The sequence below is a fragment of the Tachypleus tridentatus genome, unplaced genomic scaffold (assembly GCF_004210375.1).
Source record: "Tachypleus tridentatus isolate NWPU-2018 unplaced genomic scaffold, ASM421037v1 Hic_cluster_2, whole genome shotgun sequence".
NCBI classification, from domain to species: Eukaryota; Metazoa; Arthropoda; class Merostomata; order Xiphosura; family Limulidae; genus Tachypleus; species Tachypleus tridentatus.
In genome coordinates this window covers 63,126,435-63,198,523 of record NW_027467782.1, presented here as the reverse complement: position 1 = coordinate 63,198,523, position 72,089 = coordinate 63,126,435, and the positions used below count along the sequence as shown (strand labels likewise).

Here is a 72,089-nt window from a genome sequence, read left to right as displayed (position 1 = left end):
TTCCTCTTTGGTTACTGTGTTTCAAAACTGGAAAGTCTCACCTAAATACTAAAATTCATTAAGTTCATACTTATTGTAACTAGTGACACACACAACATGACTAGATAGTGGTGAGGTCCACGATAAACTAATGAAAAATAAATAAGAGGTAGAGAAAAGTTCAGTTGAGGAAATTAGTATAGAAGTAAATATAAGGGTAGACTTATTTCTTACTATCATAATAACAGAAGTAAAAGATATAAAATAGATAACTTCAGAGCATTAGTAGGAATGAAAGATTTTGATATAATGGGAATAACTGAAATACGGTTAAACAAAGATGATGTGTGACAAACATTTCCTTCAAATATAGTGTTTATGTCTTTTAATAATTAGAGTACAAAAGGGAGAAGTGGATTTACATGTACAATGTAAGTTACATCCTGTTTTAGTTAAAGATATCAAAGATAACAACAATGAGATTATATCCAGTGAAGTTTCTATTAGTGTATATGAAGGAAATGACATTTAATGGGAATTTGTTACAAACAACCAAAGAATATTCACATAACTCAAACAGTCACAATGAGATTAAGTTTTCAGCTGTTTGTGAAGCCACAATTATGAGTGATTTTAATTTCAAGCATACAAAACGGGAAATGCTACAGTCAACCTGTGAGAGAGAAAGGTTTTGTCAACTGTTCATAATGGCTTTTTTTACCAATTGGTCAAGGAATCTACTAGAAAATGCTCTGTCAGATTTGTTGTAACTTTGAAAATACAGGTAGAAAACTGGGGAACACATGGGTACAAGTGATCACTGCTGTATTAGGTTTGATGTTTTTTCCTGCATATTGAAATGACAAATAACAATATTTTGATTTCAAATTTTAAAGGGAAACAACAAGAATTATCTGTTAACTGGGCAGCTGTGTTATGCTGAGACACTGAGCAAATGTGGAAAATCTTCAAAGAAAAACTGTCAATGTTCAAGGTAAATATTTTCCTTATAGAAAGAATAGGAAAGCAGCAAGTAAAAGTAATGTTGGCTCACAAAGAGTTATAGAAATAAAATTAATGAGAAGCATAATAAATTGGAAATTAGGGGTGATGAAAATTGTCCCAATACTTAAAGACCTATTAGTCTTACATCAGTTGTGGAACACATTTTGGAGAATCTGATTAAAAAAAAAACTCCAAAAATTTATTTAACCAAGCTAAGAATTTTATTAGATAACTAACATGATTTCACTGATGGAAAACCTTGCCTCAGAAATCTGTTGACATTTTTCAAAAGGTTACTACTTGTGTAAATGAGAGTAAGAGAAGATCTGGAAGAAAGGATTGTCACAAATGCAGTTCAACCAAACCAGATTAATGTCACAAATGAGGTACCTCAGGGTTCAAGTCTTAGAACCTTTGCTCTTTTTGATTTGCATCCATGACACAGATGAAAGAATGGTCAATAAATTACTTAAATGTCCAGATTACATTAAGACATAGAGTGTTACTACCTGTGAATAGGATGCCACTGATTTACAGAAGGATTTATATCATTCAGTGAATTGGGCAAATAAATGGCAGATGGGATTTAATTATAATAAATGCAAAATAGTGCTGGTGAGTTATCATGATTTGAATAACAATTTGGATGGGAATAATATAAACAGTGTCATGAAAAATAAGAATCTTGATGTAATAGCTGATCAGTCTCATAAGCTATCCAAGCATTGTGTTATTGCTGGTGGTAGGACAAATAAATATTATGTTATATCTAAAGAGATTTTCAATACGAGTCTAAAGCAGTTATAATTTTATTGTATGGTTCATATGTTGTGTCATATTTGGAGTATTGTGTTCAGTCTTGGTATCCTTACCTTAGGAAGGGCTTTGAATTGTTTGAAGGGTTCAAAGTTGGGTTACTAGAATGATGCTTAGGATGGAGGAGTTGTCATATGAGGAGTGGCTGAAATCTCTTGTACTGCTTTCTCTTGGAAAAAAAAAGAATTAGAGGAGGGGTGTGATATGATTGAGGTGTTAAATATTGTAAAGGGAATTGATGATATTGATGCATCATAATTGTGCATAATTAACAGTGAGAATAGTAGGGCTAGAGGACTCTAGTATAAACACTGGCAGGTTGGTTGGTTGATTTAATGTTTTATGGCACAAAGCAGCTAGGTTATCTGTACCAAACATCCAGAAAAAAGGTAAAAGTAAATTTAGTAAAATTCATAAAAGGAAATCAAGGTAAAACAAAACAAAGTTTAAAAACAACAACATAAATAGCATAAGACCAATGTTTACATCTAGTCTACAACGTCAACAATACAGTAATTCAAAGTTGTAAAGGACTTTCTGTAGCATGACTGTAATAATCATAACTCACCAGAAAGACTAACAGGTAAGTTCAAAAAACACCATCAGTAAACTGAAGTTGGCCTTTCCAGTCCTGGTTTCAAGTTACTTAATGGACACTGGCAGAGTAGAAGTCACCTTCAGCTATGATAACTTTATTTTTCTTACAAGATAGTTAGCCTTTGAAATGAGTTTTCTTTGGATGTTATGGAGCAGAAAATTTAAACAAGTTTAACAGAAAGCTTGATAAGTATATGAATAAGTGTTGGCTTTAAGACTTCTAAAAATTAATTCATTAACATTTATAGTTTGAATTAGAGGATGTAAGAGCCAGGATGGACCAAGAGATCCCATACTGTTCCAAAACGTTATATATTATGTCCAGTGCTTCAGACTGCAGTCTAATTCCAGAAGATTTAATATGTTTCTAATGCAACAATAAAACTTTTGTCGATAATGTAGCTTCGAACTCAGCTTTGTTGTTAGTATTACATGGTTCACTATGGTACTGAAAGAGTAAGACCATACAACGTAGGAGAATATAGTATTGGGTAAACTGAATTCTGAAAAAAAGTTCTATTCTAACATCTAACTTCGTTTTTGTTTCGTTGGTCCCCTCATGATTCTATTTCGGATCAACTGTCCATTTGATTACAAACGTACCTTTATGCTAATATTTATGCTTTAATGGTTGAGGTTATGTTTATTTCTGCATGCATCATACTTGGGCCAACAAAGTATAGCAAAAATATAAATTCTCTTTCTGAGAGTATGAATAACCTGGTTCTGAATTACATTGTTGAGTTGGCTAGGTCACTCGGCATATTACATTTTGTCTTTTGCAAAAAAGAACATCCTAAACAACCAAGAATGTTTGGCAACCAGAAAATAAAACATTTAAACTCACCATTTACACTAAAGTTATCTAAACTGTGATAACCGAAAGCTGTAAATTTCCTATTGAAAATCCTTATTTTTCGGTATCAAACAATGAACTATGGTCTACAAAAGACCTCTGCGCTACATAGTGGTTAGATTTTGTATAACGTTATATTTACATATTTTTTCAATTATAAATAAGCATTAATTATAGATTATGAAAAATAAAATAACTCTTCTTTGTTTGGTTGGTTGGTTGGTAAGTACAAAACAACACAACAGGCTATCTGCGTTCTGCCTACCACAAGTATCAAAATCCGATTTTGAAAGTTATAAGCCCCCAGACTTTCCGCTTAGCCACTGGGAAAATAACATTTGAACATCGATTGTGTATTGATATCGAGCAATGTACAGTAAATACACTCTTTTGGTAAGAAATGAGTCTTAATGAAGGTTTCTGAAATAAATTAGAGCCATGTTTGTGATTTCAGAAAAATACTAACAAGCAAATAAATAAATTGAAATTTGATATCTTTTGACAAAAACTGTTTTAAATAACCACGAAACAGATTAAAAGGGAAGTTAGTTTTCAAAAGCTGTAATTTTATTTATGTACAGTTTCATAAATTATTATGGAAAAGTGAGCGAAACACTAATAATCAGAAACTTAGGGACTGGTAGCCCAACTACTTCCAGAACTCCTGTATTCTATACACACGACACACCCGTGCTTTACTTATGAAAACCACTTCACACGAAATTTAACAGTTGCAGCACAAATTACAAGGTTCAGCCACGCGAGTGGCCATGCCTAACCTTATTACGCTTACATCAAGCATTTTGAAGCTTAAATCTGTCATCCTTCTCATGAAAAAAAAAATTAATAAAATATCTAATAAAATTCTTTGTTTTTCACAAATATTTCAATTTGTATGACTGAAAATATACCAATCACAAGAAGTAAAACATTGAACTACACGTGTTTATATTTGCTATGATTTCATCTACATTGACAATTTTATCCACTCATTAATTTTCAATTGATTAAGATAAGATATTCTTGCATTATTCTTTTGAAAACATTAGGTACAAACTGGATTAGAAACACCATATGAAACAGCGCTCTTAAAGATGTAAAACTGTATTCTCACTCTCTTGCCAGTGGCGTGAGTCTCTTTGTTACTATGGTTTCTTCCATGAAAAAATTGCCACTTGTAATTCTCAACGCAAGGGTTTTGGATTCTCTTTTGTTCGTTATGTATTTTATTTTACCCTACTTCTTTAGACCTGTAGATGGATTGGTTAACTGATGAGTCCAAGCTTGTTGTGTCTGAAGCTAAAGTGTTGCTGAGTTAAACAATATGTAATGTTTGAAATTTTCAAATGTTGGTGGTTAAATTCTATAGTTTTTTCGATTAATCGGCATTAATCACAATTATAGTTTCCTAGGCCTGTAGCACATGGACTGTAGATGCCCAACAACAATATTAATCTTCTCTCTTGGTGCGCTGCTTTTATATAAAGCATGCGAAACTAGATTATACACCGAAGGTCGCTTGGCAAACGTATTGTCAATCAGTAGCATTACATACACACCTAGTACTTTGTTGATTCTTACGATCGAGAATCTTCTATTAATTTCGAGAACAGGCAGGACTTGTGAATTACACAGCCCACAGTAAACGTCATAAGAAAAAATAAAATTACACTGAAAGAAGCGAAGGTACTACACTAAATGTACAATAGTAAATCTGTTACAAAATAAAAACCGATAACTCAAGTGAGACTGAATTACCTTTTGACGAGGAACGCCCGGCATGACCAAGCGTGTTAAGGCGTGCGACTCGTAATCTGAGGGTCGCGGGTTCGCATCCCCGTCGCGCCAAACATGTTCACCGTTTCAGCCGTAGAGGCGTTATAATGTGACGGTCAATGTGATGGTAAAAGAGTAGTCCAAGAGTTGGTGGTAGGTGGTGATGACTAGCTGCCTTCCCTCTAGTCTTACACTGCTAAATTAGGGACGGCTAGCACAGATAGCCCTCGAATAGCTTTGTGCGAAATTCAAAACGAAAACAAAAATTGAGGAGGAACGGGTAAATAAAGAGAAACCTCAGAGTCAGAGCATGTTAGTGTTGTGTTAGTTGATGAAGTAATAATGATAAGGGACATCTCAGTTAAAAACACTAGAAGTGAAGATAAGGACCCCAGTAACAAATAATATGTCAAATACTTTCCCAATGATATATGAGTAGAACCTTATATCATGCAGATGCTCAAGTAGTTGCATACAAACCCAAGAATGATGTGAATGAAAGTAGGTAATATTGCCTCTAATAACATAACAAACACTGGATAATATGATACTCTATTTATGAAGTTGTAATTACGTTAAGTAGGTCTGTTTCTTTATTTTGAATATTGCACAAAGCCATACGAAAACGATCTACGCCAGCTGTCCCTGATTTAGCAGAGTAAGACAAGAGGAAAAGCAACTCCTGGGGTACTCTTTCAAACGAATAATGGGATTGACCATAATAACGCCCTAAGAATGAAAGGGCGAACATGTTTAGTTAAATTTGGATTCGCACCCGTGACTCTCAGATTACGAGTCGAGTGCCCTTACCACCTGGTAATGCCGGGGCACGTAACGTAGGATAAGTCATATATGTATATAATTACATAAGATTATATGTTTATCAAATAAATTGTACAATATATTTTAAGAATAAATACTTAATAATTGTTTAGCTTTATTTGTAACATGAGAGTCACAATCAATTAATTTAAAGTAAACATTATGACAAATTTAATTACGAAACTCGATAGGGGTCGTACGCATTGTTTGTAACTCATTGATGCAGAGATTATCGAGTGTCGCGTGTAGAGTACAGAAGACAGACGATTAGGTGTAATAAAGATAAATAGTTTGGTTTGATGTTTCATAGCACAAAGCAACTAGACTATCTGCGCTAAAGATAAATAAATAGTGTGATTGGAATAGTAGAAGTAGAAAAACAGACAAAAATTAGCAGACGAGATGTTACGAAACGGAAGTAGGCCAAAGAAAAGTAAAAAAGGGAAGTTAATCGTCGTGGAAGGCCTTACGATTAATATAGGCCTAATAATTGATATATTATTGTGAGTATTGTAAAAAATAACGAAAATAATTTATTTCGCCAAAGAGAGAACTGAGCATATATTTATATTAAATCTTTTAAAATCAAAATTACAGTTTAACTTCAGTTTGACGTATTTTAAAAAACAAAAGGCCAGCTAAGCCTAAAGTTACCACTAACCAACGTAAGCCTTATCGAAAGAATCTGTTTCTGTTATGGCGAAATAGAAAATAAGAAATGTATTTCATTACAAAAAAATATGATGAAATTCAAAAATACGAAGCGAAATTTAACGTTTACAAAACTTGCAGATTAAAATAATTGACACCAACCTTCCTAAAAATTAAAGTATACCTCCAGACCAAAAATCTCCCCAGTGGCTCAGCAGTATGTGTGCGGAATTGCAACACTAAAAACTGGGTGTCGATACCCGTGATGGGCAGAGCACAGATAGCCCATTGTGTAGCTTTGTGCTTAATACAAAACAACAACCAGACCAAAGAATCAAATATATCACAGAAGAACTTCAAATTAAAAGTTTAAAACAAAGTATAAAGGAAATTTTCTGCAAAAAATGAACTGAATCCCCGCAACAAACTTGCAAGTTTAACTTCCTCTGAATATTACTATTATCACCATTCATACGTAAAATCACATACTATAAAGGCTTAACAATCAACTAAAGCAGCCCTGGATTAACCATTAAGCAAAATACGCACGTGATTAGGGCACCAATGGAAGGGAGAACCACAGAGATTTCCCCTTAGTTATAATGCCCTTACCTCTTTCACTTCCACACTTAACTTTGGTTGATTTTTTTTTTTTTTTGTAATTGCTCTTACCTACCGTGCTTGACTTTACTCTGCATTGTTAAAAAAGTTTTCTTTGGCTCGGTTAGTGACTAAAGTTTCGAGAATCTACTAAACTATATATCTGAAGTAAGAAGTAATTGATTTGCGAAAGATTACTGTAAAGAGTGGTTCAAAATGTTGATACAACTTCAGGTAAAAGATGATCATATGTTATGATGTCTAACCTTGCAGATGAAATATTTTTCTCAATCATTCCTTCTGCTGTGGCTATATATAAGAAATTTTCGGCAGTGGAACTGTTTTGTTTTATCATTTACTGCTTTATTCAGTCACATCTACAGAAACAAAAGAGAATAATACCACAGAAATATAAGTCAAACGAAATGGTAACATGTGTACAGAGACGTGGCTAGTTTAATGTTTTTTTCGGCTTTGTTTTCGTGCCTTATATTTGGGTTATTGTCTTGTTTGTTTTAGTTTTATTTGCGTTAGTATTGGTTTATTTGTGTGTTTTGTAATATTTTTATAAGTGTGTTTTTCACTGAAGTTTTCTGAGCCGTTACGTTTTTTGGCTTCAAATAGCTTGCTGTTAAAAAACCTTTGTTTGTGAGTACATTGTTTGCAATTTATCATACCAAGAAAAATTTTAGAAAGGAATGCTACTGTAGCAATGCCACCGTTCATATATTACATGTAACCTATAAGAGCATTTGGGCATGTATGCATACCCTTCTAATTATGTAATAATATAAGCAGATCTGAAGCTGAGATTTACTAAGGAGATACGTACAAGGGTGCCTTCTGGTGATATTTTTTTATGAGACGAACGAACAATCCGAGACAGAAACACAAATACAACGAAGAGAAACTTTCAGGTGTAATTCAACTATTTTGTGACTATAAATTCAGTTCACTATGTGTTGTATTACATTTCTGAAAAGCTGGGAAAACAATTGAATGATCGGAGCAGTCTGAAGGCGATAATTCGACCTTTTAGGTCAAATTACGTAAGACTTCGACATGTTCGATAACAAGGTTCTTAACATTGCTATGTTTATACCATACGACTAGTAGTAGTACAGTACTGTGGCGCCGTGGTCATACGAAGATAATGTAAACTGAAAAATCAAGAAAATCAATTTAGGATTGAAAAAGTGCATAAACTAAATAACTTCATGTGAGCAAGGTTAGTACTAAGTACTAGGCTTAACGTTAGTGGCCTCAGTTGCAATGTACAGGGTGGCCCATAAGTCCCTACCCATCCATATATCTTATGTATCCAGTGTATCTCGCTGCATAATATGCGACGCCATGTTCTGTGAGATATTTTCAAGTATAAATGGGTTACATCGGCCATATTTCTGTGAAAAAAAGAAACGAATATATAATACATGCGTAACTGAATATAACATAATAACATATGGATGGGTAGGGACTTACGGGCCACCCTGTATTAGCATTAGGCCTGACGTTAATGTCATCTGAGAACTGAGTGACAATAACGTTAAGCCTAAATACTGTAACAAGTTTAGTGTAAGTACACTGGAAACGCTACTGTAGCCTGGAATAATGAAGTGGACTATTCCCAGTGTAAGGCTGTCGTTTTGAATTTGCCTTCGCATCCAGGCATGTAAGTAAAGTTTCAGACATATGCCTATTTCGTTGATGTATGGTTTGTTGGCTCATCTAAAGTCCCAGGTCAAATCTGAGGTCAAAAGAAAAGTTGAGGTTACAACTCATTCTTCAGATATTAGGATTAAGGTACTCTAGCCCAGGCCTAACCCAGTATTTAATAATTCAATGTGCAATACAGTTTACAACTGATTATATGTTATATATGTGTATTATTACAGAATGATTACTGTGTATATAGGCTACTACAGAATGTGTTGTGGATCACAAATTGTTTTGGAATACTTTTGGCTCACAATGGATTTACATATTACCATTGTCATTGCTTCTTGCAATCAGCTACCATAACAACAACCTTAATGAAACTTTTGCAATGACTGAAAATTAATTTTTCTAAAATGGATTGAGGCCAGTCATGAATGGTTTTCAATGGTTATCAGAATACAGTAAGTCAATAAAAGTATTTATGAATTCATGTTTATGTGCTGATGGATCTGGACCCGAGGATAACTTTCTGACAGTCTTTGTCTAAATGTAGACCTAGAGTTTAGTATGTTTGACTGTCTTACGAATGTTTTTTTTCATAAATGTCAGTGTTTTTCTTATCATTATAACTATATATGATCCGTATTATTTTGTGTTTTTTTCTCTGTATATTTCAGACTGCAAGATGAAACAAGTTCATTTAAGTGGTGCACAAAAGAAAAAACTGGCAGAAAAGAACCAACAAAAGGCTTTGGATTTAGTGGCCAAGTCTAGATAGCAGACTAATTTGTTCACTGAACTTACACAACAAGATCTTCCAAATCAAAACCCATCTCTGCCATGAGAAGTCACTTGTACTGTATCTGACTCTGACATGATTAAAGTTGAACCAAGCTCCACATCTACAAGTACCACTTTGTCCACTTGAAGGTCAGAACATTATGATGACGTTGAGGTGTCACAGGCTTGCTCAACTGCAACAACTTTCACAACTGATCTTACTTTGCTTGTAAATTCTCCAGATAAATCTAGTGTTAATGTTGATGCAAGTTTCTCCACAAGACAGTTTGAAGTTGAAATAATTTCTGAAAATGAAAATTGCTGAACTATGGTAAAATGCTTCAGTCTAAAAAAGATGAAGAAACTAAAGCAAAAGATCCAGGGTTGTGGCTCGATTTCTCTGCTGCTGATGTGGCTTATTCGATTGCTTGTGGACCCACTGACTGTTAACACCACAATGGGTCATTTGTTAAATCTTGCTGGACTTTCAATAGTAGCAAACTAATGAAATACTGTTTGCAAAAACTTTTCTTTGGGGTAAAAGCCAATGGTGAGTAATACAAGAGAGAATGGTTGTTGTATTCACTGTCGACTCTTTGTCCCTAAATTTGCCTCGTGTTTTGTTGAAAGAGAAGGGTTCAGTGACTGGCGAAATACTATTGTAATTGATCATCATTAAAGAAGCACTACTCACCGAAACTCTATGTTAACATACTTAACTTACAGACAAGGTTTAGGCTTGCAACAAGAGTTGGAAAAAGAAATTAAAAGAAGAGTGCGATTACTGGGAACATGTCTTGGAGCATGCAATAGTTGTTATTTGTACGTTAGCTGAACGTAGCCTGGCTTTTCACAGAACAGATGAAATTTGGTTCACTGCAGAATGGGAATTTTTTAGGGCTACATTAGCTCATAAGTCAGTTTGATCCAGTTTAGCAGGGCATATTTATAAATATGGAAATTTTGGAAAAGGAAATCCTTCATACTTGTCCAAAACCGCCAATGAAGAACTCATTGAACCAATGGTTCAGAAGGTCTACACATTTGTTGTTGATGAAGTAAATTCTTCTTGTTATTTTAGCTTGTCAGTTGACTCGACGCCAGATCTATCACATATAGATCAGATAAGAGTTGAACTCGATACTTAAAAAATGAGCAGCCTATTGAATGCTTTTTAACCTTTTTGGAACCAAAAAGTCAAATGACTGATGAAATGGCAAACCAGGTATTGCAGTACTTACGTGAACTTTGCAAACTTAATTTTACAAAATATAGGGGTCAGTCTTATCACAATGCTGCTAACATGTCTGGGCGTTGTAAGGATATGCAGCAAAAGATTTTAGAAGAAAATAAGTTTGCCATATATGTGCCTTGTGCAGCCCATTCATTAAATCTGGTAGACCGAAGTTCTTTCTACTGCTGTCAAGTGGCAATTAACTTTTCTCTACAATGTATTTGCTCTATACATATTTTTCAGCCTCAACCAGCCAGTGGAAAATTTTTAAAGCTTGTACAATCAGGCAGAACGTGCTTCCATATTGCTCTCATGTTACTCTCGCTTCGTTGATATTCTCGATAGCACTTCTGATGATGTAATTTTTCCAGAATTTAGTCGAAGATAGTGCAGCTTCTGTAATTGTAGTCTTTATTGCTTGAGAGAAAGTTCGCTTCAAATAATAAGCTTCAAACGTTACAATGACACCGTGATTCATTAATTGCAGTAGAGATGTTGTATTGGGTGGAAAAGATGAATTTTGACATTTCCATTAAAGTCACAAAGTCCTGTTGGATGACTTTAAAGTCCAAGTTGTTTTCTTTTGCAGTAATGTTCAACTGCAGGACAAAAATAGCTTTTTTAACCAGTCTTCAAACAAAGGTTTTGGGACCCATGCTTTTTTTATTTGATCGCCAAACAACTGGAAGAGTCTTCTTTGCACAACTGATAAGTGTTCGGGGTGTTTCCGCACGATACACAAGCACAGGTTTTAATTTAAAATCGCCAGATCCATTTCCGCAAAACAAGTGTCAAACGATCTTTTACCCCTTCTAACGTGGCCGAGTTTTTTTCATTTTCTGATAGAAAAGTTCTTGAAGGCACTTTTTTTCCCAAAATAAACCCCTTTTATCAACATTAATATTTGGTTATCTTCGTAACGAACTTTTTATTAATTTGAACTTTCGCCTGCAATACGAACATTATGAAAACCAGAGTGTTTTTTAAAACGAAAGAACCAATCACGGCTTGCCAAAAATATTTCTTTAGTTCCCCATTCACCAACGGTTTCTTTAAAGGCGGCCCGGCATGGCCAAGCGTGTTAAGGCGTGCGACTCGTAATCTGAGGGTCGCGGGTTCGCATCCCGGTCGCGCCAAACATGCTCGCCCTCCCAGCCGTGGGGTCGTTATAATGTGACGGCCAATCCCACTATTCGTTGGTAAAAGAGTAGCCCAAGAGTTGGCGGTGGGTGGTGATGACTAGTTGTTTTCCCTCTAGTCTTACACTGATAAATTAGGGACGGCTAGCACAGATAGCCCTCGAGTAGCTTTGTGCGAAATTCCAAAACAAACCAATCTTTAAAGGCGTTTAAAAAACTCGAAGCTTTCGTTTGAATTTCCATTTGACTTAAAGGAATTCGCTTCTGATTACAATCATCTATCCATATTGATAGCAGACATTCCATATTCACCATTAGAGAGCTCCTTTTCTTGACGATTGTTTTCGAGGCAAAACAGTTGGTAGCCATTCAATACTGTTTTTACTGGTTCTTTTATTTAACAGTCTTACAGATGATTCATTTATTCCTTCGTCTCGTGCGAGTTAGGTTTCTTTGGCTCAGTATCATCACACATTTTTTCTCACGCATAATAAAATGATCTCTGTAAAAGGTATACACCCGTCCTTAACATGAAAAAACTGAACTGCCGCTGACAGCAACTGATGCTCAGATTTATACTGTGCAGTATATAATGTGCATGCGCATTGTATAGGCTTGTAGAAAGATCTAGAATAAGCGAATGACACAAATTCGTAGACATCTTTTCAGAAATATATGTATTAAAATGTCAGCCATAATAAAAAAGGGCCCAAAGGCTTATTCGTATATAAATAAAGCCCCATTACAGTGAACCCCATACTGTTAAGCTTCACTGCGGACCTCCTTTAATATCCAAGAACACACTTCAAAGACGAAGAGAAATACGTAACAAGATATTTATGAAACTGAAGATTTATAAAACATAAATCTACGTTTCAAAACCGAAGTGTCACAGTAACAAAATTACATTTAACAAAGGATTTCATTCATGTACCATCGTGTGATTGATTTATACGTTAGTTTTGCATGCTATTCTTCTCAGTTTTCAGTTGTTTAACTGAGAAATGAACAACTTAAAATCTAGAAGCAAATGTATCTTAACGTCAAATTAATAGATAGGTTTGTTTTTTAATCTCGCGTAAAACAAGACGAGCCGTCCCTAATTTAGCAATGTAAAACTAAAGTGAAGGCAGCTATTCATCACCACCTATCGCCAACTCTTGGGTTACTCTTTCACCAACGAATAGTGGGATTGACCGTCACATTATAACGGGGATTTGAACTCGCGACTTTCGGATTATGAATCGAGTGCCTTAACCACCTGGCCATGCTGGGCCTGAGGGGAAAGTAGCATTTGCAATTTCTATAATATTTATTATAAATCTTGCCTCCCGCTAGTACAGCGGTATGGGGTTCGATTCCCCTCGGTGGGCTGAGCAGATAGCCCGATGTGGCTTTGCTATAAGAAAAACACACACATAATAAATCTTAGGCTTATTTGATTCAGGGAATTATCTTTATTGCAACAGCACAACAAAACTGTGACAGTATTTTACCTGGCAACCATGAACAGCGTAATGAACATATTACTGTTTTCAGGACGGAAGATCTATTGAAATCTTGGCCTGGTATGGCCAAGTGTGATAAGGTGTTCGACTCGTAATCCGAGGGTCGCGGGTTCGAATCCCGGTCGCAATAAACATACTCGCCTCCCAGCCGTGGGGGCGTTATAATGTGATGGTCAATCGCACTATTCGTTGGTAAAAGAGTAGCCCAAGAGTTGGCGGTGGGTGGTGATGACTAGCTGCCTTCCCTCTAGTCTTACACTGCTAAATTAGGGACGACTAGCACAAATAGAGGTTTTGCGTGAACCTATTAGTGTCACGTGACCACAACGAGGTTTGTAAACATATCGCCATATTGGGTGGCAAGTATCCCGCATGACTGAACGAGTTAACAACTGCTGTATTCAGTACTATTCACATGTAAATGGCTGCTGCTGGCTTTTCATCACTTGTAGCACACCTGACAGGTGCTGATAAGGCCAGGTATGAGGAAAACGTGAAGGAACTGGGTGTAGGAGACCCGTATATGCTCCCGCCACGTGTATTTACGCCAGTAATATCCAGCCAAGACAACGTTGTTCAGAGTCAGACTGTTTCCGGAGTAGATCTGCCATATATTACATATGGTGACATTTATATATATTTGATAAACAGGACTTCCACCTATACAAATGAAAGTCTAAAAGGTTACAAAAGCCTTGATGCGTACAAGTACTTTGTGGTAGGATTTGTACAGAATGTGCAGATAACCAGGGCAACGTCGGATAAAGTCATCATTACAGCAAAAGTTTGTACATCATGTTGTATTACATACATGTATCATGTACTCTGTATGATAGATTTAACTACATTTTAGACGAAGACTAGATACTTAAGTAAAGTAGAGCCCCCATTTTAATAAATGGTTCAATATTATTGTACTACATGTGTACTGACTGTTGTCAAAGCTCTAGCCTAGGAGCACTTCTATACATGTTTGTATAATGATATTAAGATACCTTATTGTCTAGGCTGTTTCAAAACTTAATTTTTGATTTATGATTAATTTTTGGTAAGGAATCAATATATAGATAATAAATAGTACAAGTAGACATAGACCGTTAAAGCTGGTCAATAGCCATGTTAGGTTTCTGTAAAAATAATTTAATATTTAGCTGTTCTGTTATTTTTTTATATTATTTTATTATTTGAGTGACACATGTATCCCAACCTGATACCCAGTTGTCTTTAAAAGCTTATATATACACAACTTAATATTTTCTTTGTTATTTTACAGGTGTGCCACTCTCAGCGGCTAAATGAACCACCACTAAAGCTATGGGTTGCTAGTTGCAGGAATGGAGAGATAATATCTTCCCACTGCACCTGCAAGGCTGGACTAGGTGAAGTCTGCTCCCACGTTGCCATTCAGATTCAAGTCTAACTAAGTCTATGAATGATATTTCCGTCTGCATACATGTCTCAGTTGTATATTGTGATGTACACAAGTCAAAATTATCACATGTAGCTTCAAGTTCATCAGCAGAATCAGTACAGCTGCTATCAGTGGCAGCAGTGCCAGCAGATTCTATGAAAGCAAGTTCAAGCAGCCCAGCAGTAGCTTCATGTCTCTTTTGTTGTTCTTTTCTCCTTTTGGTCACTTCTTTCCTGTTTTCATATTTACACAATTCAGCAGCTTTCCTTCTCTTCAGGGAGAACGTGTAAAATGAAATATGGAAGGTACATAGTCAGGTGATAGGGGATCATCACTCGTCGTCCCTGAAACAGAGTACAATAATTTTGTTAAGATATAGACCTACAAGCATGATCAGATAATATTTATATATATAACACATACACTGTACACTTTTAACTAATATATATATATATATATAACTGAATATGCTGAACATTGTTTAACAACTGAATGTACAGCGAACAAATTAATTATTTGCACACTATTTAATTTTGTGCCAGTTGTAGTTTTCTGATGAATCACTTAAATTGGTCCTTTAAGAGATATTAACATTTTGTCTTAATGTACAAATGGCTATATAACCTATTCATCATGAATAATATTGTTCCTTCAGTAAATTTACTATTCAGTAATTTAAAAGTAAAAGAAAAGTGTGCAAAAACATTTCTTTGACTGGTGCTGCAGTGTGCTCTGCTGTACATATATCATGCGTGTAAGTTTCAATTTATTCAGCCTGGCTATAGATGAATTATAGATACCTGACACAAAATGTTTACTACAAAGTCTGGTGTGCTCTGTGGGTGTCCAGTTTTTCCTATTGACAGCTGCAATCCATCGTCTTCTTCGGTCGGGATCTATAGGAAATCTGTAGAATGACACATTTTCCGCCTGTCCACGTCGATTTGAACAGTTAAATGCACAACACGAGTGTACCATCACACACTTTTGACAATGAATCACGCTTGTGTTGGAATATAAACACGGTCAGCAGTAACTAGGTCAAGAGTGACGTCACACGCAAACCTCGATAGCCTTCGAATAGCTTTGTGCGACATTCGAAAAACAAACTATTGAAATCATATTAGTTTTGAAGAACAAAATATTTGATACAGCTAATTGTAGTCATTAATCCCTATATAACACCGTGGAATGCAGTATTTGTCACACAAGTTATATATGTGAATATTCTTTAACTGATTTTTCAATTTAAATATTGTTACAGTGTTTATACATTTATAACTACTCAATTATAATTTACATGTATCATGAGACATCTGTTAGCAGTCTTATTATGGTTGATATCATAAATACCGACTAAGACTTGTATTGTCAGAAGAAATTGCAAAGCAAAACTTCGTATACATTTTATTTGCTTTTACCTAAATTTCAAGTTGAAATCTCAGGCAAGTGTTGTTATTGTTTATTAAATCTAAATTATGCAAAACATAAACATGATTATAATTTCTCAGTTTAAGGTCTTTCACACGACAGAAAGCAATAAACTTTGCAATCATTATTGTTAGTAAAACGTTTTTCCACCGAACAATGTTACTTCAGTTCATGACGTCATTCAAACAAGAATACTTTGTGCGCATAGTAACACTGATATTTCACTTAGAAACAATACAGAAAGTGATTTACAAAGCGTACAGTGCAGAGAGAATTCAATGGCTAATTACACTCAATTATTTTATATTTTCGCTAATTTCCTGCTTGTTTCAGGTTTTAGATTCGTCTACGAAACTGAACGTGGTTCTACTCTCACATTAATTTGTTCAAACCGAGCTTATAAAAGAGCGAGAGAAGAATCAGTAATTTGGTTCTCAAATCTCAATGAACAAGTTATTAATAGTGAGAAAACGCAAATAAAATACGGTGGCAAATTAGTGCTAACCGACATCCAATTTGAAGACGCGGGAATTTACACATGCAAAAATCGTGAAGGTGATTACAAACATGATGTTAGAGGTAAATTAAAGGTTTTTTTTAAAGACCGTATTTTCATTTATTAAACGACACTAATTTAACAGAAATAACACCTAAATCGAAATCGTCCATCTTGATTTTAAATTTATTTCAGCCATAACCTTTTCGTTTGATATTTCACTCACCATGTGTATTGATTAAAAATAATAATTGTCTGTATATACGTAAGATTACACTGTGTAAGAAAATTTTTACCTTTTCTTGTTTCTGGGCACAAAATGTTATTTTCTAATTGCTTATGCCAAAAGTAAATGGAAAAGGCCTATTCTCTTCAAACTTTACTTTTGTGACTTGGGAGCGTGTATAACGAAAACATGATGGGAGAATATATTTGAGGGCTGATACGTGAAAGGGATTTATATTTCAGTCGCAAATCTCGAAAAGTACTTACTTCTAAATATTTGTGTATAACTTTAGTATAAATACATGTAAATCTTGATTCATACGCTGTTAGGGCTCGGCATGGCCAAGTGTGTTAAGGCGTGCGACTCGTAATCTGAGGGTGGCGGGTTCGCATCCCTGTCGCGCCAAACATGCTCACACTTTCAGCCGTGGGGGCATTATAATGTGACGGCCAATCCCACTTTTCGTTGATAAAAGAATAGCCCAAGAGTTGGCGGTGGGTGGTGATGACCAGCTGCCTTCCCTCTAGTCTTACACTGCTAAATTAGGGACGGCTAGCACAAACAGCCCTTGAGTAGCTTTGTGCGAAATTCACAAACAATCATATATTGTTTTATTCAGACATTATGTAAATTTGCCCGTTTTACATGTGTATTGACTACAAAATTATTTATATTTCCCATGTATACGAAAGATTATGTTGACAATAGTATCACTTTTAACTTAATTATTTCACAATAAAAATTTCATGTTATGTTTTACGTTTTTGTAAACAACCAAGCCGGGTGCTCATACAAAGAAAAAAGAAAGTTAATTCTGTCATTAATTATCGTTTGCAAAGCATTTGTATTCATTGGTTAGAGCTATGGAATTCCTGATTTTTCTCTTACAGAGCTTGCTAGTTAACGAGGCTAAAAGTAAACAAGATACTCTCTGACAAATCAACCTTAGGTATTCAAAGATTTGGTTAAAAATTTGAAACTCTTACTGATACACAACACTTAAAATCAATTTAAAGTTTCTATACAGTAGTTTCAAACTGTTTATACCACTGCCGTTCGATTCTTTTTTTGCGAGCTTAGCTCTGCCCCTTACTAGTACAGAGGTAAGTCTACGGATTTACAACGCTACAATAAGAGGTTCGAATCCCATCGGTGAGCTCAGATAGATAGCCTGACGTGGCTTAGCTGAAAGAAAACACACAAACATAAACAACTCAGCTCTACATTTATTTTTATATATACAAATTACATATTTTCGTTCTCACCATAAATGGATGTTTCTTTAATAGTATAAGGTTTTGATGGGGAGTGCAGAGGTTAGTGAAGCCTAATAATTTTGTTTAACGTCACATTTGCTCGCAAATATTTCTGCCTCATTTTTATCAATTTGCTCATTACCGATTTTAAGTCTGTGGTGTGCGAAAATCTCGTTTTAGGAGATTTCTTTAATGCTAGAACCCGTTAGTAGGTCTCATTTATAGCGATCAAAAATATATTTTTTTTATTCGTTGTAAAATATGTACAGGATGGGTAGAAAATGTTTAAGTTGGCGAAGCAATGATATTACACTCCCGATGATTTAATGTTTAAACTGGAATAAATGCGACTGAATAATTTCTTTGGTTAAAAGGAATTTTGATTAAAACTTCATTTGTTAAAACTGGTGTTTTCTTTTAAATTGATCCTCTTATTCTTGTGATTCAGTATTTTCAAATGACTTGCAAATACGTTGTTTTTTCACATTCTTTATGAATAGATTTAAATCCAAGTCGTATAAGTATGTGTTTAGTTTAAGTGGAGTGCAAATTTACAGAGAAATATGGAAACAAAACTCGCAGATTAAAACGTGTAATATAATCTATTGTACCATTTAATCATTCATTAAAAACGTTACGATTATAGTCTTATAATCGAACTGATAAGCAACCAGTTTTGGACTGCAAACAGATAAAATTAGTTAACACTTAACTTTAAATAACTATGTTCGTGGAGTTATTGTTTTAATGAAATAGTCTTCCGATGGGACAGCGGTAAGTCAATGGATTTACAACGCTAAGATTAGGAGTTCGATTGCCCTCGGTGGACACAGTAAATAGCCCGATGTGGTTTGGCTATAAGAATAACTATGTGTGCTTGATCATTCGAAAAGCTTTTCATTCTCTACAGTTAATTAGAAAGTTAAGTTCTTGCTTTCTACTCCAAGTAAGCTATCAAATATATTGGACAAAAGCGAAAGATTACACCACACTTACAGTTGAAGGTCCCTACATATAGTTGTCAGATTTTCATGAATTACACGTGGACTGATATTAATACAGCTACAATATACAGCTGCATTTCTTTTCAATTTGTTTAAACATTTTCAAGGTACCTCTAATTGTAGCTGTAGTAATGTCAGTCCGCGTGTAATAAATGAAAATCTGATAACTGTGTAGGGACCACAAACTGTAAGTGTGAAGTAATCTTTTGCTTTTGTTTAATAGATTTGGTAGCTTACTCAGAGTAGAAAGCAAGAACTTAACTTTCTATTTGCGGTCACATACAGTGCTTGTATTAACTTAGCTAACTCCGATCTACTGTTTTCCACTGTAAAAGCCAACTACCGTTAATTATTCTGAATTTTGTCATTGAAAACTAACATCTCAGCTCTTGTTTTATATATTTTATTTTGTTTTTCTCTGATATGTATTGATATATTAGTGATACTTACCAATAATCTGGATACTTTTCTAATCATAGTTTTCAGTTGGTTGAGTCAAATAATTCATATTATTCGTTTGTTCACCTACAAAATAAATAATTTCTTTATGTAGTTGTCTCTGCTGATCAAACTGTTGTTACTGCACCAGATAGGAATTTTAAAATACTCAAATCTTCGTTAAGTAAACTGTGTTTTTATCAATTTCGTTCATAAACGACACGTTATCTTGTATATCATTTAATTGTAATGAAAATTGAACTGTCTTATCTTCCAATGATAGTTTTTAACAACCTTCGTGTAATTTCCCATTAATACTATCTGCATTACTCTTAGTATTTTCAGAATATTTTGTAAATTATAAAATATTGTAAATTAAAAGTATCATCTTCAAACTATAATACATCGAACAAGATTTATTAAGTTTTATTAATACAGATATCAAAGTGTGTTTTTATATTGGTTTAATGTGTGTTTGCTCTTGTATTACAAGGAATTATTTGGTTTATTGTCTGGTGAAGTTGGATTCTCTGTTTAGTATTTAAATGTTACCTGAAGAACATTTATTTGAGTTGCAGTGTTAAATTTAAAACGTGACATTCTATTTTTTTTGTGTTACATGAATGTTGTCTTGAGTTTCGGGCTTGTTTCTCTGACGTAAAATACGTGGAAGTTGCCATAAAGTATTTTATAAATGACATTAGTATTGTATTTGCTTTATTTTTCACAAGAATTTAAGTATTTTGTTTATTGCATTTGGGGTTATTGACTGGGTGAGTATCGTGCTGTTGACTGAGGTTTCTCTATATCACCGTATCTCAAATTTCCTTCCTGATCGCTTTATAACCTAAAACGTCGAATTATATATGAGTTCTGTGATAAAAGTTTTAAATTACCCATTGTAGAATGTCTGCAAAATTTATTAGCTTCAAGTGGGTTCCTCAGAAATATAAATGCATGAAATAGATTATGACAACAATGTTAAAACTACTCACAATGAATTATTACATTAGAGATAACATGAAATCAGTTTTTCTTACTTTTCATGAGAGGAAGTGTCGATGTTGAAGTGTGGTATAAATAAGTATTGGTAAACATATCGACATATAATTACTATAAATGTTATCATCAATACTACACATTCTAAAGATAAACCTCACGACCCTTTGTTCGTACATATACTGTTCCATCTAATCAGGACTCCAGTAATGGGTGACATTGCCCAACCCAAGGTGCAGATGTTGATATTGACAGCTATAATATACTCTTGGAAGATGCATCACATTCCATTAGTTGATGCTGAAGATGCCCTGAAATAACTTTTTCAGGGCAGTGATGAAGACGAACTCGTAATATTATCGGTACTCCTGTAATAAACATACAGTATTAGTCAGAGGCTGTCACTGATGTTCATAGCAATAATACTTTATAGGGATTAGTAAGCCATACCAAAACAGTTTAGAATATGCAACCTGGCATATAATGTGACTTAATCTGATATAAAGTTACGGCAGAACAGAATTTATCAGAACAACTTCATGACATAGCTTAACATTTCGTAAATGGTGTAATGTAACCGAAAATTGGTTGCTTTTGGGAAAGGTATGTAACAGACCTTTTCAATGTAAATTTTTATATGCCCAAATCATGAAAATATATTCAAATGAGAATTTAAAATATTGGAAACAAAGATATTTATTGTACTTAAGAGCATCGAAAAATAATTTTGGTTTGCCAGAACAATTCGGAAAAAGACCTGCAACAAGTCGTACGAACACAAATGTCAGAGATAAAAACCGCTGAAGTGTCCCAGGCGACGGTACGTAAAAAAATGTCCCAGTTTTCTAACCGCTGAGTAATTAGATAGATATGCACACACAGATGTACCAGTCACGTGACTGATGTAGTAATTATAGATTTCTATGTGATCAGAGACTAGATGGATTATGGAAAACCTGTAGAGAGAAGTAATGAGGCTCCAAAGTTATTTTGATATAATGAACTCAACTTATGAATGTTGAATCAAAATCTTATGAACTGTAAAGATACAAACCATATCTACGAAGTTTTTAAGAACGTATTTTGAATAAACAATACTTTAAATTTACAGTGAAAGGTGTTATATCGCAATATTATTTATCTTGATAAATCCACAAAATATTAAGTATTTGCTTTTATTTTAACTTCATATGAAAAATTTTCCCGGAATGCATATCACGCATTTTCTGCATTACACGGATATTATTTGATATTTTGTTGTTTGCAAGACACAATCATATACTGATACATTTTACCAACGTGATATTCCCAAAAGAACCTGTATTTTCATACCTGATATTAACATAAACAGTGACAACGGTTTCACGTTTAACTGTGACAAATAAGAATTTTGCAAGGGAAACACCAACGGAAATCTAATGTATCAATAAAAAAAAGATCGTGTGTAATTTCATAAATTTCCAAGTTTGTGTGATTGGTTTCATAAGTGAACTCCATCAGGAAGTACATAAAGAAACAAAAGTCTACTGTTAAGAAACTGTTTTGAAGCACGACACGTTTTATTTTTCTCACGAAAAGTAACATTTATGTTGTTATTTTACAGAGCGAGTTATAATTAATATTATAACTAGTGCGTCGTGCTCATTGTGAGAAACCTTAAAATTCCAACGGTGACACAAAAGGTGCTTACAAAAATATTAACTCTCTGTTGTTTTCCCCAGTGTATGTTCCAGCCGAGAATCTCAACTGTACTCGAGGATACCAAAGAGATGTTTACAGGTGTTGTAAGTATATATGATACTCAATTACTTTAACCTGTTCACATTAAACACAAATAGATGAAAGACTTTTAAAAATATGGAATTTTGGTTAAACAAATACGTTTTTTGATACTAAAGACGTTGTTAGAACGATAAAATTAACACTGGGTAAATAAATGTTTAACTATGTACTTTTAACGGTTTCAGATCCATGTCCTCCTGGTCACTATGACAATGGATTCCAAACTCACTGCCTGCCGTGTCCAGGAGGGACTTACATGACATCATTTGCTGCTGACGCCTGTATACCTTGCCCTGGAGATAAAATTACTGATGAAGAAGGAGCTGATAATAAAGATCTTTGTAGAAGTAATGAAACAAAAGGGTTTTAAAGTTTTCTTTTATTGTTTCCTTAACATTTTAAAGATGTTTATTTTTGTTCAGGCAGATTGTTATAATACGATACTTCTTCATAACTTTCATGGTTTTTAATGCATTAAAAAGATTTGGTTTTACTGAGAAATCATACTACTCTTTTTAAAGATGAGCTCAAACATTTACGACAAATAGTATTGAATAGCTGTCTTACCTCCAGTATATCATTTCAAAATTAGGAACGGCTAGCGCTGAAAGCCCTCGTTCAGCTATCCGCGAAATTGAAAAACAAACAAATATAACGGTGTCTCAATAGCACATCTGTGTGTGTCACATTATTACTAAAAGACGTAAAGATATTTAACTAAAACAGTGTATGTCCCAAAACATAATTTATATCTATGTTTAATATGTTTATTTTGTGTACATGATGTCGTTTTTGTGATAAAAGAAAGTAAGTTGTCCAAATACAAAACAAATGTCTTAATATAAGATTATAATAACATTGGATTATCAAAACGTTAGCACCGTCTCGTAAGTTCTGAACAAAACTATTAGAAAGAATTGTTACAAAGTAAGCGAAAAACTTCATGAGCATTGACGTACGACGTTCAGTGTTTGTGGTCAAAATGGTATCGTTCTTTATCTGGGAAATTTAGAGTAAAGAGAAATTTGTAAAATTACTGTTTTTAATAGTGTTATAAAAACGCAGAAACTACCATTCAGTAGATACGATTCGATAGCAAAATATAATTGTGTACCATAATAAGTGAAGAAGCTAATTATAAAACTTAATTCAGTAAATGAATAGCGATTAAACAAACTGGCTTTATTAACTAGTCAATGGAAAGACGGTTTGTTTAATTTGTGTTATATATTCTTACAAGTTAAGTAAATCGAAGTTGATTTTACTCACTGTGTTATACTGAGTTGAATAATATGTACATTATCGTAAAGAAAATGTCGAGATTTTTCTTATATCGTCTGATCACGTGTGTTTGGAATGGAAAGTCAGAAGGTTTCGTGATATATCGTCTCACAAAGTAAATATGTTGGAAAACCTGACTGATTTCCCGTTATATAACTATATAGTTGTTGTTATTACATAACTGTACTATTTGTCTACTAGTAAGGAGCTCAAATAATATAACAGGCGTCATTTTTCTTTGCTAATTATCGTTTAAAGTGTAAAGAAAAAATCTATTTTTACAGTTGTCAACTTGTAAAGGTTGTTATCAATGTTTAATATGAAAATATATAAGAAATATCATATTTATTTAATTGTAATTTTTAATATGTTAAATCAAGTTTATTTTAGTTTAAAGAATTATACACTTTGTTATTAAGTTACATTTGAAGTTTTCTTTCTGTTTTATGTAATCGATACAATGTGTAAAACAACTCTCTCTTAAGATCCAACTGAAGTGGTTCTCAAGCTTACTTTCCCCTGGGCCTCCAAACCAACAGTTGTAAGATATCCTTGGTGGATGGAAGAGCTGACACTAATTTCGATTTGTCTTATTGCTCTGTGGTAAGTTACAAGTTATCTTCCAGTTCTTGCTAATTAAAGTATGTGGAACAGGGGTGAGAGAGCATCTGACCTCAATACCCAATTATCTTTTAATTGAATAGTAGGGTTGGATATTTGAAAATGTCAAGTGTGTTCAGTGCCCCTTTGGTAGTTAATTTGTGAAAACACAAATGTGAACCTTGTAAAGCTGAATATGTTTAATTAACCTTACAAATGAGGTCAAAATAACTTTTCAATTGTAGTTAACATTTCTACATGGTGGTTTATCAAGTGTTTTTGTAGATCTGTTTGCTAACGATAAAACCAACAAAAAAGACAACTATTTAGAGTTAATCTTTAATAGTATTGTTTATATAGAAAACTGAAAGAAAAAAATCGCGTTTTTATTTCTCATTTATTTTTTATTTAGTGTTCTTTGTTGCTTCTGCAATGTGAATGAAAAAGCCCGGGGCAAATGGAAAGCTCTAAAAAACCGCATCCTCGGGTCTTGTGGTGTTTTTGCCTACACGAAGCTAGAAGACCAGGAGCTTGTAACTAAAAAGATCACCCCCAGTGAATTAGACATTTTGGAAGCTGTTTCAATGATCCCTGAGTGTGAGAAGGTCCCAACAAATAAGTTCAATAAAAGAGAAACTAATGTGGTATTAAAGGAAAATCAAACAGAACCAACCATATTGCAGACAATAAATGAAAATCACTCAGTAGAAAAGAAACCAGAAAGAGCAGAAAACGTGAGCAAGCCTGCTTCAAGTCCTGATAAAACTGAATTAAAGATACGCGTTGAGACAATCGTGAATGATGAGAAACCTGAAGGGACATTAAAATCTGATTCACTGACAACGGTTCGTATACGTTTAAAATTCTTTTACTTTATAGTACTCAGTATTATACAGCACAAGTATATAACCATTAATAAATAGGATGCGCTCTTAATATTAAACTTTCACTTCGTACAAGTTAATTTATACCTACACACATATATATATTGCAAGAAGCAACTGAAATATAATGGAATTAATAGCACATTATTAATGTTAATGCAAAATTACTGTTATAAAATAATTACAACCATTCTGATACTTAATTTATGTGAATATCTGTATCTGGTTCAAAATTGAATTAATTTCTCATTCATATTACGTTTATGATTTATATTTGGTAGAGTTAAAACATTTCACTTTAATGTAATGTATACTGTGTCAAACTGTGTGATCAATATGATATGCTTGCTTACAATGAGTGTTGTTAAGACATCCACAACTACAGAAAAACATGCGTTCAGAGTCATTTGAATACATGTAATTCTTCTTCCAAAAGAGACCTATACATGTTCGATACTATTGAGGTTTGATAAGTCTGTACCCTAGTTAAACTGGTCAATTACCTCTTCTTCAATATTATTACATGTGGCAAGACAATTATCATCCATTTAGCTAAAGCCAGAACCAAACATTACAATATATGATAATGTAAGAGGTACTTCCATTGCTATTATGACATCTGGAAAACATAAAGGTCTGATTGTCGGTTCATGATTTTTCATTACCACACATACTTCCACTACTGATATTAAAGTGAGTTATTTTGTGTCTTACTATAACTAAAATTTACCTTTCGTTGTTAATATTACCAAACTTTATGAGTTTTAACCGTACATACACAGAAATGACGTTCTGTTGAAGCTGCGAACATCTGATTCTGTTTTTAACAGTTATCACATAATTGCTGCGAATCGTTAGATCACGGTAACTTACTTAAAATGTGGATTTTATCATTCTTAGTTTAGTACCAGTGTATTTGTACCATTTTGTAACAAGTGATTCCACCATATCTTGTTAATAACACCTTGATACATTTTACAACAGTTTGTTTTTTATCGTCAGCCAAATTTCACTGGTCTGACAGACATTTAGTGAAATATCCAATTGTCTTCTTTTGGACTAAGATTATTGAATATTTTAAAGTACTATAAACTGCGTGATTTACTTCAGTGTTACAACTATGATAAGACAGTTTGAAAACTCTTTCTCTTAATAGTCATTAGTAGTTCAGATTACATAACTTTTCATGTTTAATTTATATAACAATGAAATGAGGAGAACAACAAACATTTATTTATAACAGTAGTTTTATCTTGTTTTAACAAGTTAGTATTTGTGAACTTACAAAACATAAATGTTAAACATTATTTAAAGCTCTTGTTTGCTCTATATTACCTTCCTCACTATTTGGGACAATGCTTGAGATATATTTCGAGTTTCGAGAAAACGTTTATCAGATATCTTGATCCAATTTCATAACATACAATTTTCATATAAACACTTATTTGGTTTTATTCATATTATAGTAAAATGATTGTTACATAAAGAATAAATTATATATTTTTAAAATGTTTATTACCTGATTATTGTTATTAAAACAGTTTTTTTTTTTCCGATTGATGAGTGTTCCCTCACTAATTATGATTTACATCTTCAGGCAGAAACACCAGCTTCAAAAGAAATAAGAGACGTTGATTGGATCCAGAGGGAGGTGTCAAGCAACATCAGGCCTCCCTCAACTAGACTTTTCCATAATGTTGATGAAATTATTACTGTAAGACTTGGCAGTAAGCCAGAACATCATCAGAGAAACGTTTTATTGTTATTGGAAATAGTGAAAACCGAAACAAATTTGTTATTGGTAGAACTCCAAAATCAACACCTACGTGTCAATTGAAACGTTGCAAAAGCGAACATAAACTTATTGTACAGAAACCTAAAAAGAATAATCAAATTAAACACGTTGACAGCCCTCACAAGATTGTTTTCACAAGAGATCCGAAACTGGAACCAAAATCCAAAAATTAAATAACCCATGAGTTGCATACAAGCATACCATATTAAAAAGAATTACTTTACCTTATCTCATAAGTTACTATTTTGTATATTTTACTCACTGATATAAATAATAAATAAAACACACTCATGAAAAACAAAGAATATGATATTCGCCTGGGTCTTCTCTTTTTTGCTGTCAACTGTCATGAAACTTAAGCTCACTTTTTAATGTACTAAAGGTATTGATACAATCAATAATGCTTTGATGTAATTAAATGATACATCTGGGAACGGAGAATAATAATACACAGAAAACACTGTCCTATAAATGTGATAATTTTCTGGCTTTTTAACTATGTGATAATTTCCTTAAAGAAATTAAGCTAAGCTTTCCAATGTAATTAGTAATTTCCATCAGAAAAAAATTTGAAACCAAATGATAAAATAGACAAAGCTGCATAAGGAAAACAACAAACCAGATCGCTTGATACTTTAGTTTTCTATTGGGTATAAATAATATAGTGTAAAACACTAAAGATAACTATTAGCATTTGTGAAAGATGGAATTGCAGGACGTTGGTCTGATTACCTAGTTAATGGTTTGCAGACGAATAACAAATAGAGCTATATCACAGTGTTAAATTTTGTGTTAATTGAACAAGAAACGTGGAGACGTATAAGAAACAGACACATTCAGACATTTATTTATATAGATTCAATGACGGTGAACATTTTAAAAATTCAACTAAAGCCCAGTAAAGTATGGCTGAAAACTCAATTGTCGAAAACAATAGGTCGTAATGAAACTCCTTTACAAATATTAGGTAAAATTCAAATTGTGCTTATAATTAAGAATGTCATCTTTATTAATTTCAATGAATATATTGGCAGTTTTGTTCACTTTTATTAATAGCGTTACTACGCAGTTCCTCTGCCTTTACTTTTAACGAGAGTTAAATGTTTATAAAATTGGACAGCTCACACATCTATCTTGTTTGATATATTAGAATAAATACTGTATTTCTTTTCATGTTAAAATGGCTGAATTTATAACGACTTATATCCGTACATTAATTTAACTTGAAAACTAAGTCGACCACAGATATAAAACAATAAATGTGCATTCGTAACATTTTTTTTTTTAAAGATTCAATGGTCTGAAAAGGACCTTTAATTGTAACTCAGTAACTAGGAAAAATCATTATCACCTTGTACAGATCCTCTTGGACCTGTAAAACAGAAAAAGAACATTTTATATTTGAACGATTTTAGGCCCTGTTTACACACCCCCTTTCAGCTTGTAAGTCCCATTTTACTTTTAAAAGATGCTGTCATGTAGTAATCGTAAGGTGGCGTGCTATACTTACCGTCAAAATCATGGACCGCTTAGTGATAAATTTCATAGCTTCCTTTATTAGTGTCAAAATCTAATGTTTGTAAAATATCTGTAACATCCCTAAACTGAAGAACATACAAATCATTTGGTTCTATGAACGTAAATTTTACAGCCGTCATTTTTCCACACCAATGATTCTCTGATAATCATTGTTTTATTGGTTTTCAAGATTTTGAAATAATATCTGTATTGATAAAACCCGAGATGGTATAGTTTGACTTTTATCTATAATTTATACCTCTTATATCAGCCCACCGATTTGAAAAATGCACAGGGTGACACGAAACAGTTTTTTCAGGAAGATGTAGATAACACACTATCTATCCTCTGGTGTCACTTCATAGAACTTACATTCACTATCAAATTCTTCTTCTTCATCTGAATTCGGTCCATGTTTTGGACCAGAGAGAGACAGATTTAGTAAAGACCTCTTCCTCCTTCTCTGGAACTGTTATTTTATCTGCACTGCTTCTAAATCTTGAGTAATTAATTAGCATTGTTACTTTTTTGTTGTATTACTTACAGTATATTAAATTTCGTCTATTATCTGCAGTTTTAATTAACATAATATTTTCATGGAGTAATATTAATTCATATGGTTTTATAGCTTCTCTTTTTTATGATCCAACTGGCAGTCATATACAAACAAACGCATAATACTATTTTTTCATACAACACTTTTAAAATAGAGCTACGTTTGTATCTATGACTCTCTTAGCCTAGCACTGTACTGAATTTTAAGTTTTGTATTTGTGACGTTCAGAGTGGAAAGGTACTTAGGGCTAAGTTCATCATGTATTATGTAACTCTTTAGTTTGCTTACCAGTTCATTTGTATTGATATGTTTTTATAATATTGAAGCAAGTTATCCAGGGGTCTGTTTAATAGAATTGGCATGTTTCAATAGTTGTGAAGAAATATTTAGTTTGTTGATCGTGGAACTGCAAATGCTTTTGTTAAAATACAATGCTGTAGTTTGTTGGTGAGTGTTTTTGGCATATTTATCCACGTTATACAAACATATTCTTCGGCTGGTTTTATGTATGTTCTATTAAGCTTTAATATGTTTCCTATTGAAACTTCTTGTTTGATCATTCAAATTCCTAATGTAACTCGCTATTTTCCAAATTCTGGTTTTTCTGCTATTAATGTGTGGTATCTAGTTTAATTTTGAGTCAAAGTAATCCCTAAGAATTTTGCTGATATTGTTACCTGTAAGAGTCATGTCTAGATGTAACTGTAATATTAATTTGGTTTCCTTTCTTACAATTTTGTAAATAATATGGCTTGTATTTTGTACGTATTTATTGTAATTCTCCAATTCTGCAGTGAAAATTCTAGATTGTTTAGTAATGGTGGTTTGTTGTTGTTATTGGTTTGTCGGCACTCTTCCAGCTTTCAAAATCACCTGTCAACTGTGAGAGAAAAGTGTAGTTTGGGTCTTTGAGAGGCTTTTTGCTGACACGCCCCCTATCAAAACGCTCCTAGTAATACAACTCCTACTAATATTATATCTTTGTTAACATGAAGATAACCAAAGAATGTCGAAATGTTGTTTTTTGCTTTATTAGTAAAGTGTTAATACCCACACCAGCTGTCCTGAAACACGTTTTACTTCAAGTAGGTTTCTCGTCATCACGAATTAAACCTTCTGATACTGCCTTCTGGTAACAGTTTATGAAACAATGACTCACATGACCTGCTAGACTCCCTGATGTATAAGTTTCGACAAGTTAATGACTTAAGTGGTTAGAGAAAAGTTTTTTTTACTTCATTACGTAATAAACAAGGATATGTTTGACTTGATATGAACGTCAGGCAGATTGGTATTAAGGATAAAAAGAAAAGATACTTTATAAGCGCAAAACCCTATTACACAGAATTTCATATCAATGTTTACAAATACATATATTTGAACATTTTCTGAAGTTTGACACAGGAAGTTTATATCTACTTTTCAACTTTCAAAATTATAGACAGTAAATGTAAAACTAAATTTCAAGATTAACAAATCTGTAGCAGACAAAGGCAGAAATAAATTGATTTTTAATACATAATTAAACCGAACGTGACATAATTTTAACAGGTAATGCAAAAAGCAACTAAAGATATAATATGTAAATGAAGTTCAGAACTGGGATTATTTTGATGAAATTAGAATATAATATTAATTAAACTTTAACCTTTGAGATGACCTCATGAGTGTTACTGGAGTTGTTTGTTGATTTGTAGTTAAACACAAAGCTACAAAGTGGGACATACACGCTGTGTCCATCAATTTTATATTAAGTGTCCGAAAACATGCTGCTGAGTTACTAGGTGGCAAATTGAAGAAACAGTGAAAGGAAATCAAGAAGAAATAAAATAAAAATAGTAGAACGAGGCAGAAAATTAAAATATTATAGAAAAAAGTAAAATAGAAATAGTAAATTATATTAATGAGCAAGAAAAGTCAAATATCGGGAAAAGTGTTTCAAAATTAACAGGTTTAATACTAATATTGTGTTACAAGTGTAATTGTAATCATTTTTTGACAGCTTTTGAAAGTCGAACACGACATAAAATATGTCGGTATGTATGGACATATTTTGGGGTTTGATTCAGCTAGAACAGTTATACTGAAACCATATCTTACAGTTACAAAGCCACAGTAGTGCTATAACAACAGAACTTTAAAACATTAATTCTAGCAATAAAAATCTGAGGAACGCATATATCTAGTTGTAAAATAAGATGAATACTTTAAAAGACGCGTTCAGAAATGGTTCCAGTATTTAATTCCATCTTGATATGTATTGATTTATTCATTCAACTTTCAGGCCCGGCATGGCCAAGTGTGTTAAGACGAATAGTGGTATTGACCATCATATTATAACACCCCCCACGGCTGAAAGAGCGAGTTGTTAGATGTGACTGAGATTCGAACCCGCGACCCTCAGCTGACGAGTCGAGTGCCTTAACTACCTGGCTGTCATTTGGAGGGAAGGAAAACAAAAAAATTCAGAGAAGTGTGTGGATGATAAAAAGGTTATCGTGATTCATTGACAACACAAATAGGGAGAAAAGAATCAGCTTATGCTACCCGAGAGAACAGATGAGGGACACAACTGGCAGAACAGGCGATATAAAGGGGTCAGCAGTTATAACGTTTTTGCCTTGCATATATACTAGGTGTAAAAATAGAGGCAGAGAAAAGCTTAGCATAGGAAATGAGTGTAGAAGCAGTTACAATGGTAGATGTATAACAAATAAAATTGATGACTTCAGGAAAGTGCATGGTTGGAATAGAGAAATTTGATACGAGACAACTGAAAAATGGTTTTCATGACACAAAATCTTTGAAATATAGGGTTACAGGCTATTTAATCGGAACAGAGTACAAAAGAGGGGGAGGGGTGGCATTATATGTAATATCTGATTTAGATCCTGTAGAGATTGAGGATATCAAAGACAATACCAAGGAGATTGAATAAATCAGGATTTTTATAAATCATTATAAAGCGAAAAAAAACTTAGCGAGAATCTGTTATAGACCATTAAATGATACTTGAGAAATTAGTGAGAAACTTTCATTGAAATTAAGATTTCAACTGCGAACTCTACAACATGGTTTTGTTAAAATATACATATTTATATATAAATATATTAAATATTCGGAAATTCTCTTGAAAATAAGTAGCTAATTAAATATTGATATGTATCAAATTTATGATATTTGCTAACAAGATTGATAAAAACATTTTTCTGTCCCAACACCAATATATTTTGTTTGTTTATTTGTTTTGAATTAAGCCCAAAGCTACACAATGAACTATCTGTGCTCTGCTAACTAGAGGTATCAAAACCCGGTTTTTTAGCGTTGTAATTCCGCAGACATACCGCTGAGCCACTGGAGAGCGTAATTATAAGAATTGTGATACTTTTATATAATTTGTTTCCTCACGTAAAGTATTAACCATCTTTGATCTGTAACTACAGGAAAGGCAGTTATTTAACAGTACTCATCGCCAACTCTTTAGCTACTCTAATCGAATAGAAATATTTGGTAACTTTTATAACGCATACAGGACACGTTTTTGTAATAAATGAGAGCTAACATAAAAAGAATGTGGTTTGTGTAATCAGTTCGATGTTTCACAAACATCAATGAAAGCAGGTCAGGTGGACCCGCAAGAACAAAGATTAGGAAATTATTACACGGATTTCGTCATATAAATTAATTAGAAGTGTGCAGTTTGTAGTAGTGATGTATATTAGATAATGTACATTTCCTATCCCTCCGGGACCTGGCATGGCCTAGCGCGTTAACACGTGCGATTCGTAATCTGAGGGTCGCGGGTTTGCGCCCGAGTCGCGCCAAAACACGCTCGCCCTCCCAGCCGTGGGGGCGTTATAATGTGACGGTCAATCCCACTATTCGTTGGTAAAAGAGTAGCCCAAGAGTTGGCGGTGGGTGGTGATGACTAGCTGCCTTCCCTCTAGTCTTACACTGCTAAATTAGGGACGGCTAGCACAGATAGTCCTCGTACAGTTTATCTCGAAATTCAAGACAAACCAAACCAATAGTTCTAAATTGGGGATGATGGCAGAAAGCATTTGTACCTTTGTTAAAAATATATACCCTAATGCATTGTTACGCGAAAATTCTGAAATGGGTGAACAATGTTAATGAAAGTAAGTAAATAAAAAATAGTAAATTATGTATTCTATCTTATTAATGTTAAGAATAAATAACAAATCTCTTCAGCTGTATAAGAATCTATATAAATTCGCTGGATCTAAAATTAACTTTCCCTCTTAAACCTCTTTCTTACTGTATCTTGCAGTTGTTAGCTCCACTGAAAAGTATTGCTATTTTACAAACACTTATTCACTTGATGTGAGTTCTCCTTTAGGGCTCTACGGCTAGTGAGTACATAATATAAATATAGAAATTCTAATTTATAATTTTCGTCTAATTGAAGTGGATTTTATGGAATTATACGATTAATCGCTGTAAAGTGGGCTGTAGTTATCTTTCGGGATGGGAGAGAGCGTCGTTGGTCGTTTCGTCACATATAAAATTGTAGACTGACAATTTATGATCCGAATAGGTGGATTAAGGCGTGCGATTCGTAATCTGAGGGACGCGGGCTGGTATCCCCGTCGCGCCAAACATGCTCGCCCCTTTTAGCCGTGGGGCGTTATAATGTGACGGTCAATCCCACTATTCATTGATAAAAGAGTAGCCCAAGAGTTGGCGATGAGTGATGCTAACTAGCTGTCTTCCCTCTGGTCTTACACTGCTAAATTAGGGACGGCTAGCGCAGATATCCCTCGAAAAGCTTTACGCGAAATTCAAAACAAACATCCAAATATTATTGTTTCAGTCTGTTGGTAATACATAATTACATTAATTTGAAAGGTTAATTGCTAAACAGAAATGGTCTGGGGGCGAATTTTCTAATTTGAAATTTAGAAAAAAAAATCACTGGTTATTTCCTAATGTTGAAACATGGCGATTGTTGGAGCATTAATATTAGCTCTTCTTTTCTTGAATGACGAAATAATATATTTCTGAGACGTTTTTAGGTTTTATTGTGTAACTTCTAGTTCACGATTTAGTTTTCACATATTTTATTCTTCGCACGCAGTTTTCTGTAATTTAATGTATTCACAGTTGCTACGGAATTTTTGCTCAATTTCAGAATGTGCAAGTTTTTTTCATGATTAACTGGAGTGTCACTACATTAGTTAACTGGACTACTTTCTATCTATGGCATTTTGGTAAGGTAACTGTTATTTGTTTTAATAAACAAAAAAATAACAAAGCTGCTGACAATTTGACAACTGGGAGGTTAGACATCATCACAGTATAGCAGAATCATCAAAAATTGTTTGTTCTCAAAGATGGTAAAAGAAATCTCACTCATGAAAGGGAATATTGAACTAACGGTAATGAACTCTCTTGGATACCGATTTTGCAATGTAAAACGGTGTTCTGTACATCGCTGGAGGCGGTTCGACGAGAAGAAATAAAACACTTCTTTTAAATGCGCCTCCGGTGGGTCAGCGGCATGACTGCAGACTTACAACGCTAAAACACGAGTTTCGATACCCGTGGTGGGCAGAGCACAGATTTCCTATTGTGTAGCTTTGTGCTTATTACAAAACAAAATCTTTTAAATGCGACTGATATTGAGGAAAGTGGTAGATGCTCTTCGAGCGATAGAAAACCTTGAGTGTTCTAGAATATTGTCAAATTCAAGATGTACCAAACTGTCTGTTCAAAATAACTAAAAGACACCTAATGTCCAGTATATGACAATAGAATCTAAAGAAAATATACTATGCTGAAGCTTGGTGCTGATTTTGTGACACAAAGCGCGATATGATGACGTTCAAAGGGTATCAAGGAGAAGAGCAACTCCTGGTGAACGGTGGGGCAGGTGAAAGCTGTCTCTCAAGTGGTTTGATGACTTTTTTTGTCACTGTTTTACACGTACTGGACGTGGTAAACATGAATCCAGAACAAGTTGAATTTTTCTACGTGGTATTCTTGAAATTATTACACTTCTTTCACGGACGTGATCCTCTCAATGTATGAAGAACTCTGGGTTTCAGGATATTTTTCAACATTCGTCAGCGATTAAAAAAATGTGTAGCGGTTTCCTCAGTGTTCTTCACTCGTGTGAATAAATCGAAATTATTTACTAAAATTATTTGAAATAAGAGTCGGATTTAAAAGTAATACAAAATCTTAACACTCCGTTATACAAAACATCAAACTGACATAATATCTCGCGCCCGAGTCGCGCCAAACATGCTCGCTCTCCCAGCCGTGGGGGCGTTATAATGTTATGGTCAATCCCACTTTTCGTTGTGTGAAAAAGTAGCCCAAGAGTTGGCGGTGGGTGGTGATGACAAGCTGCCTTCCCTCTAGTCTTACACTGCTAAATTAGAGACGGCTAGCACAGATAGCCCTCGAGTAGCTTTGTGCGAAATTCCAAAAACAAACAAACAAACAGACATAATATCACGTTACGTTTCACCAAGTTAACTTATAAAGATGTTGTGACAATTTTACTCAGCATATCCGATAATAAGGAATTCTTTTAAAAAAACAACCCTTATGTTGCACAAATTATTTGTAATTATGCCAAACAAAATCAAATTATATAAAGATTAATAATATTTCATAAATAGTGAGAAATAAGAAACAAGATATTTATTAATAACAAAATATTTAATTTCTCGCAGAACTTACTCGCTTCGCTTCTTCTTTGTGGGTATTTGGATATGTTTAATTTTTAAATACCCAGGACGGTCAGGTGCACAGGACCTCTTCCTCCATTCCTAGTTTTCATGTCGGCTACTTGTAGGAATTTGTTGTTGTTGTAGATTTTGGGCCAGAGTATTTCACAATACTCCAACCTTTTTCAGGGCAATGTCCATGTCTTGTGTTGCCCTTTTTTTCATCCTTTATCCACTTTTTTTACTTCTATTCCATTTTATTTATATTTCTACTCGTTTTTTCACACATATATATATATATATTTCCCTTTTTCATATATATTTAAAGGAAAAATTAAAATAATAAAAGAAAAGAAGAAAGGAAAGAAGAAAAAAAATAATAAATAAAAGCATAAAAAATAAAACTAGTTTTAAGCGTCTAGTGTATGGAAGCCAGCTTGATTTATATTTCTTAAATATATATTTATAGGAGAGAGGTAGGGTGTGGATGTGGTTCTATGTTCATCTGATGTACTGATGAAAATTTATACCATATTAGACTCGCGGTCATCTATATCTGAAAAATCGATTGAAACCTTATCCATCACTCCTATTCTCACTTAACTAGTTATTTTGCCATGTGTGTGAAGAGAAACAGCAGTTTCTGACCGCCCTGGTTATTTTCGTTCATAATTTTATTAAAATAGTACTTAGGACTATGTTCATCATGTACGTAGTATCTGTTGAGATCACACATTAAAACATTTTATGCCAATTTTATTAAAATAGCTTAGTGCATGATGCAAGAGTCTTTCACATATTGGCTCAACGTTTGCATACTTGTGCATGGTACTTTATAGGCTGAACTTGAGATTGAATTTTGTATTTTTTGTACTTTCTGTAATTGTTTTTGTTATGATTATCCAGGCAGGAGATGTGTATTCTATTATAGGTCTAATGTATGTTTTGTAAATGTTTATTATATTATCAGGTAATGTACCTTGATTTTTACCTGAAATACTTTCATAATTTGCTCTTTTCCAGATTCTGATCAGGATATTGTTTGTGTGCTGTATCCACGTTAATTTGGTATCATAAGTTAATCCTAAAAATTTAGCAGAAGTAGCAGTCTAAGTGATCCATTCATGTATAACTTTGGTGGATCTTTTAATTCTTTTTTCAGTTTATTTAATCTACTGAATAATATTACTTGGGTTGTTGGAATATTTATTTTTATTCCATATGTGTGGCAGAATTATTCAAAATTATTCAGGACTGGTTGGAGGTTTGTTGCTGCTATTGAAGAAGTGGGGGCACTTTTCCATACCGCTACACATCGTCAGCAAATTGTGATGCAAAACATAAATTTAGGTCCGATAGAGGCATATTATTCACATACATGATAAATAATATAGGGCTAACTACCTTTCCCTGTGGGACTTCTGCCTCAAATGAAAACGGCCGTGAATGGGGCCCACCCGCTAATTTTACACAAACTTCCATGTAAAGTAGATAGCCAGCGAATAATTAATTCCCTAGGGTAAATCCATTTTTGTTAGCTGCTGGCGTAATCCGTTATGCCAGACCGTGTCAAATGCTTTCTCAATGTCAAGAAAGCAAGCTACAGTACATTCGTTTTTTGTTAAAACTGTCTGTAATTGGTTCTGTTAATCTGATCAGGTGGTCTGTAGTTTGTCTTATTTTCTAAATCCGTTTTGAATTTCGGGTAATTTTGAACTTACTTCTAAGTAGATAGATAGTCAGTTACTAATTATTCTTTCTAAAATTTTGCCGATGCAACTGGTTAGGATAATTGGGCGGTAATTATTTGGTTTCTTTGCTTCTTTCTGGAACATTAATATTACTGCTTCCTTCCAAGAAAGAGAGATATATCCGGCTAATAATGATAAATTGAATAAGGCTGTTAGGTGTTCATATAATTTCTGAGTACCATGTTTTAGAACAGCTTGTATACCATCTTCTCCAGGAGATTTGTTTTTTGTGTCTTTGATAGCTGTTAGTATTTCCGTTACTGTTATATCTTTTATTAAACTAGCTCGATAAACCAGAAGGTTTGCTTTTGAATTTCGCACAAAGCTACACGAGGACTATCTGCACTAGCCATCCCTATTTCAGCAGTGTAAGACAAGAGAGAAGAAAGCTAGTCATCACCATCCATCATAAAATGTTGGGCTACTCTTTGACCAACGAATAATGGGTTTGATTGTAACTTTATAACGTCCCTACGGCTGAAAGGGCGAGCATGTTTGGTGTGATAGGGATTCGAACCGGCGACCTTCAGATTGCAAGTCGATCACCTGAACCTCCTGGCCATACCAGAGGGAGGGTGACTTAACAACGTCACTCACCCTCAACTCTGGAAATATTCTTTTATCAACATTGACCGAATATAAACTAAGAGTTAACATGAGTCTATGATGACAATCCAATAAGTAAGGTTTATATATATGTGTGATGTCGGTGTGCAATAGTTTTCGAGATGTGTTATTTGTGCCAGTGTACATGAAGTTGAGCCTGAAATTAAATGTAGCCTGTAACGACAGTTTTCATTTGATAAAGAAATGAATTAATTTGATATCGTTCCATTGCTGGGACATAGTTTGGACATTTAAAGAAACATAACAGATGAAATACAGTTTTCATTTGATAAAGAAATGAATTAATTTGATATGAAGATTAAAGAAAAAACATGAAAATTTGAAGAAAAACATGAATTTAAAAAACGCAAAAGTCTTTAATAATAATATATTCAGAATTTTCATTTTATCTTTGTTACACGAACTGGGAACTTCTTATTCAAACTAAAAAAAATATGTTTAAAGGCGAGATGTTAGTTGGTAATTTTGTAAATGAAATATGTGAAACAAACCTACGACACTTATAAGTTCTGCTCTAGAACATGTTACATCAGGTAATAATACTAAATACTTTAGTAAATAAGGTTTAATTTCATTTATCACAAATGAAAAAATACTTCATAATTATGCACACATCAACAACTATTTCTTCAGAAATGCTCATAAATTTTAAACAATAAAATATATACAGAAGTAAAAGTTGTAATAATTAAAATAACTGGTTTAAAATTCACATAAAGAAATATTTTGTAACAGTTACAACTGGCATCATAAAAATGTTTTAATTTTACATGACAAGAGACAATGTGTGTAAACATCTATATAATCTAAAAATTACTGATGATTGAAATAACCACGAAATTTTTCACATGAAATGTATGTTTAAAGAAACACTTATGTCAAAAATGCTTTTAAAAAAAATCAGCCCATCTTAAAGAGAAGTAACAAAACTAAAGATCCATTACTTTAAAAAATGAGTTTTGTACTTTATAATTTTCATTCACCCTCATGAGTGATTCAAATTATTATTAAAGGATGTAAACAAGTACATAATTTAACACAAATCTGTTCAAAAACTGAAGTTGTATCCAATACATCTAGATAAATTTTCGATATTTTTTAATAATGCACACATTTATAATAGTAAGTACCAATTCATAAACTGAAGTTTTCACTAAGTTCAAATAATTTTCCTTCGAGTAAATATTAATGTTTGGAGTTAATCAAATAACTTTAGTTTCTCTTCATTACAATTATATAAAGAAATTTAATATGTTGATAATCTGACAGAATACTTAAAAAAAACAACTGATAACCAACGTATACTGAACACTGATAAAAACAACAACAAACACACACACACAAAACCAGCATATTCACAAACTTACCACTGGTATACTTGTATCTTCCTACCTGGCTATTTTATTTTTTAGAATGACCCACCAACCTTATTGCCTTACTGAAGTTTAGAATCTTGTTTTACCAAGTTTTGATCAGTTGAAGAACCTGCTAACATGCAGTATGCACACTTACACAAGCCATAACCTCTAACTATACTCTCTTACTTATTCACACACAAATAAAAATATATACTAAGTAACAAACAGAATATTCACAAACTTACCTTTGGTCAACTTACATGTATCTTCCAACCTGGCTCCTTTTTTTTTTTTTTTCCATTCAAAGCAAGATACTTTGCTTTTCTTAGTTCATGTTCAATAATCATATCATTGATGACATGATTTTCATGCCTAATCTGAAGATTCACAGACTTTGGAATGTCAGGGATCAACCAACAAATCCAAGATGAGATGATAAATACAAGACACTAAAAAAAAGTAAAAACATGATAAGTTTCACTGGAGCAATTTTTAAAACATAATCCTTTTACATAACATTGTTTAACCAATGCAGATTATAAAACTTTATGAACAATGATTAAGTCATGAATTTTTCTTAAATTACTAATGAGCATGTACAGTCATTCAGAACAGTATCAGTGCTACACAATTAGAAAAACATTACACTGGATGAACAGAAGCCACAAAAAAATCTAACACTTTTATAATTGGGTAATAAAAAAGGATAGTTTTATAACAAAAATGATTAACCCATCCATTTTGTGAAGGATGACTTAGTAAATGTTACTGAAGCTTTTAAAAACATTCTAGGATTGTCCTGGCTGAAGTAAAATGTATTACCTATTATAGCCTATTTATGTTGCTTCATTAAAAACAACTGTACATCGTTATAATGTTTATATATTTTCAGTTGCAGTAAATGTTAAAAAGTTTCCAACTCCCTTCAAGTTAATTTAATACAGCATTTCTCAACTGGTCCTGTGGGTTTATGTACATCAAAACATGTGCTTAGCTTCCTCAAAAAAATTTAAATTACAAATAAAAGGTGATTTAGTAAAAGCTATTCACACTTTATATCTGTTTTGAAAACTTTAGTTAAATAAAAGTCTCAGGTTTGTTCTACAATTAGCATTTAAAATATTCCATATTTTGAAGAAAGAAAGTTGTATTTTATGTTCTAAAGTGAAAGATACTGTAAATTGATTTATTTTAATATAAACTAAAAATGAACTGTAAATGTAATTAAGTTTGATTAAAAATAAGATCTATAATTTGAAAAAATTGTTTCCAACCGTAAAATTAAAAACGAACATCAAGCAAGTTGTAGCAAACTGCCAATATATTGACTTATATTCATATTTGTTGTTTGCTGTTGGAGGCTCTCTATGGTCTTGGTACCTGAATGAAGAAATCATGAAATAAAATGACCTTAAAATAGAAGCCAGCACTTTAAACAATTTATTTTATAGAGGATGTTTTGCATTTTATAAATTTTCAACTTTACCTTAAAACTGTTTTCTGTACTCAGTCAAGTTTTTTGAAATAAAGTTAACTTTCTAACTTAAACAACTAAGTACATTTTGTGCTCTTATATGCAATATCTAATTGTTAGAAATTAATTCTACAGTTTTCTTCCAAAAAAGTTTCTTTGAAATCCTATTGAGTGAGGAGATTTTGCTGGAATTTTGTGAATCTGATGTCTGGAAAATTTTAATAGATTTGTACCAGCAGAAAAGTAATTTCATCATCCAAGTGTTTTGTCTTCAAGTTCTATTTGTGTTTTATTTGAACAATTTTTGTGTATCAATCCTGAAATACAGTCATTAAAAGAGTTAGTGTAGTTGTTTCAAATGCTGCTGAAGATGAAGTCAGTAAAGTTCTCTCTCTTGAAGATGTATAACTTTTTTACTGCACACAAAACAGAATCTAGAAACAAACCTTCCATCTTCCTTGGATAAAAATATGTTAAAGTTTTGTACAAATGTTACTTCTTTCAGAATAAAAAATAAAACTGATGGTGAATGTTATGAAATCTCTTGTGATTATTTTTAATGTTTATAAAAGGATATTAAAATTTCTGTTTAGTACTATGAATAATTATGTTACATTAAAAAATATTGCATGATGCACTTGAATAAAATTGTAAAACAACTGGTATTTCTAACTAACCCACAATCAGGTTTATATAAAAAAAACAAAAAAAAAAAACTGCCGAAACAAAAAGAAACTTGCCTGATTTATGGATAGAATACACTCTTTTTATTAGTTATATAAATACAACCAATTGTCCAACAGCAATATAAATGAGAATTACACAAATTTCTTGAAAAACAGAAGATAATACAAGGATTTGTCATTTGGGTTGAAATTTTATATTCTGAGTTGTTAGTATCTGCTATATGTACGTTTCTAATTGGTTGAACAATCTGAAACCCTCACAAGAGGAGAGAAAAAAAAATATTTGTAAATGAAAAGTCAGAGCATCACCAGATTGTGTAGAGAAGTATATTCATTTTTTTAACTTAAGAATTAAATCTTATGTAATACTAATATTTAAGTCATAAAGTATCTTTTTGTACCAAGTTTAATAATATGTATTATTTTAAGTAGTTTAATTAACCCTTTATTGTCTCCACCCATATATCTACACATGCTAGATATCACCTACAGCATTATATTTGCACATGCCAAACATCATTTCAATCCATATGTCTATGCATACGAGACACAACCTTCATCGAAATATCTACGCATACCAGATATCTTTTCCAATATGTCTGATCATGCTAGACATCATCTGTACCCATCTATCTATGCATGCTAGGCATCATTTCCACCAACTTATACATGCCAAATGTACCAAGTTGCATTCAACTGCCTTGAATCTGGTTCATTGTGGTAAAATGTTGTTGCAATGATGAAAAATACTTTCATGGATGATAACTTTGAAACTAACTCAATAAAATGTTTGTACCTTGCACAATTTGATATCCCATGTCAATAGGGTTAAAGTTTGAATCTACGTAAAATGGTAGTAACTTGTGCACTTTCGTGTCCGATGTCAGCAGGGTTAAAGTTTGAATCTACGTAAAACGGTTGTAACTTGTTCACTTTGATGTCTCACGTCAGTAGGGTTAAAGAGACACCACACTGGTTCTTAATCACACATACATTGTTTTCTATGCTCTGTTAATTTGAAACAATAAAACAAAAATTAACACTTACTTGCAGTATTCCACACTGGTGTCAGGTTCAGAAAGAATATTCAAATCACCAGGAAAGTCACCGATGTTGAAATCTGACAGAGTAAAGTTCAGAAATCCATTCAGTGACCCATCTGGTGAAATGAAAACTTTATAAAATGTCTCCTCTATAAAACTTGATGTAAAGGCAATAATTAGTGCCTGAAAAGTAAGAAAATAGAATTAACAGTTCAGAAAATAACACACTTTCTGTCACCTTAAATAATATACTGTAATATTATTTAGTTTGATTGTGTAAGAGCAAACATTATTAAGTTTCACACCATTAAGTATATTAGTGAAACACAGTTAACTGGGTTTGACATTGTGGATTATAATAAAATTCACTGTGTTAAATGTCTATTGCATCACTAACCATGCTTGATAGAACAGAAAATAATAGCATTTTCATCTTAAATTTCTTATGACATTGTTACTTTTTATATTAAATGAACATTAATTTACTATATAGAATTATTATACAATATAATTCCAAAATAAAGTAATAATATGGTGACACTGTACTTCAAGTGATCAGAAAGGTAAAAAACAATTTATTGTTTCTATTGACATCAATATGTAATACATTATAAACTCCTGTCTCTTCATAATAGTAACAATTAAGTTTTTATATCACATCAAAATTGTGATAGATCAACACCATGACAATTCTTCAATGCACAAAATTTCGTCTTAAATTAATAACAACCAATGGTCAGTAGGTGTAAACTTGTAAACTGACTCACAAAAAGAAATCACATCAATGTATTTTATAAACCCACTAAAGGTGCTTTAGAAAATCACTGCAGAAAGAACACAAGTACACAGAAATTCTAAAAGAGATCATATTAAGTTACAGTTTTGGAACTGACCTATACTTATAACATTAATTACATTAATTTAATAATCACCTTAAACATTAAACGTTTCTCAAAATAATTTCATAATTTAGATAAAATTTGAAAGGAAATGCAAAGAGTTTATTTCACTTATAATGATTCTTAAGGTGTCTCACTCTAATATCATACATGTGTATGAAGTATTCCTTTATCACTGTAATCAGTGTATGTGATATTACTAACAGTTAGTATTAAGAACAAGTACAAACATTGCTCATAATTCTCTGTACTTACATTTGTGATGACAGAAATCTTTCCAACAGAATTAAGAATTCTGTACCATACTCCTATCAAAATAGAATCAACCTATTAAAATAACTGGAATATATTTCAATAACTTTACTGTCTAATCTTTTTATTATTTTTTTGCTTACAAAACAATTCTCTTTCATTAACATTACATTCATGTATAGAATGGATTATATATATCTCAGCTAAGTTATGAATTAAAACTTATCATTAAAGACTAATCAGGAGTTATTAATTAACTCTAATAATTCTTCTCTGTATATTTAGTGTAAAAAAATCAAGGTTTGAAATAAAACAAACTTCAAAGTATGAATATTACATTACTTCACTATCTGGGTAACTAGAAATGTCATAATGAAAATACCTAAAAGGCTAAAATCCAAATATTTCTTACAACTGATTGGTTCACACATGACTGTCAAATGATTGTTATTATTTACTAATAACAGTCCTCACTCAGTTAATGGAAGAGTGTTTGTATGTCACAAAGAAGTTGGGTATCACAACATTGTCTACATTTTAAGAGCTTCAGACTGTGATTTCTAACAGATTTACCACGATACATTTGTTTTAGTACCTACATTTGTTTCAATATAGTTTTCCTTTTTTGTATGTGATGTATATTGTTGGCTATGTATTGCACAAGTCCCATCTGTTCTTGAAATTTGCAGAAGAATCTCAAGAGTAAGATTTAATATTTATTTATTTTATGAAAACACTAGCATCTTCCAACTTTGGTGAATATTCTAGAAACTCACAATAAACTATATAAACCAACATGCCAAGAGCAGGAAGAATATTATTAGTCAGTTAAAGTCAGTGTGATATAGGCCTCAGAAGCTATTATCATAAATTAATTTAATTAATCATAAAACTACAAAATTGGGAACCAGGTATGCAGTAGATTTTGAACATTACAAACCATTCAATTTCAACACATTAATTTGGGATATTATTTTTTCTACAAGGACATTAAATAGCATCCCTGGAAAAAGTCAGTTTGTAATCAGTGCAAAGCCATACAAGATAGCCAGCTTAAGTGATGTGTGACAGTCTCAACTCGGATTGAATTTGCTTGTTATGGGCCTAAACTGTCGATAAAATATCGGGTTCTAGATCATATATAAAACTCAGTATTGTTTCTAAAACTCTTGTACCTAAACCCTAATTTGTAATAACTATAATTATAATTTGTGTCGTTTTCTTTTTTGCATATTTTAATATATTTGTGTCATAATAGAGAACAGTACATGCCAATCTTGTTGAGAAATATCATATTTTAATACATACTAACATTTAAATAACAACTAAATTCAAATTAGTGATTATTTAGAGCAATAATACATAATGTATGTAACATAAATCAGAGACTTGTCTGAAATAAAAAATATGTAACATTGTCAATTTACTTTCTTCTTAACAGACTAAAACTAAACAGCTTGCTGTATTCACCACACTGTGCACTCAATGTTCTTAACTCTTTCTGCAACAGGTCGTCGTAAGAAAGTGATAAACTTCCTAGCATCGAGCCTGATTTCTGTGATGTTGTTTAGTGAAGCAAATAATGGTGCCAGAGGAAATGCAACCACAAAAATTGTGACAAATCCAAACTGCAACACTGGAGAAGGAGAACAAATTACAGAAACGTTTATTAATTGAACTGTACATTTAATGTTTGAGGAAGTTTTTATGATTTAGACAGTTAAATATATTAATGTAATTAGTGGACTACAATTACAATAATACATGTGGTGACTCCTTGGAAGTATCACACTTTATTACACAGAAATTCTAACCTTATGGTGTTGATTCAGGTCTAGAGGTGGTTGAATAAGAGATTTAATTTCTAGTTTGACATGAAAGTCAAGACAAACATTAACATCAAAATCAAGTAGCATATTAATAATGTTTCATTTAAAAAACAAACAAACTAAAACACAGACAAGGACCTTTAAAATTGCTGTTCCAAAAAATACTAATCATTGAGGTGGTGTAGCTGTTTTACAGGTATTTAATAAACGTTTCCTCTATATATTAAACTGTTCTGAAAAACAAGCTGAAACCCATAAAATTAAAAAAAAAATTTCTTTGTTTGTTGTTAAATGCAAAGTTGTACGATGTGGAATTTGACCCATAACCACAGCGGGAATCAAATGTTTAATCTTAGCATTATAACCCTTCAGGCTGAGCAAGAAACACAATTCATATCCATTTCTACACCATCAAAAACATTCTAAATGCTGCTCCGACTAAGTTTTTCACATACATTATTATCATATCACACATTTCATCTTTACTGTTAATTATACATTAAATATCTAAAAGTATTTTAAATTACGTTGGAGGAACTTAAAATAATATATCATTCATTTCCATAGTAGTCAGTTACTCAGTTAACTACAATTAAAATAACTTGATTTTAAGGCTCTTGAATGATGTACAAACTACAAGGTCATTGTTAAAGATCTAACATTTTTCACAGACATGGAAAAAGTACCATTTTAATCTGTTCAAGTTTTTATGTAGAACATATGTATCTCTTAATGTAATTATTTTCAATCATTATTTTAAACTTAAGCCTTACCCTTTTCAAGATATTCACTAAAAAGACCCAATTCTTCTTGGTTTATTAAGTTGTAGTCACTCTCCCACTGGTTTTCATGAGCACACTGATCCTTTTTATGCACTGACCACTTCTTGTAAACCCGTAACAGCCATCTAGATAAATACAAAAATATTTTTACCTAGTTTTAAAATAATATCAGTTTTTGTTGTTGACATGAATGTATAAATAGTTTAATTTTACATACAATCTGACATACCACATGTTTGACTGAACATTAATAAACTATGAATCTCGAACATATCAAAATCACTTTTTGAAAAAAAAAGTACAACAGTTCTAATATCTCAAAATGAGCCAACTGTCATAGAAAATGTTCTTACATGAAATTATTACAATAAATGTCTATTTTAACTAAAAAACTTACGGAACACCCATTTCCACCACGGCGTTAATGATCTGCTTCCCTGCCACAATTATAGCTAACTGCAAAGAGAGTTCAAACAAACACCCTCCTGTTCCACACTAGAAAGAAATGTAGAAAAACAGTTTCAAAATTACTGTGGCAATACCACTTTAAAAAATATCTCAGAAAGGACACAAGACTGAAAAGTACAATAAGATATAAGTTAGTGAGTGAGAGCACTAATAACTTGCCCAGGATCAAATGGTCCAAAAAAATAATGTTTCAAACCTCAAAATTTAAAGAATGTGTGTGACTAACATGAAAAACTTTGATTGATTCTTCATAGTTTAAGTTTCTCATGACAGGCTCAATCCCAGGAACTGACCTAACAATTATTCTGTGCTTGTTATAGTATTACAATGTATTCACATCATTTGGCAGGCTTTAAGCAAACATAAAAAGTTTTTTGCACACCAAAGATTATATTTTTTAATGGAGTATTTTCACTAAAAATGTATCTGTGAATACTTACATATGTATAGATGAATAAATAGAGAATTTCTGTTTGTTAGTCTGAATATTGATTTCCATGTTTAGCTTAAAATACTTTTCTTAGTCTCAAAATTTCAAACCTTTTTCTGTAATATCTAAACCTAAATCCTTGTTACTGGTGTAACCCATGAAGCAGTGAAGAATGACTGTCTGGAATGACTTTAAATTGTGATATTAAACTACTTATGTTTATACTAAATAGTTTTATGCTCATAATAGTGTGTGTATGTGTATACATTGTTAAATGTTATTGTTTCATTGCCTTTATAACCCATAACTAATTACTATTCATGACTTAATAAGTTGTAAATCATGTGACAAATATGCAGCTCTTGCTGTGCTTTTGAATTCCATTATGCACGAGCTACTCATGAACATTTTTTAAAATATCACTATTATTATTAGTTTTTTGTTTGTGTGTTTTTTGGTGTGTTTTATTTTAATTTTGTGCAAAGCTACACAAGGGATATCTGCACTAGCTGTCCCTAATTTAGCAGTGCAAGACTAGGGGGAAGGCAGCTTGTCATCACCATCCAGTGCCAACTCTTTCACCAACAAATAGTGGGATTGACTGTACCATTATAACGACCCCACGGCTGAAAGGGCGAGCATGTTTGGTGTGACGGGTATTCAAACTCGCCACCCTCAATTTACGAGTCGAGTGCCTTAACCACCTGGCCATGCCAGGCCTATTATTATTAGTAGTAACAGTAGTACTTATTTTACTTAATCTAACCTAACTGATCTAAAGAGATTTCTATTTTTAAACAATAACTTCCCATGGCAATCAAGGTTAAATTGAAAGCAAAATATGGAATTTTATTCACAGGAAACATTGCAATATGATAAATCGCTTGACAGATGAAAACCACGGCTTTCTATTGGTTTTTAAGTAATACTGAACTTAGTGACTTAAACACTGATTGGAAATTTCTTATAAAGAGGACGTCACAAGTGCGTGTGGCAAGATAGATTTGATTTCATGTCTCTGGAACCAAATAATATCAAACGCTATGAAAATTATAGTATGCCTTAGTGAAATTATATAATAATAAGTGATTTACATTAAATTTCATTTTCTACTTCTTGGAGGGTGGTAAATAAATAAGAGAAGAAAAGGCCTAGAGAGAAAATGTTACAATTCTTACACTAGAAAATTCTAGTTTTTCTATTTTAAATATTGCCTTCTGAAAGTAAAATCTTTAAACTTGTATACTATTAAAATATGGATTAAGAGCTATGTTTTCAGAGTTTATTTATTATTATGTCATGAAAAGAAAATACTTTAATCAACTTTTGAATGTAACTCACTAAAACTTTAAGACATGCACAGAAAAAATGTCTACAGAGAAAGGGTTAATATTGCTATTTTTCCCAGCCAACAGGAAGTGTACTTTGAATAAAAATAAAGATTTCATGTTTTTTACCATGAATTTATGACTTCAGGTCCCAAATACCAGTGCAAATACAGGACTTCTTATAGTTATTTGACTAATTGCTATTATGTTATTGAGCAAAACATTGTATAACCAGGTTTCAGATTGAGCATATACATATTGATAAAGTAGGTCATAGATCAGTGTTGTCTGTGTAAAGTAGATTACCTCAAACAGTGCTGGTTAGTAAGGTCATGTGGGAGCTTATGTACATACATTAAAATGTAGTTTGTTAGAACAAGAAAGAAGTAATTTAGGTATGTTACTTTCTAATCTAAATTACATTTGTCTGTGTATAAATGAATAATTATTACTGATCTTGGATCTTATCTAAGCCTAGATCTATACTACTGCTAGTAGCAATAAAACAATGCAGGTGTCCTAATGATACTCAGGCCTAAACACAGGTCTAAGCAACACTGAATGGTATGTGCAAATTGGAGATAGTTTTACAATGCTTTATGTTTAGTGTCATTTCTACAACACAGTGACAATGCTGGATACTTATAATTTCTTGGGATAAAATTTCAAAAAACCAAAAATTCTTTTGAATATGTCTAAGTGACAACTTAAAAAAAAGAACATTGGAAAAGAAAATCACAAAAGTCCTTAATTATAGAACATATTTAGTTTTATAGATACAGTATAAAATCAAATCCTATTTGCAAATTTCAACTTAAACTAAGAACAAACAACACAATTATTAATAAAATATTCCCTTCAATGTTTCAGTTACTTTTTAACTTATTATTTAAATTCTTAACTCATAATATCCTTACGTATTTAGAAGTTAATTAAGTTAATGGCCATTTTGGCCAACTGACCACCATTTTGCATACAATCTTCACATGACTATATCAACTTTAAAGACACTTTACAACATTCATGTTTCAATATTACCAGGAGATATAAATGAAAGTCTGAAAATGGCAAGTTGTCTTAATTATTTTGGTAGTGCAAAAGTAAATACAAAGATAGGATTTTATAAATAATAAACTGCAAACAACAACATGATGTTATTTATTATGACTTAAAGAACAGAAAAGTGGAAATTACATTCCAGTTTTAGTTTCTTAAAAAATTACAAGATTACTGGGAAATTAAAAGCCTCTAGAAGGTTTATTTTCTGAAGTTATCTAAAAATAAAAGTTAACATTTTACTTAAACTGAAAATTGTTTCCAATAATACTTACCATCCACCAACACTCTAGCTAGAATCTCACATTGATAAAAGTGTAGGGGGCAGTGCAGGCATGATCCACACACAAAGCATTTGTATAGAACAGGAATGTACCAAGAGAAAAAGTGGTACAAAAGTGTGGAAATTACACCCTACCTCTATAACAAATATGCTCTTCACTTGGAGCTTTGTTCCTGAATCAAAGGCAGAACAGAAAATGAATAATCATCAGGTAGGCCACCCCTGACCAGTCAGCCAAGATTCTATGGCTCAGGGTTGAAATTAAGGGGTTGTAGTACCTATATCCCATGTTGCTGGCTATGGTTATCAGACCACAATGTTATATATATATATATATATACTTTAGATTCCAACATGTAACCACAGAATGTTGCATTTGGCACCATCAGAATAACGACACAAAAGTAAGCAACACTTAACGAGTCCAAAAGGTAACACCCGAGGCTAGGAATAATGGGATCCCATATTTCATACTCAACAAATGAGCAGAACTCATCTGGTAAGGAATTATGAACATTTGTTTTCAGTCTCTAACCAAGTGGATAAGGTGTATTCTACTTCACTAAGAAAGAGTAGGATTGACCATCACATTATAATGCCCCCATGGCTGAAAGGGTGAGCATGTTTGGCCTGATATGGAATCAAACCCACAACCCTCAAATTACAAGCCGAGTGCCTTAACCACCTGGCCATGCCAGGCCTTTTAGTAGGGGCAATAAACAAACCACACAACAGCTGTGTTGTTCCCATTAAACCAGTTCTCCCAGAATTAAGATTTTGACTCTAAAGAAATGTTTTAACAATTAAAAATAGTGACTAACGTGTTATACAAGCCAACATTATTGTAAACAAGCTTATAACATGCAAAAAATCTTAGTTTCAAATTCATCAACTCATCAAGTGTTTAAAATTCATATGAATAAAAGACAAAAATAATACTTGTAAGCAAATCTTATTAGTGTTAATGACACAAGTACATATACTTTCAGGAGTGATTACCGAAAGAAAATGAAATGATTACAAGCAATACAATATATTTCCATGTGCTTATTTGGTTGCTATTAGTTCACACAAAGAGCATCCATTAATTTCTGCTTAAATGCTATTTGTTGTAGTATTTTGTCTGTACAAGGATAACTAGTTTTGTAAATTGCTTATTATGATATATAGTTATATATTATAGTTAACATTATAGTTAACTATAATGAATCTAGCTGTCAAATAAAAGAACAATAAACTGAACTTGATGAACTAACTAGTATTATCAAAACATTTTGTTACATTCTATTGCTGTAATGTGAATATACATTTAAACTATGTTACCTTTCTTTCCCAATCTCATTCCTGGTTTGTATCCCATCTTTTGCAACATAGCAAACCCTTTATTATTTTCAGGAAGAGCATTACTAAGTCCTTGTAAACGATTTTCTTCCTCTAGCTGTCTTATAGGCTTTTGTAAATTACGTTTTTACTTTCAATTTGTTGTTTCTCTATTTCATGTTTTCTCTTCAATGAGTGGTTTAAAACTAATCCAGGTCAAATGTCACTGATAAAAAAAATGTCAAAATTATATGAAAATATATTTTTATAGAAACTGAATACTCCAGAAGAAAGCCAAAACAGATTTATTATAGGAAATCTTACCTTACTAATCTGTTAATTTATTTGTTATCTAGATTATCTAGATGACAGAAAGTCTGGACTTAGTGGACTTCAGGTTTTTAAGAAATATTTTAAGAGTGCCATAAAGAAAATTACCTAGGAAAGTCATAAAAAAGGGTTGGTGAAAGAGACGTTGACTGTAGTGTACAGTAATTTGGATGGGAAGAAACAAAAGGTTATTAACCCATTGTCTTACCTTCTCCTTATACCTATTTAAAATGTTTTTCCTAATCAATTTGGGTTTATACATACTTAACTTTACTGTTTTATAATCACAAATATAAATTTTGCATTATGCATTACAAGTTGTTCACTATATGCAAAAGTAATATTAATGAATTCATATTTTAAGGAATAAAGTAAGGGTACAGGATCACCGAGTCCAATCAAACTTGAACAATTATAATCAAAAGCATGATCATCCACAGTTTGTGGGGGGTCAGAGCATACTGATTCCCTCAATGCAAATGCTCCCCAAAACAACTCACATGAACCAAAAAATCCAGGAAAGTAGGAAACAAAACTAATAATCTAAAGACTAGTCTATTAGAAGAGCAGAGGCAGAAGACAGGAAACTGGGAATAAGGACATAAACTGTAACATGCCTTAATAACCAAATCCATCAAAAGGGAAGAGGCCTGACACAATATGCAACTGAGAGGTACACTCAGGAGGGAGAAAAATGCTGTTAAAATCCAAAACTTCCCAATCACTGAAAACCATGATGGGACAATCATCAGTTTATTATAATTGCTGTGTGAAATTGATCAATTTCCAACAAACCAGAGCCGTCGCTTCATGGGTCAAGCATTTTGGTTCAGACCCATTGGATGTGGTCAATAATAGTACTTGCAGCAGTTGTCATCATTAAAATCTGAACTGCAGGAGCATAACTTATGAACTCGAAAAGGATATAAAATAATTTGTAACTTTCTACAAAGAAGAATAAAATGGTAACGAACAATGTAACTAAAGCAGAAAACCAAGAAAGTAAAACTTATAAATTTATTAAACTTCAAGGAAAAACATTTATTCAATAACACTGCCAAGTAAGTAGTTAACAGCTGCAAAATTATTTGCATGTTAGTATGCAGATATGCAAGTTTCAAAATCAGCACCAACAGAGAGCAGTACGAGTTAGAAAAAACACTTTGTGAGAGGAGATAAAATAGTGTACTCAAATAACATTTTTGTAATACAAAGCAATAAGGACTAGGCCTAGTTCTTGTTAGGTGTTGAAGTACACGATATTACAGAGCATACTGATAGATTTAAATATAAATAGTCGGTGATCAAGAGGTTGGATTTATATTGGCTATCAGGGGCTCCAAAGGTAGAAACATTATAATAGACAATTTTTATAGATCACATGTTCAAACAGAAAAAAAAAATCGATAAGAAATCCTGTGTTTTCACACTTCCAAGTGAAACTTTTTTCAGATAGTTCTGTGGTAAACTTATTATCATGACAGTAACAAGCGACTGAATGGAATTAACTTATGCGTGTTGCTAACAGTGGGAGTTGTCGTCTTCTGAGTCGAGTTGTCCGAATCTGTCTTCATGTTTCTTCTAATTAGACCTGGACTCGGCGGTATTTTGGTAGTTTCATGTTGGAAGAATTCCGTTGGTTGTTTGCGATATTTGGGTGCTTTGTTTGAACCAGTATAAGTGGTCGTCGATGTGGGCGTTCGGCTTTAAAGTGAAATATATGATAATAACAGCCGTCACGTAAAATACAGTCAGCACTGTACTTCGACGTTGTCACTATCTTCATGAAGTGGGTGGGATGGTTACTGTTCTTAGAAAAAATTCGATGAACTGCATATACCTTGGCTTGTATTTGGGGTTCTATGCTTTGTCTAATTTCTTCTGGTTGAATTGATGGGTCGACGCCCCTGAGGAATACAGAATAAAGATTGACTGGACTTTTAGTGGGGGAACAACTTACTTTAAATTCAGTGTTCCATGGCTGGCACAGATAAATTTGGTCTGCAGCAGTGGCTGGTTGGATGAGGATTCCGCCCCGGCGTAAAATACGGGTCCTGGACGGTTCGATGGTTGCCCCAGGCTTGGCTCGGGCGATCAACGTGGCGACTTGGTACGGCATGAGGTTCGGCGGTAGGCCGTCGACAATTACCGGCGGCACTAACTGGCGAGGATGAACGTTTCGTTCTAAATAGCATGTTGGCAGAAATATTGGCACGTGCAACTAGCTCGGTGACTAGCTCAGGGACAGATCAGGGTAGGGATTTTGGTTAAATTATCATTTCGTTCATTGAACGAAAAATAACCAGGGCGGTCAGAAACTGCTGTTTCTCTTCACCCCACACAAGGCAAGAATAAATTAGTTACCTGATTACGGAGCGAGAGATATGAACAGGAGTGCATGTTAGTTATTCGTACAACGTGATAGTCACGAATGACCTAGAAGTTGATAGTGAGTTGAATTTAATTGAGGGGCATCAGGAAAAGCTGAGAAGAGATCCCGCCGGCTGGAGAGACGACGAAGAAAGATGAGGAAGGTTCAGCAGAACACCCACAAGCGTCCGAGGAATGATGTTTAAGAATGTTGATTTGGAGAGAGCCGAGAGGTGCAAACACAGTGCGCCGACATGATTAGGTCTCATGACTTATATGTATTAGCTATTAAAGACTTAAAAATTTTTTTTGAATATAGAAAAATGTGGATACTAATTTAAAATTTAGATATCAAAATAACGTACCTCTTTTCAGGGCTGGGATCTATAGATCCTATGAAACGGAACTTTTGCTGTGGGGAAACGGGAGTACCCGAGAAAACCCACTTTCACGGCCAGGGCGCCGAATGTAGGCCCTGATCGTGCCCGGAAGAAGAGCTGTGGGGAAAGAAATTACATAGATTAAGAACAATAGACATACATATGATTACAAAGCAAATGATAATAAAAGAACACAAAACGCATAGGTGGTAACTGGATGAATTTTGAACAAGACTAATCGGTCGAATCGTCGGATAGTCGGTCAAGCCAGGGAATATTTTCGATGAACGGCGACTTTACCACAGAGCAACACGAATTATCCGAGTTGGATGGGACGAGTGGTTCTTCGAGCCATTGAGAACGATTAGGGAACGGACTTAACTTCGAATTAAGAAAAGCAGCCTTCCTGCTTGCTCTCGTGATGCGCCTATCGTCAGGATACTGGGTATTTTGATTAATCATGATTGTCTTAGTTTGAGAAACTGCTTCTGCTGTTGGGATATTGTCAGTCATGGTAGAAGACTCGCTAGTTTTTGTTACTTCATCGATGGTTTGTGTGCCCTGGGAAGTTTTATTAAGGAATTCCGTTTGGGTATACTTTTCAGATGATTGATTTACAGGTGGTGGGGTGGCTGTGGGCATAGAGGATGATCCGCTGGGCTGTGGTACAGATGCAGGTTGCTTCGGAATTTTGGATTGAGTTGGATGGCGTCGGGGGCGTTCGGCACTGAAGTGAAATATATGGTAGTAGCATCCGTTTCGTAGGATGGTATCGGCGATACGTTTGCTGGGTGTTACAATCTTCATGAACTTAGTAGCTTGACGGGAGGATTTTGAATAAATTCGGTGAACGGCGTATAACACTGACTGGGTTTGGGTTTCCACGGCGCATTTAATTTCGCTCGGTTGGATGGACTGATGTATTCCTTTAAGGAAGACTGTGAATAGGCTAGTAGGGCTTTTCGTGGGCGCACAACTAATATTCATAGGGGAGTTCCATGGCGAACAGAGGTAGGACAAGTCATCAGGCGTAGACGGCTGGAGAAGGATTCCCCCTCGGCGGAGAATACGCGTTCTAGACGGATCAATGGAAGCGCCAGGCTTAGCCTGCGCAATAAATGTGGCAACTTGAAGAGGCGAAAGGTGAGGCGGTAGACCGTCGACGATTATCGGCGGAACAGTTGGCGGGAACGGCACAGCATAACCTGGAAAGGACAGCGTCATTATAGCAAGAGAAATGTGGAAACACGTCTGACTAGCACGGAGTCAAAGCTGGGAGTCCACTAGCTCAGGCCCTCTCTCCTATCACTTATTATGTCAACTATGCTATATATATGCTCGCAGGCATAAGGAGGGTCTTTCTTTGCGCCCCTACGTCGTAGAAAAACCATACGATTTCCGAGGGAGAATGCATAAAATAAAAGGAAAAGAAGAAAAAGAAAAGAAAAACAAGGGCAAAAGATAAAACAGGAAGAAATATGGATCGGATAGAAAGACAAAAAATCATAGTTAGAATATCAAGATTAAGGTTTGATTTTGTTTCTTCTTCACCCATTTCCTTACCGTCGGGGCGCCAGCGCATGAATTTTAGTAAACAGTTGAACAATGGATCAAGCGAAATGATGCAAAGACCTCTCAATTCTGTATTATTCTTTTTTCTTATACGTTTCCTCTTAGCCATGGGAGCGTTATAATTTTTCAGTCAATCCCACTATTCGTTGATAAAAGAGTAGCCCAAGAGTTGGAGGTGGGTAGTGACGAGTAGTTGCTTTCCCCTACACTACTAAATTATGGATGGCTAACACAGATAGTCTTCAAACAGCTTTGCGCGAAATTCAAAGCAAACCTAGTAGTTAAATAATGAAAGTATATACAGCCCGGCATGAGTCGATGGTCAAAGCACTCGACCCGTAATCTGAGAGTCGCATAGATGAGCATATAGAACAATTTTATTCTGTTTTTTTTTCTAATTAATACTTATAAGATAAATATATAATCAGAATAAAATCTTCTCTATTTATAATTAATATTTATCTTGTATAAAGTCTTTGTAGTAGAAAAAGATTTTTTTTTAAATAATTGTATTTTAATTAGATAATAAAAATATTTTTCTTAATTGTGTTATTAAAGTTTTATTTTAATCTAAACGTTTAATCTAACACCGCCATCTACATTCCGACACTCAGTTACACAACCTCTTTTCAAACATGTGGTCAGCTTCCGGTCACTTACCTCTTTCTTTGTGAACCTGACGATGACCGAAGAAGGTCGAAACGTTATTCGCTCTTCTATGTAAAATATTTTCTCAACCCAAACGAGCCGTTTTTGCATATAAATTTCTAAACAAGTGGGTTTTCTCGACATCACTGATAAGGGCTCACTGTTTTTAAGTAATTATCACATAATCATATTTCTATATACATTTTCCTATGATAGTCAACAATTTGTAATATAACAGTGACCAACTACACACATATGTTGAACCTGAAATAATATTATTTAATAGAGTATCTTTCAAACAAAATAGATATTAGTTAACAACACCAAAATGCGGAAATACATTTATCAGGTTCCGTTTGTAAACACTAAACGAAATTTTCTTATCAGTGATTTAAATGTTGGTTACAGTTTTGCCGAAATTTTGAGTTCATAACTGTACGTACCACATTAAATCGCTTTTGGGTGTTTCTTGATCGGTACTTATTTCACACATAAAGTGTTTTCGATTATATATCTCGACTTTTTTTGTCAGTTATCACCAACAAATCACAATAAAAAATAAGAGAGTGATACTCGCTAGCAACACACGTTAGCTTTAAATTCGCAACGATATTATACCGAACACACCTGCCTTTACAATACTAACAAGATTCTTTAAAATGTATGATGGTAGATATTTCTTTCTCATACAGTGCTTACTACTTGCTTTCTAATACCGTCACGAAATTTATATTTTTCTTGTCATCACTACAACATCAAGAATCGTTATTTATACCAGTACCTTAAGTTGATATGACGAGAATTTAAACGCTCTTCAATTAGGATATTTTCATGAAATTTATTAAATATCTCTTGAAAAGTTTGCAAAGAAAACCGTTCACTCTTACGATTGTTTTAAAAATTTCAGCTAGAAACTTCAAGTGTTGTTTGCTTAGACTAACCAATACTGATGAAACGGCAAGTCTTTTCTCTTAATAGTTTTGTTACTTAAAATTCAGCTGTCCTTATGTCAGAATGGGGAATAACTTAAAATGTTCGAGCTTACTCCTACGTCGAGTTGTAGTGAAAACGTAAGACCGATAGTTCACATTAATATTTGAGTAAGCCTTTTTCAAACATTATCTTCAAATTTGTTCGTTTTCCTAATACAACTTTGCACCTGAGACTAATATTAACACAAAGTGAAGCTCATTCATTGATTAAAAGAGAAAGTAAAAGTTTGGGTTATTTGAAAAGGAATTTAAAATATGTAAAGGTTAAATATGTTTCTCTGTCAAACACAGTTTCAGTTCTTTTCTTTTATACAGAAAGAAAGCGCAAGAAACTCTAAAAATATGGAGATGCCATAAATCAGTTGCCTGGAGATTTATTGCGTTCACAAACACTCGGGTATCGTACATTCACAGGAAATGTGTGACAGATTGTTTTAACGTACGTTCAAAAAGAGAAGTGAAATAAAGCTTATCTATGGCTCGTGTTACCAACAAACTACGCGTGCAGAAGGTTGATTTGGCCGTACTACATATCTGAGTTTCATTTTACTTACAGCACTGGACTTTCTGTTCGAATGAATATTGCAAAATTGTATAATTTATTAGATTTTGTGAATACATTTTAATATCATTGTTCGGCTTGAATTTACGCATAGAGTCAGTTACATTTATCAAAAGTGGAAAAGATGTTTAGAAAGATATGAAAGTGTACGAATGATTACATAAAAACGTGTTTTTAAAAGGAAGGAATAAGCATGGTGTAATTAAAGTTTCTTTGTACAACCTAACGGTGGAACGTGTCCAACATCGTGTCTTTGCCTATTTTCGTTTATTTTTCCAGTTGTGAAAACATTAAGTCAGATGAATTAAACTTATTAAACGTTCTTTTCTTGTTATATAATGATCAGAGACTCCTTGAATTCGAAATTTTAGAGGCAGTACATGTACTATAAGGTATATTTATACGACGCTTGAAGAACGAGACGTTCGTGAAGAGCCTTAACTTCTGGTCACTTCTCTTGTAATAGCGTGAAAAGGCAACAGGATTTCGTACGTTAACTTTGTAGGTGAATCAAAATACGGTGAAAAACACCCAAAGTGTTTTCAGTGTATAAACATCGTTGATTAGTTACTGTCCTTTCAAAATTAGAAATATCATAGAAACACTTTTGTACGTACCCATAAATTGTGTAACATCATGAACTCAGAAATGCGAAGGAGGCACAGAGCGGCTATTGGACGTATTCACGTGTGAGGTTGTACATAGGAAGATTTATTACAAAATGCCTTTTCCCACTTTGATTTCTCAATTTCTGATGCACTCAGTCCTACACTTTCAATTTCTTTACATATTTTGTTCTCATTGTCTTGAGCTGTCTTCGAAAGATTTATGCGTCCTTCAATCATTTGTTTTCATACACTATATGTATAACATTATTGTGGGTGTGCGTCGTAATTTTACGTTACGTGTAAATAGCAGCGTGTTTGAGTACATATTCTTCGCTTATGGCGTGTGTGCAAATTTGAAGTGTGCACGTGTGCTATGCATGGGATGAAAAGAGTGAAAAATCAATGGATGATGTATTTTTCGTTGTGGTTTGTTAACTACCAGTGGTTGATAAATAAGTTCATAAACTTTTTTACGGTAGCATTATCATGTAATTCCTCTATTTGGTGCAGTTATGACTTTAGTGAGTTTCATCGCTAGAAGCTCTTATCAAAGTGAGACAGTCAATGAGACTGAGAAATGTTTTTTCGTGAATTTTTAGTATATGCTCGCTTGATGTTTTCAATTGGCTTTCTGACTTGTTGTTTGGTTCGTGTGTCTTTATCACCTTCTGGTGTATCTCAAATCCGTTTGAAGATTTGATATTTGGTTCTTTAATGTGTATAAGAGTTTGTGTTGCAAGTTTTGTATATCCGCCCCATTCCTACACGTTTTAGTAGTGAACTAAAGATATCGTTTCAAACCAAAGGACCAACTAATACAGAAATATGTGTAACTCAATTGTACGTTAATCGTTATTAAAACAACACGATAACTAGACATATTTTGGTATTTGAGTAAAAACACAACCGAAGAAAAATGGTCAAATAACGTAATGTTGAATTTGACAGTGTTATTCTCTTTGGCACTTTTTCGTTGCATCTTGTTTAACGTGTATTTCTCTTTGGAAATTAACAGTAAATGGTCAAAGAACTCCCCTTTTCGTTTATCACCTACTTTTTCTATAAAATTATCTTCCAACGTCCGACAAGAATGGGATTCGAACCCACGCGGGCATTAATCAAAGTGTGAAAATTAAACCTTTTAACATAAATACAGTTATTTCAATACAGGAAAATAAAACATTTTCTAACAACGAGAGTAAAGTTTCGTTTGAATTTCGTGCAAAGCTACTCGAGGGCTATCTGCGGTAACTGTCCCTAATTTAGCAGTTTAAGACTAGAGGGAAGACAGCTAGTGATCACAACCCACCGCCAGCTATTGGGATACTCTTTTTTCAACGAATAGTGAGATTGACCGTCACATCATAATACGCCCACGGCTGAAAGGACGAGCATATTTGGTGTGACGAGATTAAAAATGACAATCATAAATAAATACAAATGATACAAAACTCAGTAAACTCTTTACTGAAGCAGAATAGCATAAAATAGTATTTCATAACAATTACATGAAAAACGAGAAGTCACAGCCAGTTAAATAAAATCTCACAACAAATATATCAAAATATATTTGTTTTTACAAAATAGAAAACATATGAATAAATATATATGTGGAACTGGACGAAAACAAAATTGATGATGAACTAAGAAGGTCGAAACGTTATTTTCTGCTTTATTTGGGTAATAGTTTTGATATCCATACCAGCCGTTCTGAGATACAAAGTTGGGCAGATGTTAGTTTGATGTTTTATCAGTCTGTATGTTGGAACATCTTGCAAGAAATCGAACTCCTTTTTCATTGGCCCGGCCAAGCGTGTTAAGGCGTGTGACTCGTAATCTGAGGGTCGCGGGTTCGAATCCCGGTCGCACCAAATATGCTCGCCCTTTCAGCCGTGGGGGAGTTATAATGTGACGATCAATCCCACTATTCGTTGGTAAAAGAGTAGCCCAAGAGTTGGCGGTGGGTGGTGATGACTAGCTGTCTTCCCTCTAGTCTTACACTACTAAATTAGGGACGGCTAGCACAGATAGCCCTCGAGTAGCTTTGTGCGAAATTCCAAAATAAAAAAACAAACCCTTTTCATTGGCTTCTCGTCGATACCACATTTAATTTATCCATTTCGGATTCAAAATCAGAAGCGTCTTAAAATAGCATTTCAGATCTATCTTTTATCTCTCACAGATCACTGTCCAAGAGGTCTTTCATTCAGTAACATAATTTGTCATTTATGTTTGACGATGAGAGACAAAAGAAATTCTTTGTTTATTTTGTATTATAATACTTTCAAATTGCTCTTTAAACGTCGATAGTTGGTGAGGCATTAGAAACAGATAGGACTAAAATGTGTGATAAAAATCTGATAGCCTACAAAAAGGTTTTTCGACATTCCTTTTTATTATACTGCTGGTATACCACAACGTTGTTACTGCCTAAGCATTAAGCCTTCTTAGTCGGATAGCTTGTTAAACAACGTACGGGCTTTATGTTAATTTTTCCAATTTTTATTTATAAACCGAACGGACTGATAGCAGAGTGTGGAAATAATTACTGATAAGCTTGTTACAACAATACTACAATTGATTAACCAGGTATTTTAAATTCAGATACTGAATCATAATATTCTTAATAATATCCTTAGGATTTGAGTTTCAACCTGAAGCTGATGTAGTTGTCCCGTGAACAGATAATTTACTTTCAGCTCCTTAAGTTAAGGGTTAAATATTAGATCTAGTAAGATTGTTCTGAGATTATTATTTGAGGAGGATAGCTCAAACACGTCAAACACCTGCCCAGTGAGGAGAACATGCCGTATCATTTATCCGGTAAACAAAATTCTTTGTTTTGTATAAGCAAATAGGTTATGGAGGAATCCAGTTCTCAGTTTTCCCTCATGCAGTCTTTTCAAGAGATATACATAAAAGGTTTAAAGGAAATGAAATTGGAGGCTCATACTTCATCTGTCTCTTTTCCCGCTGCAGAGAAATTGTGGAATATGTTTTGAATGTGTAAATGTTTTAACATAGTTCTAACTTAGGCTGATTTTATTTCCCGTAAAACAATTTAAAGAATTATATTTGTTTACTTATCCTTTGAAAAATAAATATTATTTACGTTGTCTAGAGAAGAAAATGAAGACAAAAAATAATAACAATTTGTTTACATTAGATCTACTTTGCTGTTTATCAGTGCTGTGAACAGCATCAATCCCACCATTCGTTGGTAAAAGAGTAGCCCAAGAGTTGGCGGTGGGTGGTGATGACTAGCTGCTTTCCCTCTAGTCTTACACTGCTAAATTAGGGACGGCTAGCACAGATAGCCCTCGAGTAGTTTTGTGCGAAATTAAAAAAAAACAAAAAACAATTAAACACGGCTAAGTGGAGAAAAGATGGCGCTATCAGATACATCTGCCCCATGATTCATGAGCATCTGTGTCCCTAAAGGGAATACCTAGTTTACTGTAAAACATTCCTACAAATACATGTTCCTCCGACTTTTCTTAAACGCTTGTAATTTAAATTATGTTGTTATAGCTATTTGTAAACATGATGAAACAAAGTTTCTACAAAGTTTCATCATGTATACTCTGCCTAAACAATCTATCAAAGAATATTCGTAAACATGCTATACAAATAATAATTAACTATTCTTTTGCTACAATGTAAAACATTAATTTCAGCTACAGCTCACATCTGTGTTAGTTAGTTTAGCTGCACCTATTTATTAAACAATGCTCTGATAACTATGTTAGTTTAGTTCCACCTATTTGTTGAACAATGCTCTGATAACTCTGTTAGTTTAGTTCTACCTATTTGTTGAACAATGTACTGACAACCTATGTTGGTTTAGCTCTACCTATTTGTTGAACAATTTACTAACGACATATGTTAGTTTATTTTCACTCATTTGTTGAAGAATTTATTGATAACCTATATTAGTTAAATTTCATCTATTTGTTAAACAATGCCCTGGTAAACCTTTGATGTTATTTTCCGTCAGGAATAATCAAACGTTTGTCAGCATTTTGCATTAATTTAAGCAGCTGCAAGTATCGATACATATTAAATGAATGTAGTTGTTCTTTCTTGCAATATTTTTAAAATGTATTTATACAAGCAAAATAACACCTCTGCAGAAAAACAAGAGATGCTCTTAACGAACAGGTAGGGACTAACTAGAGGTTTACAACTGTAGTTTATTAGCACTTTCTTTACACAAACAATTAGATAAAGCATTTAGATAGTTGAATCAAATAGAAAAAATCGTATTGTTCAATGTGTAATTCATCATAGATTCTTACTTATTAATATTAGACCACATTTCAACCGAAGCTCAGGTAAAAGGAGGGGAAGTTAGCATATTTTATATTATGTTATTTTGACCCTTTTAATGTACCATAACAGGTGATAATTTTGACCGTATTGGTGCACATAATATGTACGCAGACTAAATAGATATGACTTTCTAAAGTTCTTAAAAGTTATATTAACAGGAAAAACACATACTCATAACTGAATAGTAACCTTCTTATCTTATTCAAAAGCCGTTTTGTTTGTTTGTTTTAAGAGCAAAGCCACGTTGGACTATCTGTTGTGTCCTCCGTTGTAGTTTAATGCTGTAAGTCTATAGATTTGCCCCTGATTCAACTGGGAACTATTAAAAGGCAGTCAGATATCAAGTCCATCGTAATTCATAGAAGTACATCCAACAGATAAACCAGGTAGTACTTCAAAAGTATAAACAAGTAATTGTTTATTTTGCCAGTGACTGTACTTCTTTCATGACAAGCAAAAATTGGTATTATCTTAAATAAAAAAAACAAAACATGACCTATAACAAATATAATGCAACAAACGGAAGATCAGTGCTAACATAGAAGTAAATTTGTATGTAGGTTATATAATTTAACGCATTATAATATAACATTTAAAGATATATAATTCAGTAGTTTTCCTATGAATTTTGGCGTTTGGCGAATGTCACGCTAAGTTTTTGTTTCATATAGAAAAACTTGAGCTTACTATAATGAAAAACATGTATATCGTTCAGAATTATGTTACAAAATTTCTAGTAAACTAGTTAGCTGTTTGGCTGAGTTCGTTGGGTGTTTTTTTCTCTGTCTGTGTTTCTAAACCTGTACTAAACTGTGCGTGTGTACAAACGCTATTGAAACAGAAATAAAATTATAATATTTTTTTTTTAAATCAAGCGAAACAGTAAAAATCAGGAATTCTTACTAAGCTACGCCATTATTAAAATTGATAAATTTAATTACTGGATGCTGAAAATTAACATATATGTATACATATATTCAAATACAACTTAACGTTCCTTTCTAAATCCAAAGTTAAACAGTTTTATTGCGAGTTTTAATTACTGATGTCAAAATTCACGAAATTATTGTTATATAAAAGGTAGAAGGTATTCGAACATCAAACCTAAATCATCTTCATATGCTCATAATGTATTGTTAGAATGTGAGAATGTTTCAACAACTTCTAATCTTATTTTCTATCAGAAATATGTGGGCGGGAATCAGCCGACTAAAGGCGTTGTCGTATGTATGTACTCTTATAAATTACAAATGAGTTAATTGTGTTTAATTTTTCCTTCTTCTGTCAAGCAGCTATAAATTAGATTGCTACAAATATACCAAATAAAATTATACCCTCCTGTCTTATTGCTTTGTTGATTATATTAGGCTTAAGATGTGGTTATGCTTTCTTTGGGATTAGTACACTGTTTTGTGGAATTGAAATAAATTACATGTATATAACAATATTGTATATATAACTCTAACATCGACACACATGGAAAAGTGTACCGAACTAAATAACATAATAAAAAGAAATAGAAAGTGAAATTTTTCACAGCAAGTTTTTTTGCAACGCATTTGAAGTAAAAAATAAGTCAGTTGTGCGCGATTTCAAGCATGTCTCAGTTTTCGAAATCAGTTAGTATATAAAGAATATATAATGTTATATAAAGTTATGTACATTGAAATCATTTATAAGTAATTTAGTTTAATCAACGAGGAAATGATATTATTTTTTCACCTTAACGGTAGAATAACCTGATAACGGAGCATCTAATGTCTATCCATACATTGTACAACAATGTACAACAACTGCGTTAGGCACGGGTGGTATATTTCTTCTATGGTTCAACATAGGCCTGTTGTGTTAATTATCTGAAGTGCTGTCTTCTGCACTACTGTGATGAACAGAAATATTAATTTTCCAACGTTTCGTAATACTTTTATATACAGTTAAATTCCCGTGTTTTATGGCTAATATCATTATAACAAATACTTTGGATAATAAAACGAACATTAAGATGTAAACAGTTCGAATTTTGTGTTATTTCTACGTCACATTTCGTTCTAACTCAACATAAAAAAGTCTTATATGCTTTTGAGCAGAAAGGTTTGAGTTGCATATATCAAATTATTTCGTATATGACAATACGTGTGTGTTTGTGTGTGTTTTTCTTATAGCAAAGCCATATCAGGCTATCCCTGATTTTAGCGTTGTAAATCCGTAGACTTACCGCTGTACTAACGGTATTATAGTATGTAATTCATATTAGCTGCAAATATTAAAAAAATCAATTTCCTAGATTTATTTTATGATTTATGATATTTATAAACATATAATGTTTATACACTCATGAATTGTAAAGCAGCTGTTTACATTTATATAGAAATTCAAGAAAACTATAAAGAAATAAACTAAATTAAGATTTTTTTCAACAGTGTTTATACCTTAATTAAGAAGGGTCCCAAACCTTGCACTAATACATACATAATAAAACAAAATATGCACCTGACTTACGCGATAGTCATCACAAAGTCAATGTGAACTGGTGGTCAAAGGCTGGATCAAACGTCGCTTAGTTCAAAATGTTAACGTAATCATATTGCAAGATTTACTTAAGAGTTCAACAGTTTGTCAACACAAGGCTAAGTACAAATAAACATACATGTATAAAATTATATTCTTATATATCACTACATGTTACTGATTAACAACAGTTTTTTGTTCTAGTTCTCCAACACTGTTGAATCGCCTCCTTAAAAATTTGAAGTCTTAATCGACGAGTTCATGTTTGTACGTTAAGTTTTTACTGGGCACCTCAGTGTGCTTCCCATTACCTCTGCCTTGATAGAATCGATATAGGCCTGTAGATAGTAGACTTCTTATGGGCATTACTGTCAGGTGTCTGCGGCAAACTGACCTTTCGTTGAGTGGGTAATAACTGCAGCCGCCGCGCGAACGTTAACTGTAAAGTCTGAAGTCCGGACCCAAAGTTACTGCTGGTAGCCTTAAAGTGAGCGGGTTGGTAATTCACGTAAGACAGAAGATTACCGCAACAGTCGAGCGCTGAGGAGTCACTGCAGCCAACTGTGCAGGGAGCGGCCATTTCAGGTCTTAATCTCAACAGTTGACGGCCCGATGAGTTGGTTTCAGATGTCCCTCGTAATCTGTTCATAGGGTTAAAATGACCAGGCTCAGGCAGAGCCATCAGGCCATGAGAAAGACGAGAATAAGCTGCTGGGCACTTGAACATTGTTCGTAAGGAAGGGTAGGGGCGAGAAGCCCGACCTAAATGCTTGTCCACTCCATGACCTTGCCCAACGGTCAGTACTCGAGGAAGCGCTGGGAAAGCCTCACTGAATGTGAGTTTGAATGCAGCCAGTTTGTTTCGAGCGGACACTGTGGATCATCGCCGTAGCTTACCCGTCGTGCTACCAATAAAAACTTCATCACTGGACGGGTCGAGCATCCAGTAATTACCCTTGCCTGAGTCGTCATATTGGCGGGGTACTTTCACGAAACATTTGTTCAAGGATAGGTTGTGCCGAATAGAGTTCTGCCATCCCTGCTTGTTCTCTTTGTAATAGGGAAACGTTTTCATGATGAACTCATAGATGCCGTTAAGAGTCAGTCGCTTTTCAGGACTTTGACGGATCGCCATCATGATGAGTGCATTATAGCTGAACTGTGGCTTTTCGTACTTTGGTTTGTTCTCTGCCTTCTCTCCCTTACTCTTGTCCTTACCTTCGTAACTTCTTGTTCGTTTCTGTAAATTATCTTTCTCAGACGGCTGGTCGCTACCATCTTTATCTGCAACTAGCTGATCAAATGAATTTTGATTGTGTATGCAATCGCTGGGAGAATTCTTACCTATGGTTCGGTTACGCACAAGAGCCTCATTGTAGTCCATTTTGATGATACCACTGATAGAGAAAGACATCCGTTCCGGAGAGCACGTTATAGCCTCTGACCCCTGTAGGCGTTCTTCACTTTCATCGCGCATCGTTATTGCTTTTAGTGCAATAGTACCGAAAGGTTTACTGAATAATTGAAAATTTCTTGTTACGCTGCGCAGTATCAGTCAATGGCTTATTTTCCTTCCTTCTAACAAGCAGGTCGCTCAGGTAACTTGCTAACTTTCACCATTAATTGTAGCTTCTGTCTTCTTGCTGACAAACTGGTCACGTATCTAGTTTGCTAACTACCATAAAGGATAATAACGTTCAACATTAGTTATAGTCTTTTCTTTTATACTGACAAGCTGTTTGCTATCTTATTAACCTCCCCCAATGACGCTAACGTTCAGAATTAAATGTAGCTTTTCCCGGAGAGAAAACTTTCTATAAGATTCTACTACACTCAACACTTACGTTAACTGAGAGGCGGGAGTACATTCATTATAGCGAATCACTGTTCAACAAAGTCAACAAAACCACCCAAAGCAGCTAGGAAGTTGGTTTTCTTTCTAGGTGGACCAATCAGTGTGAAAAGAAGAAAGTGCATCGATACTTGAAGTTAAATATTAGGGCGGAGTTTAATACACTTAGAATTTAAAAAAAAATAAAGCTTATAAGGATCCGGCAAACAAACTTAAATATGTACAACAGTCAATTACATATGTTGCTTTGAATAATATTCTTAAACCGGTCAGCACAGCAAATATTGATCTACATATCCTTCCTTTCGTAAGTTTGAGTTATAGTCTAATTTATATAGGTAACCCCAGAGAAAGAAATTCACTTCATCTCATTACTAAGTGTTCCTAAAGGTGCCCAATTATGAATAGTCTTGGAACATAAATGGAGTTAGAGAATTTCTGAATGTTCTAAGTCTGAGAAGAAATTGAATAATTGCAGGTTAAAGTAATTACCCAGGAATAACCATTAGTTTTATAATATAATATAGTTTTGTATACAGAATTTTGTGTTTTTAATCTATTTCTTTTATCACACCAACATTACTACTGTAACGAAAAGAATCGATAAATAGTTGCCTAGAAGAGCTTACTGTATTATGATATCATGTATATGTACATACATAGAAGGACAAGTTTCAAGAATTACTGGATTTTCATTGTTTAGATTCTATGTCATTTGGAACTAACATGGTGATTACTTGGCTTAGTAGGAAAAAAAACACCTCAGTTGCAGCTTGTTTGCATATTTCTAATTTTGCTCAAAGCTACACGAGAGCTATCTACTCTAGCCGTCCCTAATTTTGCAGTGGAAGACAAGAAGGAAGGCAGCTAGCCATCATCACCCACTGCCAACTCTTAGGCTACTCTTTTTACCAACAAAGAGTGGAATTGTCCGTCTCATTTTCACGCCCCCAAGGCTGAAATTGCGAACATGTTTTGTGTGACAGGGTTTCGAACCCGAGAACCTCAGATTACGAGTCGAGCATAGTTGCAGCTGATTTCAGTTTTGTTTGATTACATTTATGCAAAAACAGAAGAAAATATATAGTATTTAAACCTATTAGAAATGATGAAAACGTTTCAGTCATATTATGTATTTTAAATTATGACATGAGAGCTAGTAATCCGAATTATCGTTCCTATTAGATAGTAATATAATTTACATTGCCAAGAAGTTTCTGTACTGCGTATCTTCAACAGCAATCTTCATTATAATGGTGTGAAATTATATTTTAGTTCACTATTGCTGCTAAAATACTAAAAGGTTAATATAGTATATTTAAATGTATCTTTTAACATGTTCAAACCATTTACTTTTAAAGTTACTCACAAAAGGAATGCATACCGTTTGAAGCGTAAGAAACTAAACGAATTAAGTCAAAATTGTTTCAAACTTGAAAACGTATGTTTTAAATGCAAGATACAATATTGTCTCGTACTTGTATATAAAACGTTGTAAAGCTACAAACAGAAGTAATAAAACGGGTAATGCAAAGTTCAAAATAGACAAATAACAGCTTTAGAAATATATACACAATTTCAAGACAATAATATAAATTGATGAAAAATTACGCTTTAAAAATGATATAATGCTAGCAAGAAAGACGTTCTGAACTTTGCATTTCATATATATATATATGTGTGTGTGTGTGTGTGCGTGTGTTGTGAATACTAACCCTAAAATTATTTTATATATATAATACGTAAATCCCTCAAGTACGCACTACAAATTTTGAAAGACAACAAAGACTTTCAATTACACATTTTTTAAACATGCTATAAGCTATATTTCGTTTTAAAAGAAGGAAAGTTTGACCAAGGGTAAATCATAACTTGATTTTTTTCATCATAAACAAAAAAACTTGATTAAGCCAGACAAAAAAAAACTTTTTACCTAAACATAAACACCAATAAACACTTTTTAAGCCAAACTACACAGATTAAAATAACGTTCTGTATATAAATAAACAAACATAATTAAGCCAGATAAAATAAACAATTTACCAAAACATAAACATCAATGAACAATCTTTAAAACCAAATAACACAGATTAAAATAATGTTCTGGATATAAAAAATTAGTTAAGCCAGACGAAATAAGCTAGTTGCCGAAACATAAACATTGTTGCTTTAACAAATACCTTAATTAACCCTAAACAAAATTATATTCATTATGATGGGAAAGCCACTTGAATTAAAAAATATATTCTTTAATATTACTTATTTTATATGAACCAAAAGTAAACTTCGTTAATGCACATTGAAAATAAAATGAAATCAATCAGACTATAACTATTTAACTTACGTCTTGGTAATGTACACTTGATAAAACGATATTAATGAAGGTATTGATATTTAAGTTACGTCCCCTAGTGGCATGTCTGCGCACTTATACTACTGGAAACTGTGTTGGGCAGAGCATAGATAGCCCTTTGTGTATCTTGTGTTTAATAATAAACAACCACAATAGTTCAAGTTACACCTTACAAAAGAACGTTTCATAAACTTATGTTAATTAAACCTAGACTTAGTAAGTTCCTTTTTAAATCAATATTTCATAGAACCATATTAATTAAGTTATAACAAGGTAATTTACTCCTTACTAACGAAACCATGTTAAGTAACTGTAGTTAAGTTATACTTATTTAATGAACACTAGATAAAACTGTATTAGTAAAGTTATCAGTAACTGAACGACATGGCGTCGTATTAGTTATTGTGTGATTACAATAGTCACTCGTCGTTTACTACAGTCATATTAACTAAGTTATAGCTACCTAAGTTACATCCGATTGAATAACACGTAATAAAATCACATTAATTAAGGTATGACTAAATAAGTTATACCATGTTATATAACTGATAAAACTAGGTCAATTCAAGTATGACCACATAAATCAAATGTCGTTAAGAAACATGCTATGAAACCATATCTGTTATTACTTAGATATAAGATATAATCGGTAAAACTATTTTGTTAAACTATACCTAAATAATGCGTGGTTAATTCATATTATATAAAACCATAACAGTTAAAAATGGCCACCTAAAGTCCTCTTTGTTAAAGAACCCTTGATAAAACCATATTAATTAAGCTATATTAACCAGAGTTAATAAACAGTTGAAGAAACCATACTAACTAAGCTATAGCTAAGTAGCATTTTGTTAATTACCACTTGATAAAACTACATTAATTAATAAATAAATAAATAAGTTATACCTCATTAATTAAATGTTGATAAAACTATATTAATTAAACTATGACCGCCTAAATTTGATCTCGATAATGAACCCTTGATAAAATCAGTGCTAGTTAAGTTGAATCTTTAGTTTTGTGTTGTATTTACTATTTAAAACTTATGACTAGTTAACGAGTAGTTATTGCACAAATTTAGAAAGCTTATTTGTTAAATTATGATTCATTAATGAAGTTGATCAAGCTATTTTCAATTAGCAAAACATAATCTGGCTACGACCTCTGGTGTATTTAGAAGTTAGCACTCACATAGTGTTATGGCAGGTAGTTCAGAGGACCATAGATTTGGTATCACACGGTTGTTTCTGATAATGATAAATGAATTTGAGTTTGATTTTTTAATAAGCACTGAATTTTCCCGGAACTTTACTTGTTCTTGATGTATATAAAATGCTTCATCATATCGGCTTGTTATCATCAAATTCATTCTTGTGAATGGTAATAAATTAATCTCGAGGGAAAAGGTAGGTCTCTGACTTAATTTCACTAATGCTGTATGCCAAATGAAGACATTTGTCTCTATTCTGGATTAAACAGTTTGTGTTTTATAGACTAACCAACTGCAGAAATTGTCAACTAATGGACTACAGCAAAACAATGCAGTACGAGCCATGTATATATACCTGCATTATGAAGCATTTTAATATAGTAAAATGCCTAGGATGCAGCTAGTGGTCTCCAGGGACCTAAGGCAGGAGATACTTCAGGGTTTGCGTAATTCAAGAACTGGAGGTTATCAGGGAGTGAATACACGTTGCTGTGAATGTGCAGAAATGATCTTTAGCTGAATTATCGTAAAGATTTCGAACACTGGTGTAGACATTGTGTGTTACCCAGAGGAAAACCCACATCAGGGAAAATTCTGATAAAGAGTCATTGTAGGTTCTTATCTCGAAGGAATAATTCTAGATATAGTTATTCCTCTGTCAAAAAATGAGAACATTAATCCATATATACTGACTTATCAAGTGATCAGATTTTGTTCATTAGTGTACAAATTAGCACCTAAACCAATTCAATAGTTAGTCATTTGCATAACTGCTCTTAATGTTATGTGTGTGTGGTGAAAATGCACACTTGAAAATATCATACTCAGCTATATGGTTTTGCATAATAGATAATACAATATCAAGTGTATGGCTGGTAACTTTGTGAACACCCACCAAACTGTAAGTTATCGTGAACAACAATTCATTGTTTGCTTACTGATTCTTTTTGTGTTTGCGTGAGAAGTACAGTGGTACACAATACAGTTGT

At 33.3% G+C, this 72,089-nt stretch overlaps 4 protein-coding genes and 1 long non-coding RNA gene across 8 annotated transcripts in view; 2 read left to right on the top strand and 3 right to left on the bottom strand.

Moving 5' to 3' along the window:
- LOC143242550 (uncharacterized) overlaps positions 1 to 4,051 on the bottom strand; it is an 8,382-nt gene extending 4,331 nt beyond the window's left edge. The window contains exon 1 of the long non-coding RNA XR_013022907.1: positions 2,369 to 4,051. This is a non-coding gene — a long non-coding RNA (uncharacterized LOC143242550). The remainder of the gene's footprint in view (positions 1 to 2,368) is intronic.
- A 2,236-nt stretch (positions 4,052 to 6,287) lies between these two features.
- On the top strand, positions 6,288 to 14,842 carry LOC143242742 (uncharacterized). 2 transcript variants are annotated; one of them, XR_013023193.1, is made up of 3 exons: positions 6,288 to 6,354; positions 9,439 to 10,091; positions 14,696 to 14,827. XR_013023193.1 is itself a non-coding variant. In XM_076486218.1 (2 exons), the coding sequence occupies exons 1-2, from the start codon at positions 13,844 to 13,846 to the stop codon at positions 14,840 to 14,842; spliced, it is 510 nt and encodes a 169-aa protein (XP_076342333.1). The 2 variants fall into 2 exon arrangements, 1 of the variants encoding a protein (XP_076342333.1); XM_076486218.1 differs by lacking the exons at positions 6,288 to 6,354; positions 9,439 to 10,091 and adding an exon at positions 13,844 to 14,206 and having other exon boundaries at positions 14,696 to 14,842.
- A 7,081-nt stretch (positions 14,843 to 21,923) lies between these two features.
- LOC143242359 (uncharacterized) lies at positions 21,924 to 27,067 on the top strand. The gene is made up of 5 exons (XM_076485716.1): positions 21,924 to 22,467; positions 22,651 to 22,812; positions 24,232 to 24,349; positions 24,759 to 25,191; positions 26,828 to 27,067. The coding sequence occupies exons 2-5, from the start codon at positions 22,722 to 22,724 to the stop codon at positions 27,065 to 27,067; spliced, it is 882 nt and encodes a 293-aa protein (XP_076341831.1). The 5' UTR covers positions 21,924 to 22,467; positions 22,651 to 22,721.
- An 11,485-nt stretch (positions 27,068 to 38,552) lies between these two features.
- Positions 38,553 to 53,967, bottom strand: LOC143242680 (anoctamin-7-like). Of its 2 annotated transcripts, none has more exons than XM_076486153.1 (6): positions 46,490 to 46,623; positions 45,358 to 45,523; positions 43,891 to 43,943; positions 42,741 to 42,919; positions 40,808 to 40,913; positions 38,553 to 39,982 (listed from the first exon to the last, which is right to left on the bottom strand). In XM_076486153.1, the coding sequence occupies exons 2-6, from the start codon at positions 45,428 to 45,430 to the stop codon at positions 39,785 to 39,787; spliced, it is 609 nt and encodes a 202-aa protein (XP_076342268.1). In that variant the 5' UTR covers positions 45,431 to 45,523; positions 46,490 to 46,623; the 3' UTR covers positions 38,553 to 39,784. The 2 variants fall into 2 exon arrangements, with proteins under 2 accessions (XP_076342268.1, XP_076342269.1); XM_076486154.1 differs by lacking the exons at positions 38,553 to 39,982; positions 40,808 to 40,913 and adding exons at positions 46,896 to 46,993; positions 53,674 to 53,967 and having other exon boundaries at positions 42,423 to 42,919.
- Positions 53,968 to 63,029: 9,062 nt separating this feature from the next.
- LOC143242521 (forkhead box protein G1-like) lies at positions 63,030 to 67,381 on the bottom strand. Of its 2 annotated transcripts, none has more exons than XR_013022858.1 (2): positions 64,900 to 65,236; positions 63,030 to 63,647 (listed from the first exon to the last, which is right to left on the bottom strand). XR_013022858.1 is itself a non-coding variant. In XM_076485948.1 (2 exons), the coding sequence occupies exon 1, from the start codon at positions 67,160 to 67,162 to the stop codon at positions 66,566 to 66,568; it is 597 nt and encodes a 198-aa protein (XP_076342063.1). In that variant the 5' UTR covers positions 67,163 to 67,381; the 3' UTR covers positions 63,030 to 63,647; positions 65,997 to 66,565. The 2 variants fall into 2 exon arrangements, 1 of the variants encoding a protein (XP_076342063.1); XM_076485948.1 differs by lacking the exon at positions 64,900 to 65,236 and adding an exon at positions 65,997 to 67,381.
- Between the last annotated feature and the right edge of the window lie 4,708 nt (positions 67,382 to 72,089).

What these genes read in the sequence shown, in the direction of transcription:
- LOC143242359 (XM_076485716.1), top strand. Translation starts at nt 22,722, where the DNA reads ATGACATCATTTGCTGCTGACGCCTGTATACCTTGCCCTGGAGATAAA. An exon ending in ATTTGTCTTATTGCTCTGTG is followed by an intron (nt 24,350 to 24,758) that starts GTAAGTTACAAG and finishes TTTTTTATTTAG; the next exon opens with TGTTCTTTGTTGCTTCTGCA. An exon ending in AATCTGATTCACTGACAACG is followed by an intron (nt 25,192 to 26,827) that starts GTTCGTATACGT and finishes TTACATCTTCAG; the next exon opens with GCAGAAACACCAGCTTCAAA.
- LOC143242742 (XM_076486218.1), top strand. Translation starts at nt 13,844, where the DNA reads ATGGCTGCTGCTGGCTTTTCATCACTTGTAGCACACCTGACAGGTGCT. An exon ending in AAGTCATCATTACAGCAAAA is followed by an intron (nt 14,207 to 14,695) that starts GTTTGTACATCA and finishes GTTATTTTACAG; the next exon opens with GTGTGCCACTCTCAGCGGCT.
- LOC143242680 (XM_076486153.1), bottom strand. Translation starts at nt 45,430, where the DNA reads ATGCTAGGAAGTTTATCACTTTCTTACGACGACCTGTTGCAGAAAGAG. An exon ending in AACATTGAGTGCACAGTGTG is followed by an intron (nt 43,944 to 45,357) that starts GTGAATACAGCA and finishes CTATTTTGATAG; the next exon opens with GAGTATGGTACAGAATTCTT. An exon ending in AGATTTCTGTCATCACAAAT is followed by an intron (nt 42,920 to 43,890) that starts GTAAGTACAGAG and finishes CTTACTTTTCAG; the next exon opens with GCACTAATTATTGCCTTTAC.
- LOC143242521 (XM_076485948.1), bottom strand. Translation starts at nt 67,162, where the DNA reads ATGCGCGATGAAAGTGAAGAACGCCTACAGGGGTCAGAGGCTATAACG.